General features: G+C 37.3%; 1 pseudogene; it reads left to right on the top strand.

Annotated features, from left to right (window-relative positions):
- The first annotated feature begins 24,046 nt into the window (after nucleotides 1-24,046).
- LOC148791674 (serine/threonine-protein phosphatase PP1 pseudogene) lies at nucleotides 24,047-48,800 on the top strand (annotated as a pseudogene).
- The last annotated feature ends 23,289 nt before the right edge of the window (nucleotides 48,801-72,089 follow it).

The following is a 72,089-nucleotide window of genomic DNA, read 5'->3' on the forward strand; positions in this document are numbered from 1 at the left end:
TTGCGGCTCCCACTGACTTTCATAAAATCATATTTAAATGGGCCCTAAATGGACTAGGGTTCTCCTGGGGTTCCACTTTGGAGGGGAAACAAGAAATAGGTCCATTAGAAAGGAGATCATGAAATGATCCATGGGCATCATGGAAGTCAATTTATGGGCCAAACACTTATGGCCCATGCACGAATCACATTCACATAGCACATTATATACAAAATTGATCCAAATAAATATAAAACTTGTAAAACCCAGATCAATTAACACATGATCAACCCGTTAGTCAATCCAATTATCTAATAATACTTATCTTGGTATATGAGCCCAACTGCAAAAGGCAATTCAGCCCATATAGTTGTTCATGCTGAAATGGGTTGTTCTTGTTTCAATCAAACTCAAATCTGGTTTTACAAGTATAGGCTGAATTGGTCCATGTAATAGACCATCAAACCCTGGGTCAAGATCCAATCTTGATCACTTAATCAATGATCCAAGGGGCTTTATCAGTCCTCATCAAACCATAGGTTCGGCCCATGTGAGTTGGACGAAAACTAGGTTAAATGGCCCTAGGGTTTGGTGTCCAAAGCATACATCAATTCATAAAGATTATGATCTAAAAATTCCCAGTTATGATTCGCAATCATATCAACAAATAAACACCCTAATTTCTAATTCTTACATCAAAAAAATCATAATACATTCTTTCTAGAAAAGAAAAAGAATTAATTATAGACCAAATAATCAAATAAACAAACGGTGTGCATGATAGCCACTATAAAAAATTTCAATCTTCATCACACTTTTAACCCAAGAATTCAAGAATTCAAAATAGAACAATTATATAATATATCAGAAAACATAAAGATTGATTTTCATATCATTGGCCCTCATACTGAGAACCAATTTCTTAGTTTTTTACTATTGACTAAGTCAAATCAGCTAGACTAGCTCTTGCTGATTTAATCTCGTTCAAATCTGATTCAATTCAGTTCAAGAACTGAACCTTTAGCTCTGATACCACTATTGAAAGGGTAAATAATCCATCATATGGATCTTTGAACCATGCTAGATGATTGGGGGAAATTTTAGAAATTTTTCTAACCCTTTCGGGAACCGATTTCCTAGTAAATTGAAAACTAAATTTTCAGAGTCGATCTTGCACTAAACCGGACCATATTTAAAACCAAATTGAAAGGACATCATACCTAATACAAAGACCAAAAATCACAACTCCCAATATGGAAGTTCATGCCCAATATCAATCCTAAAATCATCCTCCAACTGAAGAAGGTGCAGTGTATAGGAGAAACTGATTCAAAAACTTTGATTTCATCAATTCTGCTATCCAACTGGCTTGGTTCTTGTGGGGTGAATGAGCCTGATATTCTTCAACATGACAACTTTGACCCAAATCACATGACAACTTTGTCATGTGATAGCTTAACTAATCATATTAGTAATTGGCCTTAAGCCCATTTTCCATAAAGGCTCACATCCCTAAGTGTTGTATGGCCACTTTGGGCCTGGTATTGTATGGTGCGAGACCCCATAAAGGTCTCACACAAGTCCATGAGGGTTTGGCCCCACCTCTAAAAGAAGTTAGGTCGAATTCACTGCTCAGGGTAGTGAACCCCTGAGCCAATTAGCATGGGCTCACTCTGAACCCAACATTTACACCTAAATGATTATTGGATTCAACCATCCTATGAAAACCCAAGGATAATGGACTTATGTGAAATAAAGCCCATCACTTAATCAGCTCTGTAATGGTCTCTTACACTTAACCTCCCAACCCATAATGATCACAACTCTGCCCGACAAGGAAGAACCTCTCCCCTAGCTGCAAGGTGCAGTATCACATTCTCTACTCAGATGGATCCTGTGATTAAAACATTTTTCATAAAATAGTAGCATATAAAATGTATAAATACATTTTGCAAAACCATATTTCAAATATAGTTAAAATCCACTACCGGTAGTTTAGGTTTCCATCAAAGAGAATGTAAACCCTAATATTCACTTTGTCTAACAAAGGGGCTGATCTTATCTCTATGATCACCCACTTAGGTGATTTCCCAAACTACCCCAACATGCCTAGGTATTTGACCCTTGATGGATCTCACTAATTGGCACATCAAAGACAACCCAGTCTAACACCTAGTGTAGTACCATAATCAAGTCTAGGGTTATGTGTAACTTTCTAGTTTTGCACATCTATCTCCAAGGTCTAAGGCATAATTGGAAATCGGTCCAAGTTCAATGTTTCTTTCAAACACACACTACATGTGCTTGGGATATAATCCTACCATATAAGACAAGCTGCTCCAACTATTTGGCAACACACCAGTGTCAGTCTTGTCAGGATAAATTCCCTAAGCCTATCCAATGACCAAGAACATTCTAAACTAACATGAGTCTCATAAGTATCTAGTTTAAGGGATAATACACAGAAAACATACCAATATCAATAGGAAATAATAATGTACTTTCTTCACTTACAAATAAATGTTTATGTACATCAATCTAAATGGAGAGAAGGACATTGTCTAACAAGAACAACCAGAGGGATTTGTCCTTCTTAGAAATGAAAATAAAATCTATAAACTAGTTAAATCACTATATGGTTTAAAACAAGCATCCAAACAATGGCATGAGAAATTTGACTCCTACATTTTATCTTTTGAATTTAAGCACATAGATGCATTTACATAAAGCTGACTAAAAATAATGGTATGATTGTATATCTTTATGTTGATGACATGCTTATTGTGGGTACTAATATGGTTGGCGTAAGTGAAACTAAAAACTACTTATCCTTTGTCTTCAAGATGAAAGATTTAGGAGAAGTAGATATTGTGTTAGGAATAAAAGTTAAAAATCATAGTAGGGGTTATGCATTAATCAAATCACATTATATTGAGAGAATACTTGAGAAATTTAAGCATTTAGGATTTAAAGAATATAGCACATCATATGACTCTAGTATAAAGTTAATAGAAAATTTCGGTAGAGCAATTGCACAACTTGAGTATGCTAGTGCAGAAGGAAGTCTGATGTATGTTATGCTTTGTACTATACATGATATTGCATATGCAATAAATAAATTTAATTAGTTTACAAGTAATTCTAGTGCAGAGCACTGGAAGGCAATTGAGAGAGTTCATGGTTACCTCAAAAGAGCCTTGTTACTTGGCTTATTCTATTGCGATTATCTAGTTGTAATAGAAGGGTACACTGATGTGAATTAGATTACCGGTAATGGAGATAACAAGTCCACCTCTAGATGGATTATCATCCTTCGTGGGGGTGCAATCTCTTAGGCATCCCAAAGATAAATTTATATATCTCAGTCTACCATGAAATCTAAGTTTATGAATTTATTATTAGATATAAAACTATGGCCTAGTCCTATGCCTCCAATTTCCATCTACTGTGATAGTGAAGCAACTCTATCGAGAGCCTACAATAGTACTTACATATGTGAAGTCAAGTAAAACCTTGATTAATCCTCTTATCAAGGGTCTACCTAGAGAATTGATAAGAATAACAACTAGAGATATGGGATTAAAACCCTTTGCCTAGTCACCAACAATGGTAACCCAACCTGAGTTGAAAATATCAAGTATTGGGTTTAATAGGTAAAAACAAGTTACTACAATGTGACTATTAGCAGTAACATTGAGAGATTTCCCATCACAGTATATTACAATTTGAATAATGTTGCATGTTACGACTAAAGGTTAAGTTAACTCTTAATGAAGTTATGAAATGTGTCAAGTAATGGAACATATAGTGGAACTTCACCTATGTGAACATAGAAGTAGTATCGCTTCTCATGAGAGTTTAGGTTTTGCTTTCAGGATCATTCATGAAACTAGGAAAGTAATACATGGCCATAAAAGTACTAAGAAAATTTGAAACTCTTGTAGAGATGGGAAATTTTTATGCATATGAATATTTCTGGTATGTCTTGAAAAGTAATTTGGTTTAAGGTTTTACCACCAATAACTTTGGTAAGATTTTGGCATATCTATACTAATTGAAGGTTTAAGTAGTTTGGATCGAGAGAGACCTATGTAATTGATCAATCAAAGTAGGGGACTGTTGAATTTTAATCTAATTAGAGATTAAACCCAATTAGGTTTGAATGATTAATTACATGAAAATACACCTGTACATATATCTTGAAAATAGTTTTTAAATCTTACACTAAAACCAACTTTCGACTTGTTTCTCTTCTTTAAAGCCTTGTCCTACATTAGAAAAGTATTAAATTTGTTTTGAGTTTAAAGTAAGAGCTTGTTTACACTCATTAGAATTATAAGAGGAGAGTATGGGCGCTTGCTACCGCGCAACACATGTGCGTGTGCACGGTGCAATGAAGCACTTTAAAGGCACACTTTCCTCGCATGAGGCAACATTGATTTTTTTAGCAAGGGTTAAACTACACCAAAGGGTACAATTGAGGATGAATCATGATTGTTGGCATTTTAAGAAAATCCAACAGTCATGATTTGATCGGGTGTGGTCAAGAGTCAGTATTCAAATGTTAACAGTCATTAACTATTAACTAACTTTGAACAGCCACAAAGTTTGAAATTGTAACTGTATAAAGAGCCTCTTTGAACCAGCACCTTCCCCTTCGAGATGACTCTCCAAAAATTATATAAGGAGTGTTAATCAAGCAAATGAACACATAAGCTTTTGAAAAAATAAATCGCGCTTGTCTCTCTTAGTTTGATATGTTATTGTCTCACATAAGGTTTCTTCGGAGATTCTTCATCTTTGTTGGTTGTAGATTCTTACTCTCTATTATATCTTGGGAATGAATTTGCCTGTAACCCAATAACAAACTCAGTAAAATTGAGTGGAGGAAAATAATGTTCTAAAGATAGTATCTTTAGACAGGCCTCAGAGCTTTTCCTCCAAATTTTTGTGACCCAATTCCTAACAGAGTATTCAAGGTGGGAGATCTAGTTTATTTGTAGATACAACTTTATCAACAGATCTCTATTGCCCCATCAATCATAGAAGCTGGCAGCAAGGTATTTTGGACCCTTCAAGATAACTGAAAAGATTAGACAGGTTGTTCATTGACTAGAGATGTTGGAAGAATGTCATCTAGATCCTGTCTTCCACATCTCGTGGCTTAAGGCCAAGATTATAGCCACGTTACAGCCAAGCCCACCTTGCCACCACTAATAGCCGAAGGCAACCTCCATCTACCCACGATAACCATTCTTAATTAAAGAATGACCAGATGAGGTAATTAGGTAATCACTAAGGTCTAGATCCAATGATACAGAATGGGGAAACATGAAGGAATGTGGGAAGGCTGGTAAGATCTTTGTCGTCAATTTCCATTATCTTGCTTTGAGGACAAGGCACAAAACAAGTAGGAAGGAATGATACAACATGTTGATGTCAACACTTACGTGGCATGACTCACTATTAGAGGGCAGGTCATGAGGCGGGGTGACATGGAAGGTGTTCGGATCTCCTACCCACAAGTAGGGGTGGCCACGAGCCAAGCTTCTCATGAGCTATTCTAGCTCGGCTTGGTTCAGTTTAAACCAAGCTTCGAGCCAAGCTCAAGCCTGATATATAGGCTCATTTGCTAATCGAGCCAAGCTCGAGCATAATGAATCTTGCCTTGTGAGGCTTGCGAGCCTAGTATAATAAATAAATAGATTTTTATTACATACATACATACATACATACATATACATATACATATACATATACATATACATATACATATACATATACATATACATATATAAATATATATAATAAATAATTTTTATTATATATAATATTTTTATTTTTTTATGTATAATGGTAAATAATTTTTATAATTGTTATTTTTTGTATGTAAAATAAAAACATTATTTATATGTATATTTTTTATTTTTTATATGTATAATAATAAATTATTTTTATAATTCTTAATTTTTTGTATCTAAACTAAAAAATATATTTTTATATGTATAGTTTTAATTTTTAAGAAAAAAGATTGGCTTGTGAGCTCGAGCTGAGCCAAGCTTGAACTTGTGATCTTTGAACCAAGCTGAGCTCGAACTCAAATCTCTATCTCGAATCGACCTTGAGCCTAACACAATTTCAGCAAGCTGAGCTCGAATAGCCAAGTATTCGGCTCGGCTCAGCTCGAATCCACCCCTACCCACAAGACACTATATCTGCACATTGAGAACATCTTCCATATTTACATGCTATCATTCATAGGAATTTGTTCCCTATGTACAACTGTAGTATCTTGTGTGTAGGAGATCTGGATTGATATAAAGGGAGGACATTTTTGTTTTTTAGTTTATGTAAGATATGTCTTATTTTATATTTAATCTATATTTTTTTATTCAATTATTAATTTTTTGTGTAAAAAATATTAAAGTTTTAGATCTAAGGCCAAAAAAGGGGTTTTTTGGCAAAAATACCGGGGAAGGGGGGATGCATAGATATTGAAAAGTTACTCAAAATAAAATAAAAAATAAAAAATAGTGCAAATTTATATCCTCCCAAAGTTTGCATGCACATTTAGTGTACAACCCAAGACCTCTTTCTAGGTTTTACTAAAACCGGACCTGAAATCTTGACCCAGTGATAATTCGAACATTTCAACTGGTTGGGTCAATGATGGGTTGAAAACACTGCAGAAACGAAAAGAGCTCAATACCAGGCTTCACGACTTTTATCCAAGCTCTCTATCTATGAGTTATTTACCAAACTAGAATTAAATGCCAGTTGGTTTTATGGTGGCCTCCAAATCTCTAGTCCATAGTACTGCGAAGGTGAATGTGAATAGTGCAAGAAGAGGGAATACAGGCCCCAAGTCCATGTTGTGGCATTTTAAGGGGAGATAATGGTGATTTTCTTTTTGCCTTCGCTAATATGGGTATAGAACTAATATTGTCAAGGAGACTAAGTGATTCTCCAAACTCTTGGTTTTGCAAAGCCAATGGGTTTTAACAAAATAATCATAGAAAGTGACCCTATACGAGCTGAAATGGCAGATCTTGATATGCAGGTTGTTCACATTCTGGTAAGGGAACAGTAATTGACTTTTTTGGGGAAATTCACATGCAACATTACCTGGGATCCTGTTCCAATTCCAAGGTGGAACTGCCTATCCGTTCAAAACTTTGCCTATTGGAGGATTCTCCTTTTAGACTTCATTGATTTTTTCTCAGTTTCTTCAAATGATTCTTATGATCTTTAAGATCTGATATACAACTTTTTAGAGGGGTAAGACTTTTCTCTTCCTCTCATGGGTTTTGATTTATTTTAATAAAATTTACAAATTTTGGGGACATAAAAAAAAGGATTAAAACCAACCCCAATATAACACCTATAATCTTTTTTTTTATCAATAACACTTTCATTAATTCATCGGTAGAAAATTTACAAGTGGAAGACAAACACACTTATCTTCCAAGAGTCTTCAAGAAAGGAAAAAAGAAAAAGACAAAGACACTAACGTTACAACTTATCCCAAAACAATGAATCCCTTTCTGCCCCTTGTTTAGCTAAACTGTCAGCTAGGGAATTAGACGATCTTTTAATCCAACATGTCTTAACTTCCATATCTCGCACCAGCCACTTGAATTTCCTCCTCTCATTATTGTACTTCCATAAATCATTTTGATCTTTAGTCAGCCACCCTATCACCACCTCTGAATCTCCTTCAATTATGAGTTTCTTGATGTTCAATTCCTTAGCTTTCCGGACTCCTTCCATAACTGCAAAGATCTCAGCTCTAAGGGAGTCACCCACTCCAATTGGGCCTGAGAACATAGCAGAGATGACCCCATTTTCATCCCTAAAAACACCCCCGATCCCCGATTGTCCCGGGTTTCCCCTACTACACCCATTAAAGTTTAATTTCAAGAACCCACTAGGTGGGGGGGGGGTCCAAGCCACACTCATTACTGACTTAGTCTGCGTGCAATTTGTAATTTCACCCCACTTCCTCAATATGTCATCCATAGTGTAATCTGTGAATAGTTCTAAAGATTTCAGCCACTGTACCGCCCTAATATGTATGATAGCCCTCGGATCTGCTGCTCCTCTCTGAGTTTTTGAGAATATCCTGGAGTTTCTTTCTTCCCACAGTGTCCAACATACTGCAGCCCTTAGTCCTCTCCACATTGACCATCCCCTTTTTAACCGCCACTTGAAAAAGGAAGGGGAGAAAAGGCCCTGCATGTCTGATGGGGGATTCCAGCTGCATCCAAATAAGGAGAAAGCCCAATCCCAAATTGACCTCGCGAAGTGGCAAGACACCAGTAGGTGAAAACCAGTCTCCCCATCTGCTTTACACAGAACACACCACTGAGGTGACAAGCAAGTATTGGGTCTCTTCTTTTGGAGTAGATCACCAGTGTTGATTCTTTCCAGATAGGCTTCCCAACAAAAACTACCAACCCTAGGGGGTATAGCTCTGCACCAAACCTCACCAACAGGAAAAGGGGAAAGGGTAGGACTGGTGGACTGACTTAAGACTTTGAAGAACGAAGCACAAGAGAAAATTCCATTGGGGGTGGGTGTCCAAATTCTAGAATCCGCCCTAGTGGAGTCTAAGATGACATTATCAAGAAGTGCAATAAGGCTCGAAATACTGTCGAAGTCTGAGTCCCTCAAATCTCTTCTTAGACCCAAGTTCCACCCAATCCTAGAAGTGGAAGAGGACGGGGAGGTGAAAGACGAGATCAGCTCATTTTTCAAATCAGAAAGAGCATACAAAGACAGAAACTGATCCTTTAGAGGAGCGCTCCCCACCCAGGTTTGTTCCCAAAATTTTATGAAGTTACCAGAATTCAAGTCATACCTGATATTAGGGAAGAAAACTGGTAGCAGGTCATGAATGGCTTTCCAAGGAGAATTGCTTGTGGTCCTAGCTCTGATTCCAGCGTCCCATCCATTGTGCTCCAGCCCATGTATACTTGCCACTATTCTAGCCCATAGCTTCTCCTTCTCCATAGGAAACCTCTGCAACCACTTCCCCAACAGAGTCATATTCCTTCTCCTAATACTCCCAAGCCCCAAACCACCACATGACTTACTCCTGCACACTATTTCCTAGCTAACTCTATGATCCCTCTTCTCCTCTCCCGGCTCCCACAGGAAATCTCTCATTAGCTTCTCTAATCTGTTAGCAATCTTCACTAGGATTTTAAAAACCGACATGAAAAAGATGGGTAAGTTAGCAAGCATGGCTTTAATTAGTGTAATTCTCCCACCAAGAGAGAGGGAGTTCTTTTTCCAGGATACCAGTCTTTTTTCAAATCTTTCCATCACCGAGTTCCAAAAACTCTCTCTCTTGGGATTATCACCTAATGGTAACCCTAAGTAGTTCAAAAGCCACCCCGAAACTTCACACCCCAGCACTTCAGCACTCTCCCTGATCTCTCCCTCCTCCAAATTCACCCCCACTACACAACTTTTCCCAAGGTTAACCTTCAAATTGGACATTTGCTCAAACAATTGTATCACCGACTTTAAGTTCCTAATAAACCTCATTACCGCCTTTACAAAACAGAATCGTGTCATCAGCAAACTGTAAGTAAGTGAGGGGGGTTTCCACCCTCCCAACTCTCCAGCCTCTAATGATCCCCCTAGAATCTGCTTTGTGAATCAGTTTCCCCAAAACCTCCCGCAATTAGAATGAACAAGAAAGGAGAAAGGGGATCTCCTTCTCTTATACCCCTACTGGCTATAAAGTAGGAAATCAAGTCCACTCCTCTAGAAAATATAACTAGACCTAGCCGTAGGAAAAAAAACAAATAAACATTGATCAATCCAAACAGTCCCGTCTAAACAATCTAAAACAAAACAAAGAAGAAACTTGACTTAATCAATTTATCCCACAAGAATAGAGCCTATTACAACTCTAATCACACTATTCTTAATTAAACAAACACGCTATAATTTATACCACAGAACGGATAATCTCCCAATTCTAAGTTAAACAAAACAAACATATTTAGAGAAACTGGGAAATCAACTCAACTCCATGAAAAAGTGGAACCTTTCCTAGTCAAATCAAAATAAAACAAATAAACAACGACCAATCCAAACAAACCCATTTAAACAACGTAGAAAATCATAGAGACCAAACTGGACATAAATCACATCACCCCCCTAAAATTTCCATTTACATTTAGACGAACCACTTAAATCTCTCAAAATATGCTAAATCCACTCACTCAGACTTATAAGTGTCAAACAGAGCCAATCGGAACCGATTCAAGCTAATTCACTCTGGCGATGCAAACGTGCATGTGCCAAACCAACTAACCTAAAAATTTAAGGATCAAAAAACATGTTTTTGTATTTCATAGAGATATATTTCAAAACACTAACAATTTAATAACCAGAAAAATCTTCAAAATCCCAAACGAATAACACGTTAAGCTATTATTGCCAAACTACAAACAACAACCACTCCCAGCATATTTAAACAATCCACCCAATATATTCTGTTAGAACAGAGCACTAAAAAAATCCAACATGACCATCCCAAATTGGAACCAACACAACAATTTCATGTCGGCCAAAACTATCATTCCGCAACCGATAAAACAGAAGCATAGGAAGGAATAATTCACTTTATTTAAAAAGTCCAACCAAAGCTAATCGATAGATTCCCAGAATGAAGCCATCAAAGAAAACCGTAGCTGAAATCAATCCAAACAATCCAAGACTATCAAAACCGTCCTAAACTATCAATTGAGAAACTAAACTAGAGTCAACCCACACGAAACAAGATGCAGACAATTTTGGATTATTCCCTTACTAACCAACCAACCCTGATGCAAATGAATCAAACTCAACATAGAGAAAACCATCTGGTAGATATCAAATACAGTTAAACTTAATCAAACCCATTCTTCCTAATCCTGGACCAAACCTAGGTAGGAGCAAATACAGATTTTCCAATACTAAACAAGCCGTGGAAAACCATTCAAACATCAATCAAATCAATACCCACTAACAAAGCATATTAGCAAAACAAAATCCCCTTACTAACAGAAAAGAACCGGACATACCTAAATAAAGTAGGGAATCAGGTCAACTCCTCAACAAAATAAATAGACCAACTCGTAGGAAAGTAAAACAAATAAACGTTCATCGATCCAAACCGTCCCGTCAACACAATCTAAAATAAACAAAAGAAGAAACTTGACTTAATCAATTTAACCCACAAATATAGAGCTTATTAAAATTCTAATCACATCATTGTTAATGAAATAAACCCACTATAACTTATACCACGGGCTGGATATTCTCCCAAATCTAAGTTAAACAAAACCAACATATTTAGGGAATTTGGGAAATCAACTCAACTCCATCAAAAAGTGAAACCTTTCTTACTCAAATCAAAACAAAGCAAATAAAAAACGACCAATCCAAACAATCCCATTTTGAGATTATTCCTTTCTTAACCAACCAACCCCGATGCAAATGAATCAAACTCAACATAGAGAAAACCATCTGGTAGATATCAAATATAGTTAAACTTAATCAAACCCATTCTTCCTAATCCTGGACCAAACCTAGGTAGGAGCAAATACAGATTTTCCAATACTAAACAAGCCGTGGAAAACCATTCAAACATCAATCAAATCAATACCCACTAACAAAGCATATTAGCAAAACAAAATCCCCTTACTAACAGAAAAGAACCGGACATACCTAAATAAAGTAGGGAATCAGGTCAACTCCTCAACAAAATAAATAGACCAACTCGTAGGAAAGTAAAACAAATAAACGTTCATCGATCCAAACCGTCCCGTCAACACAATCTAAAATAAACAAAAGAAGAAACTTGACTTAATCAATTTAACCCACAAATATAGAGCTTATTAAAATTCTAATCACATCATTGTTAATGAAATAAACCCACTATAACTTATACCACGGGCTGGATATTCTCCCAAATCTAAGTTAAACAAAACCAACATATTTAGGGAATTTGGGAAATCAACTCAACTCCATCAAAAAGTGAAACCTTTCTTACTCAAATCAAAACAAAGCAAATAAAAAACGACCAATCCAAACAATCCCATTTTGAGATTATTCCCTTTTTAACCAACCAACCCCGATGCAAATGAATCAAACTCAACATAGAGAAAACCATCGGGTAGATATCAAATATAGTTACTTAATCAAACCCATTCTTGCTAATGCTGGGCCAAACCTAGGTAGGAGCAAATACAGACTTTTCAAAACTGACCAAGCCGTGGCAAACCATTCGAACATCAAACAAATTAATACCCACTAACAAATCATGTTAACTAAACAAAATCCCTTACTAACAGAAAAGAACTTGGCATACCTAAATAAAGTAGAAATCATGTCAACTTCTCAACAAAATAAAATAGACCAACTCGTAGGAAAATAAAACAAATAAACGCTCATCGATCCAAACCGTCCCATCAACACAATCTAAAATAAACAAAAGAAGAAACTTGACTTAATCAATTTAACCCACAAGAATAGAGCTTATTAAAATTCTAATCACATTATTGTTAATTAAACAAACCCACTATAACTTATACCACAGGCCGGTTATTCTCCCAAATCGAAGTTAAACAAAACCAACATATTTAGAGAATTTGGGAAATCAACTCAACTCCATCAAAAGTGAAACGTTCCCTACTCAAATCAAAACAAAGCAAATAAAAAATGACCAATCCAAACAATCCCATTTAAATAACATACAGAATAATTGAGACATAACTTGATATAAATCACACCAACCAACAAATACCGAGCATAATACCCCACTAAAATCACCACTTTCACTTAGACGAACCTTTTAAATCTTTCTAAATAAGCTAAATCCACTCACTCAGACTTGTAAGTGCCAAACAAAACCTATAGGAACCGATTCCAACTAATCCATTTCCGGCTATGTAAACGTGCATGTGCCAAACCAACTAACCTCAACTTTTAATGATCAAAAAAGAAGTTTTCGTATTTCATATCGAAATATTTCAAAGCACTACCAATTTCATAATGAGAAAAAGTCATCAAAAATCCTAACGAAAAACACATTAAACTATTAGCGCCAAATTACAAACAGCGATCACTCTCAGCATCTTAAAACAATCCATCCAATATAGTCTGTTACAACAGAGCACTAACAAAAGCCAACATGGCCAACCCAAATTGGAATCAACACAACCATTTCATGTCGGCCCAAACCATCGTTCCGTAACCGATAAAACAGAAGCATAGGAAGAAATTATCCAATTTATTTAAAAAATCCAACCAGAGCTATAGATTAGCTTCCTATAACGATGCCATCAAAGAAGACCGTAGCTGAAATAAATCCAAACAGTCCAAAACTATCCAAACCGTCCTAATCTATCAATTCAAAAACTAAACAAGAGTCAATTCACACGAAACAAGATGAGGACAATTTGAGATTATTTCCTTTCTAACCAACCAACCCCGATGCAAATGAATCAAACTCAACATAGAGAAAATCATCTGGTAGAAATCGAATATAGCTGTGATTAATCAAACCAATTAATAATTTATTTAACTATTTAGTTATTTGAACCTCTCTCCCTAAGCCTAATATTTAGGGCAATTAGTAGGTTAGGTCAGCTTGGATTAAAATTATTAACGGGATCAATAGAACATATTTATGGGCAAGTTTGAGTCCAGGTTGAACTTCGGGCCTACATCTTGAGCATGAGCCTGAAGTTCATATAGAGACCTAATCATGGTGAGGAAATTCTTTGTTTCTCTCATTTTCTCACCTAATTACTTATATAGTTATGCTTTTAAGTTAAAAAATATTTACTGAACTTAATAAGTTATTTTAGTTTATAAACAAATTATTTCTCTCTCTCTCTCTCCCTCTTGAGTTACATATGATTGCAGAATATGTTCTCTCTCCAAACCTAAAGATCTTGCAGAATATCATATGATTGAGTTAAAATATTGGCAGGTTACCAAACAAATTAAATATTATTTAACTGATCACAAGAGTTTTAATCTTTGAAAGCAACCACAATTGTCATAAAAAAAGTCTTTGATAGCAACCAAATGCAAAATCAAAATGGTAGATGGATTCACTAGCGTAAATTCAATTGGAGAAAATGAAGAAGCAAATAATGGAGTTATTCAATGATAGATAAATAATTTATCAGCAAAGGTAAGTTATTAAGCATTATATGAAACTTGAGCTTACAATTTTGTGGGTTAATTTACCCACACCCATAGGTGTAAACAAATACATCTAAAGCTTCAATCGCCAAAAACCAGCCTTACAATTTAGCCCAAAATATTCCAATAAATCAAAACATCAATAACAAAGATTCCAATTTCTCATTAATGAGTCCAATGATATATAATTGTCCTGCTTTTTTGTCTTGAAAGGCACCTCAACAACTAACATCATGGTTCTCTTCTTCAGAATAATTAAATTTAGACATCAAAAAGGACACAAGCGTTAGTCTTGCCCAAATGAGGGAAAAACTTCACTGGATAGCAAACAAGAGTGGTACCAAGTAAAAATATTAGACATCTTAAATAGTCCTCATCTATTGAAACATTACATTATCCATTTCATGCTTTTAAAGGCATAGCGCAAAGGAAATGCATGAATTTTTCTTTTTGATAAACTTATACAACTATGACATGCTAAGTTATTTCTTTTTCATTCGAACTTTCCTAACAAATACCCTTGAATGAGAAATGGATTATAAGCAAGATCAGGTTCATGGAATCTTGAATAAAACAAAACCTTTTAATAGATTCTACCAAACAAAGAACCTGTTAATAGAAGACAAAGAGAATCATACTAACCCCAACCCGCATTTGGTTGAGTCCACCATTGGTATGAATAAGCAGGTAACCATGCTACTCTGCAAGAGTTGATAAAAATATGCATTTAATAAGAGAAATATGTGTTTAAAAATTGCACGTTATAAAAGCAACCCAAAATATATCTACCTAATTGCCTCACATGAATATGATGGACTAGGCTCAATACAAGGCACAAAGTAGCAAGAGCAAGGAGGCTTTCACAACTTGTTGAAATCCAAAATCTCCCTTGCACCATTCAACTGTCAAGTCTAAGGGAGTGAAAACATGAAAGATGCATGACTACTCTGTATTAACAAAAATATTCTAAATAAAAGGTACTTGGTACATAGGATACGGGATGGGACTAACTACTGTCACAATCAATGTGGGTTAAAAAAATTACCAAACTAAAAAAACGGCATGTCAGAGGAGGAGAAACCCTATGCCGAACTAAAAACAACCACCGACACACACAAAAAGAGATAGAGAGAGATCACCAAGTACCAATGCGTGAATAGCGTTACATGCCCTCTGAGATCGAGAGAGACTCCAAAGAATGCAAGAGGGAGATTTGCATAGAGAGCATATTTTTTGGTACAGAACAAAAATCAAATGGTGAGATTGACTGAATAGAGAGAGAGATTTACCTATGGCCGGATGCCATTTGGTGGTGTTGAGCCCGACCGAGGAGACAACAAAAATCTGAGTCAGGCCAAACCTAGGAGAACCAATAAAGCATTATCGAAAATTAACCAAGCCCTCGCCAACCATCCAATCATCAACCAAATTTATACCGACTGACAGTACTTAGTAGAACACTGAACTCCCTTTACTAACTTAACCAAATCGAACATACCTAGGTAAATTAGGAAAACAGTTCAACTCATTTAGAAAGGAAACCCACACCTACCTACTCAAACAAACCAATATACATGGATCAATCCAAACAATACCTTCTAAACGGTCTATAAGAATTCAAAAGAAAAGCATGACAGAATCAATTTAACCAATAGGATCCAGGCTTATCACAACTCTAATCATGATATTCTAAATTAAACAAACCCATCATATATAAAGAAAATGGGAAATCAAATAAACTCCTTTAGAAAATGAAATCGGTCCTACTCAAATCAAACGAAAGTGAAAGAAAAAAGGATCAATACAAAAATTCCAATAGTTTAAAAAAAACTAAACAACTAAAAGCAGGAATCTAACAAATTCAACTCAACCGATAAGAATCAAGCGTATTACAACTCTAAAGTCAATATTCTAACTTAGACGAACCCATCATTTGTAGATAAGATAAATCCACTTACTCAGACTTATAATAGAAGCCTAGTAAGAAGTTATCCACATTATTTAACAAATCCCGCCAAACATCTCAAGACATTAACTAAAGAAGACCATCTATGCAAAATGTAGCTGAAATCAACTAAAAACAACCCATGATTTTCAAAACAATCGTAACCTACCAAGACAAATCCAAATTAAAAAAAGACAACAAAAGCTGAATTTAGATGCATACAAATTTTGAGGACTCAGTTTCAAACTAACCGATCCCGATACAAATGAAACCGACTCAACATAGATAAACTCATCTTGCAAGCACCGATTATTGCTAATGTTAGTCAAACCATTCAATGAAATCCCAAAAATCTGAGTCAGGCCAAACCTAGTAGAACCAATAAAACATTATCGAAAACTAACCAAGCCCTCGCAAACCAACCAACCATCAACCATATCTATGCCCACTAACAATCCTTATAAAGAACACTAAACTCCCTTTACTAACTTAACCGAATCCAACATACCTTGATAAAGTAGGTAAACAACACAACTCATTTAAAAAGGAAACCCAGACCTAATTAAACAAACCAATAAACCTGGATCAATCCAAACATTACTTTCTAAATGGTCTATAAGAATTCAAAGGAAAAGCTTGACAGAATCAATTTGACCTAAAGAACCGGGCTTATCACAACTTTAATCACTATTTTCTAAATTAAACAAACACATCATATTTTGAGAAAATAGGAAATGAAACCAACTCCTTTAGAAAATGAAACCAGTCCTACTCAAAACAAACGAAAGCCAAAAAACAAGGACCAATCCAAACAATCCCACCGTTTAAACAAATTAAACAACTCAAAGCAAAAACCTGACATAGTCAACTCAACCGATATGAATCAAGCGTATTACAACTCTAAAGTAAATATTCAAATTTAGACGATGAACCCATCATATCTACATAAGATAAATCCACTTACTCGGACTTATAACTGAGGCCTAATAAGATGTTATCTACATTATTTAACAAATCCAGCCAAACCTATCGAGACATTAACTAAATAAGGCCATCTATCCAAAACGTACCTGAAATCAAATTAAACCAGCCCAAGATTTTCCAAACAAACATAACCTATTAAGACAAAGCCAAATTAAAGACCACAAAGTTGAAATTAGATGAATACAATTTTTGATGACTCACTTTCAAACTAACCGATCCAGATACTAAAGAAACCAACTCAACATTCTTAAACCCATCTGGTAAACATCGATTATTGCTGAGGTTAATCAAACCATTCAATGAAATTCCACATAACTAACTATCCTATTAGAACCAATTAAACATTATCGAAAGCAAACCAAGCCCTCGCCAACCAACCAATCGTCAACCAGATCTATACCGACTGACAATACTAGTAGAACACAAACTCCCTTTATTAACTTAACCGAATCCAACATACCAAGATAAAGTAGGAAAACAACTCAACTCATTTAAAAAGGAAACCCACACCTACTCAAACAAACCAATAAACCTGGATCAATCCAAATAATACCTTCTAAGCAGTCTATAAGAATTCAAAGGAAAAGCATGACAGAATCAATTTAACCACTAGGAAATGGGCTTATCACAACTCTAATCACGATATTCTAAATTAAACAAACCCATCATAATTAGAGAAAATGGGAAATCAAATCAACTCCTGTAGAAAAGGAAACCGGTCCTTTTCAAATCAAACATTCCCACAGTTTAAAAAAACTAAACAACTCAAAACAGAAATCTAACAAATTCAACTCAACCGATAATAATCAAGCGTATTACAATTCTAAAGTTAGTATTCTACCTCAGGCGAACCCAACATATCTAGATAAGATAAAACCACTTACACAGATTTATAACGGAAGCCTAATAAGAAGTTATACACATAATTTAACAAATCCCGCCAAGCATCTCGAGACATTAACTAAAAAAGATCATCTATGCAAAACGTAGCTGAAATCAAATAAAAATAACCCATGATTTTCAAAACAAACGTAACCTATCAAGACAAAGCCAAATTAAAAAGACAACAAAGCTGAATTTAGATGCAAACAATTTTTGAAGACTCACTTTCAAACTAACCGATCCTGATACAAATGAAACCCACTCAACATAGATAAAGCCATCTGGCAAGCACTGATTATTGATAATGTTAGTCAAACCATTCAATGAAATCCCAAAAATCTAATTCCGGCCAAAACTAGTAAACCAATAAAACATTATCGAAAACTAACCAAGCCCTTGCCAGCCAACCAATCATCAACCAAATCTATACCGACTGACAATACTTAGTAGAACACTGAACTCCCTCTACTAACTTAACCGAGCACTAACAAAAGCCAATATATTTTTAAACAATCCACCCAATATATTTTGTTAGAACAGAGCACTAACAAAAAGCCAACATGGCCATCCCAAATAGGAACCAACTCAACCATTTCATGTCGGACGAAACTATCATTCCGAAACCGATAAAACAAAAGCATAGGAAGGAATAATTCATTTTATTTAAAAAGTCCAACCAAAGTTAAACGATAGATTCCCAGAATGATGCCATCAAAGAAAACCGTAGGTGAAATCAATCCAAACAATCCAAGACTATCCAAACCGTCCTAATCTATCAATTGAAAAACTAAACTAGAGTCAACCCACACGAAACAAGATGCGGACAATTTTAGATTATTCCCTTACTAACCAACAAATCCTGATGCAAATGAATCAAACTCAACATAGAGAAAACCATCTGGTAGATATCGAATATAGCTAAACATAATCAAACTCATTCTCCCAAACCCTGGGCCAAACCTAGGTGGAGCAAATATAGATTTTCCCAAACTAACCAAACTGTGGCAAACCATTCAAACTTCAATCAAATCAATACCCACTAACAAAGCATATTAGCAAAACAAAATCACCTTACTAACAAAAAAAACCCGGCATACCTAAATAAAGTAGGAAATCATATCAACTCAACAAAAAAAATAGACCAACTCATAGGAAAATAAAACATATAAACGTTCATCGATCCAAACCATCCCGTCAACACAATCTAAAATAAACAAAAGAAGAAAGTTGACTTAATCAATTTAACCCACAAGAATAGAGCTTATTAAAATTCTAATCACACTATTGTTAATTAAACAAACCCACTATAACTTATACCACGGGCCGGATATTCTCCCAAATCTAAGTTTAACAAAACCAACATATTTAGAGAATTTGGGAAATCAACTCAACTCTATCAAAAAGTGAAAACTTTCCTACTCAAATCAAAACAAAGAAAATAAAAAATGACCAATCCAAACAATCCCATTTAAACAATATACAGAATAATTGAGACATGACTTGATATAAATCATATCAACCAACAAATACCGAGTATATTACCCCACTAAAATCACCACTTTCACTTAGACGAACCTTTTAAATCTCTCTAAATAAGATAAATCCACTCACTCAGACTTGTAAGTGCCAAACAAAACCTATAGGAACCGATTCCAACTAATCCATTTCTGGCGATGTAAACATGCATGTGCCAAACCAACTAACCTAAACTTTTAATGATGAAAAAAGAAGTTTTCGTATTTCTTATCAAAATATTTCAAAGCACTGGCAATTTCATAGTGAGAAAAGTCATCAAAAATCCTAACGAAAAACACATTAAACTATTAGTGCCAAACTACAAACAGCGATCACTCTCAGCATCTTACAACAATCCACCCAATAGTTTGTTACAACAGAGCACTAACAAAAGCCAACATGGCCAACCCAAATTGGAATCAACACAACCATTTCATGTCGGCCCAAACCATCATTCCATAACCGATAAAACAGAAGCATAGGAAGAAATTATCCACTTTATTTAAAAAATCCAACCAGAGCTACAGATTAGCTTCCCAAAATGATGCCATCAAAAAAGACCATAGCTGAAATCAATCCAAACAATCCAAAACTATCCAAACCGTCCTAATCTATCAATTCAAAAACTAAACAAGAGTCGATCCACACGAAACAAGATGAGGACAATTTGAGATTATTCCCTTTCTAACCAACCAACCCCGATGCAAATGAATCAAACTCAACATAGGGAAAATCATCTGGTAGAGATCGAATATAGCTGAGATTAATCAAACCCATTCTTCCAAATCCTGAGAAACTGAGTCTAACCAAACCTAGGTATAAGCAACAATAGATTATCCATAACTAACCAAGTTGTGGCAAACCAGTCAAACATCAATCAAATCAATACCCACTAACAAAGCATATTAGCGAAACAAACTACCCTCACTAACAGAAACGAACCCGGCATACGTAAATAAAGTAGAAAATCAAGTCAACTCCTCTATAAAATATAACTAGACCCACTCATAGGAAAATAAAACAAATAAACATTGATCAATCCAAACAGTCCCGTCTAAACAATCTATAACAAAACAAAGAAGAAACTTGACTTAATCAATTTATCCCACAAGAATAGAGCCTATTACAACTCTACTCACACTATTCGTAATAAAATAAACCCACTATAACTTATACCATAGGACGGATAATCTCCCAATTCTAAGTTAAACAAAACAAACATATTTAGAGAAGTTCAAAAATCAACTCAACTCCATGAAAAAGTGAAACATTTCCTGCTCAAATCAAAACAAAGCAAATAAACGACTAATCCAAACAAACCTATTTAAACAACATAAAAAATCATAGAGACCAAACTGGACATAAATCACATCACCCCCCTAAAGTCCCCATTTACATTTAGACGAACCATTTAAATCTCTCAAAATATGCTAAATCCACTCACTCAGACTTATAGGTGCCAAACAGAACCAATAAGAACCGATTCAAGCAAATCCACTCTGGCGATGCAGACGTGCATGTGCCAAACCAACTAACCTAAAACTTTAAGGATCAAAAAAGATGTTTTTGTATTTCATAGAGAAATATTTCAAAGCACTAACAATTTGATAATTGATGTGGCGCGATCCGGGCACTCCTAGCTGGCGACTGACTGGCTCCTCGCTGGCAACGACCGGCACCTGAGAAGATGAAAGGAAGGATTCCCGGGGACTAGCCCAATGGGAATACTCCGATGCTTAAGTTAGTACTGTGTATGGGGAGTAAAGAGAGAAACGAAAGCTAAGAGTGGAGGTCGCAGTTTATCACTATATTCCCTAGGTTAGAGGTCTTAAGAGAGTCCTTCTCTTCTGCCCTAGGGGGCTCTTATAGGAGTGCTCTTTCTAGATCGGGCATAACCGCCACTGGGTCCCTGCCACACCCGTTACTTGCCAGGGCTATGTAGGTGGCCGTTGGGACGTACTCCTTACTCGAGAGAGTGACACATCCCCAAAGTGACAGGCACGCCTCCGCCTACTTAGAGACGTGGGCGCAGATTGTCGAAAGGACAGGGACTACGCCATCAGTTAGGGACGTGGCCCAGTCTGACAGGTACGGCTTATTCACTAGAAGCTTCCTGAGGGAAGCTTGTGCGGCCCGTTCGCGAGCTGCTCTATAACGAACATTGAATACTTCAGAAGTACCCTTAGTAGAATTGGTCCTCGGATGATTTGCCTTGTTCGGGAGCTTGGGCGAGCTGGCTTTCTTAGATTGTAAGTTAAAGTTTGTCTCAGAATATCCCTTGAGGTAGCTCGGGGAACTCGGAGCTCGCATTGTGGCGAGCCCCTCCTTTACCTCGCTACCACGTAGCGGGCTGCTTTATGGGCCTATCACTTAACCGTATCGGAACATGATGCTGAGCTGTTGCTTACGCTGAGTCGGCGTCCACGTGTCGCCATTTCATAGGTCGGGTCAAATCATCCTTCATCAATTGCCCCCCACTCCTTGGGCTAAGAGTGCCACCTTAGCGCGGGGAGCTTACGAAGCACGATGGACTGATTTGACCGAAATTCAAAACTTGATTGACTGTCTTCAATAAATGTATTTGTGGGAATCAAGAGATCTTCTGACTTCTCTGACTTTTCGGGTTCCGTAAACGTGCTGAGGTGGCCTTTAATTCTGAATGTTGTGCTGCTGCTACTACCTTAATCGCGGAAGACGTGCCCAATCGCCTTTGGTTTTTAGAAGGCGTGCGGTCAGGGCACCCGCGGACCGTTGGATCTGCTTTGATCTGGGCCATCAGTTTGAGAGGGCGAGGGCTATAAATGGGGAGCCCCCCCCCCCTTCGGCCCTACCTTCATCCACGCTATCTTGCTTTGGATTCTGAGGTCGCGTACTTCGCTTAGTCTACTCAAGTTTGTCAATCCGCTTTGTTCCGTCTACTCTGGTGTGTCCCAATCGCCGTCAGCCATGTCTGGGTACCCACGCCATACCTACCACAGGGACGATAGCCAAGATGGTGATGCTCCCTCGAGCTCGGGGGGAGCCTGGGAGCATATCCCAGAGGCTCGGGAGGCCTCTGGCGACATGGCGTTCACTTCTAGAGGGAGGGAGCCCGATACCTTTGGCCCTTCTTTAATGATAGCGGAGAGACTCAGGTCTCTAATCCGCTACTTTCGCCTTCCCGGGGACCTGGTTTACAGCCTCCCTACTGGCAACTTTCCTTGGGAGCATGGTCCCAATGACATAGTGATTTTCCAGGAACAGCTCGAGGCTGGCCTGCGTCTTCCCCTGCACCCCTTGATAGTGGAGGTGCTGAACCACTTCAACGTCACCATTGACCAGCTTCACCCTAACGCTGTTCGAAACATGGTTGGGACTATATCCCTATGTCACGAGTATTGCCTCCCCTTGGACCTTGATGTTTTCGCCTCTATCCTTTGTATAAAGAATGCTGCTCCCGGGGTTCCTCCGGAGAGGCGCTTTTATTACCTCTCTCCCTGTCGTGGCTACAAGCTCTTATACGAGCTGCCGAATAAGATTCTTGCCTGGAAGCGGGACTACTTTGTGGTCTGTAACCCCGAGGGGTGGCCCTTTCCCACCTCTTGGAGGTGTGCTATCCAGGACCCGGGGGCCAAGCTGAACCCTGAGATTCGGAAAACGATGTTGTCCTGGGCATCGGTAGGCTTCCTCTGCTCAGTCTACTTGGCTGAGGAGAAGCTCGTGCAGGCAGGCTTGAGCCCGGGTAGGTCGGTCTTTTAGGTCACGTAGTGTCTTGTGACTTGTGTACACATGCATTTTTCTTCCTGTTGGACTAATATTTTGTGGTCTTTTGGCAGCCATCATGTCTAGTGCCGATTCGCGCCGCTTACTCTCGGGCAGCCAGAGACGCCAGGTGAAGAGGACGTGCCCCGACCGGACTCCTCCTTCGGGAAGCACTGAGTTCGGGTCTGCCGAGCCGGTCCTGCCTTCTCCACCCGAGGTCCCGACGCCCCCTCCTGAGGGGACTAGTGGGATCAACCCTGGGGGAAGCGAGCTCCCTCAGCTGGGGGAGGTGCCCTTTAACCCCCTTCTGCCCCGACCTTACCCTCGATTCCCAGTGGGGAGCTGGGAGGGGGTAAATGATTATCTGGTAGCTCATTGGAGGAGTCAGAAGGTAATCACCAACGATGAAATTGCTTAGAGGGGAAATATGGAGCCCGGGGATCTCTCCGCGTTCGCCTCTGCTCACTGCATGGTGGTAAGTGGCCTTTTTTCCCCTTTTTTCTCTCTTGTTCTGCCCTTTTCCGCGGTCTTCTGATCTTTCGTTTTCGCTGATAGGTAAACTCTGCCATCCATGCCATGGCTCTCCAGACGCGCATCCATTGCGTCGATGCCCTCGACCAGCGTGCAGCCAACCAGAAGCTCCAGGTCGAGCTCGACAGGATCTGGGGCGAGCTCCATCACACCCGCAAGGGGAGCGAGTCTCAAGAGCTGCTCGTTCATGACCAGGAGGCTCAAATCGCTCGGCTTACTGAAGAGAGCGCACGCTACAGGGAGGAATCGTCGAGGATGGCGGGAGAGAGGGAGCTCCTCAAGCAACAGGTGCGGGAACTGGAGTCTACTCTTCTGAATCAGACCCGAAACTTTGACCAGATGGTGAAGGCTGAGCGAGAGAAAGCAGTCTGGGATTTTAAAGACTCCCAGAGTTCCATGACCTCTAGGCGGAGTATGGCTCGGGTTCGTACCGCTCAGGGTTCAAGCTTTGCCGGTGGCTGGTTTGGAAGAAGTTCTCCAGACTTAACCTCGACGGCATTACCATGAAGGGTCTATCCCCTGAGATAGCGGACGAAGAGGAGCCTAACTCTCCGGAGGATGAGGAGGCGGATCCTTGAGGTGGCGTTTCTAAGAATGAAAATTTTCTCCTTTCTTCTAGGTATGATGAACTCTTTTTATTTTTGCTAAAATGATCTCATCATTTGGGGTTTTTCTGAAATTACCTACCCAAAGTAGGGCTCTTCGGTAGGCGTTCTCCCCATCTGTCTCGTTTAGGGTTTCCGCGGCATACCGCGAAGTGATTACTACGTACATCCGAACTAAGCACTGATTGGTTATTCCTTAGCTCGACCGACGTATCGAAACGAGCTATGCTTCGTATGGTTTAAACCCGAGCTGCTTACGCCTTTGATTTTTTGAACTTTGCCTTCGCCATTGAGGCAACTTTCTTCACGCCGAGGTCTTTTTTAGCTCGGTGTTTTGGCCCTTGGGCTTAGGGAGGGACCCGTAGTCCGCTCTTGGATTCTCCCACACCGAAGTGGCGATTGGGGTTTTCTTGTACCGAGGTCATGTTAGCTCGGTGTTTTGGCCCTTAGGCTTAGGGAGGGACCCGTAGTCCTCTCTTGCTTCTTACAGATAATATTGCCTCAGATTGACGATATTCCATGCTCGAGGTACTTTTTTCCCTTCGAGGGTCTCGAGCTCATATGTTCCTTCCCCGAGCACTCGTTTCACTCGGTAAGGGCCTTCCCAGTTGGACCCGAGTTTGCTAGTGTCGGGTTCAGGTACCATAACTTTACGAAGGCCTAGGTCGCCAACGCGGAGGTTCCGCTTCTTGACCCTGGCATTGTAGTACCGAGCTACTCTCTGCTGGTAGGTTGCGGTCCTAATGTACGCGAGGTCCCTCACTTCGTCGAGTTGGTCGAGGTTGGTGCGTAGCTCATCTTCGTTTGTTTGGTCGCTGTATGCTTCCAGGCACAACATAGGTACTTTGATCTCTACGGAGATCACTGCTTCGGTGCCGTAGGTGAGATTGAAAGGTGTTTCTCCCATGGTGATTTTCTCCGTGGTCCGGTAGGCCCATAGAACATTGGGTAGTTCATCTGCCCACAATCCTTAAGCTTGATCCAGCCGTGCCTTTAGTCCGCGGAGGATGGCTCTGTTCGTGACTTCTGTCTGACCATTTGCCTGAGGGTGCACGATTGAAGTAAAGTTTTGTTGAATCCCCATGTCTCGGCAGCAGTCTTGAAATTTCATATCCTCGAACTGTTTGCCATTGCCGGAGATCAATACCCGAGGTAATCCGAAGTGGCATATGATGGTCTTCCAAAAGAAGTTTTGGACGTTTCGGGCTGTTATTGCTACGAGGGGTTCGGCTTCTACCCATTTAGTAAAATAGTCCACTGCTACCACTAAGAACTTTCTTCCACCCGTTGCTGGCGGGAATGGCCCGAGTAGATCAATGCCCCACTGTGCAAAAGGCCACGGACTGGTGAGGTATTTGAGGTTGGCAGCGGGTTGGTGGTGAACATTGGCATGTCTCTGGCATTTATCACATTTTCTAACAAGTTCAATGGCATCTGCCTTCATCGTTGGCCAGTAATACCCATGTCGAAGCGCTTTCTGGGCGAGGGCCCTGCCCCCCAAGTGTCCACCGCACAGACCTTCATGAATGTCACGGAGTACGAGTTCAGCTTCGGTAAGTCGCAAGCAACGCAGGTAGGGGAGCGTGTAGGATCTCCTGTATAGCCGCTCATCTATTATGACATATTTGGCTGCTTGACGTTGCACCCTTCTGGCTGCATTGTGCTTTGCAGGGAAGGTCCCGTGCAACAGTTCATTAGTGGGTCAATCCAGCTCGGCTCTGCTTCAATGATGGGAGCGACCTCCTCTGCCCCCCCGAGAATGCTAGGCCGAGACAGGTCCTCTATGTATACAGTTCTCGTGGTGATGTCGCTAGTGCTGGCTAACTTGGACAGGGCATCGGCCTCAGCTTTCTCTGACCTAGGGATCTGTCTGATAAAGTGTGACTGGAAGTTGAGCAGGGCCTCTCTGACTTTGTCTAAGTAGGCGACCATGGTCGGCTCGCGAGCTTCATACTCGCTCGTGACCCGGTTGACCACGAGTTGTGAGTCACTGCAGATAACGATGTGCTTGGCTTTTACTTCTCTGGCTAAGGCTAGTCCGGCTATCAACGCCTTGTACTCTGCTTCATTGTTAGATGCCTCGAACTCGAAGCGTAGCACGTACTCCAATTTCATGCCGCTTGGGCCGTGCAGAACTATTCCGGCACCGCTGCCCTGTTGGTTCGAGAAGCCATCTACGTGAAGGATCCAGGGCTCTTCATCCCAGCTCGCGGTTGGCCGAGCTAGGAGAGGTGCCACACTGGCTACTACTTCGCGGGGTTCGGACTTGACCGACCCGGGAGCTTCGAGCTCACCCGAGGTGGGAGCCTCGCGCTCAACTGGCCTGGGAACCTCGGAGCTGAATGTGCACTCGGCTATGAAATCTGCTAAGGCTTGGGCCTTAATGGTAGTTCGCGGCTTGTACTAGATGTCGTACTCGCTGAGCTCAATGGCCCACTTCGTCAACCGACCGGAGACCTCGGGCTAAAGCAATATTTGCCTCAGAGGTTTGTCGGTAAGGACGATAACAGTATGAGCTTAGAAGTACGGGCGGAGCTTCCGAGCTACAATTATCAATGCGTATGCTAGATTTTCCATCTCTGGGTATCTTGTTTCTGCTCCCTGTAATACTTTACTAACATAATAGATGGGTCATTGGACCCGATCTACTTCCTTTATTAGTACCGAACTGACCACCCCGTCGCCTGCCGAGAGGTAGAGTTCTAAAACATCACCCTCGTCGGGTCGGGTTAGGGTCGGCACGCTAGTAAGGTATTCCTTGAGCTCGTTGAACACGAGTTGGCAATCTTGGGTCCACTCAAACCCTTTTCCCTTTATTGCCTTGAAGAACGGCAGGCAGCGGCCCGCCGACTTAGACATGAAACGGCTTAGGGTGGCTATGCGGCCGTTCAACCTCTGAACCTCCTTCGGTTTCCAGGGTGGTTTCATGTCCAAGATGGCTTTAACCTTATCCGGGTTGGCTTCAATGCCGCGCCGGTTAACAATGTATCCTAGGAACTTACCCGAGGTTACACCAAACACACACTTGTTCGGATTCAATCTCATATTAAACTGACGCAAAACTTAAAAAACAGAATGCAAGTCTTATATTAGTTCATGTGAGAATTGAGTTTTGACAACCATGTTGTCCACATAGCATTCTACTTTTCTGCCGATTAACGGCGCAAACAATTTATTTACAAGCCTCTGAAAGGTTGCCCCTGCGTTTTTCAACCCAAAGGGCATAACCTTGTAGCAGTATAGGCTGAACTCCATGATGAAGGCAGTCTTTTCTTCGTTTGCCGGGTCCATCTTGATCTGGTTATAGCCCGAATAGGCGTCCAAGAAACTTAGCAACTCATGCCCTGAGGTCGCGTCCACCAAACGGTCAATTCGGGGGAGTGGGAAGCAGTCTTTCGGGCAAGCCCCGTTCAGGTTGGTGTAGTCGACGCACATGCGCCACTTGCCGCTGGCCTTCTTTACCAGGACGGGGTTGGCTACCCAGCTCGGGTATTGGACTTCTCTTATGAAGTCCGCTGCGAGGAGCTTCTTGACTTCCTCGTCGACCGCTTTCCATCGTTCCAGGGCTAGGTTGTGTTTCTTCTGTCTAATGAGCCTAACTACAGGATCAGTGTTCAACTTGTGAGTTATGAGTTCGGGGTCCATGCTAGGCATTTCTGCTGCGGACCATGCAAAAATATCTAAGTATTGAAATAAAAATCTTATCAGTTTGGATCGTAGGGGCTCCTGGACGGAAGCGCCGATCTGGAGCGTCCGAGCTGGGTCTACTGTTGAGGTCGGGATCGCGACTGTTTCTTCCGTGGGCGCAGCTCGTTCTTCGCCTTGCTCCGTGGGTCGCTCTAGTTCAAGATTATCGGCCACCTTGGTCTTCCCCTTTAGGGCGGCAACGTAGCACTTGCGGGACTCGAGCTGGTCGCCCCGCACTACCCCCACACCGAAGTCTGTTGGGAACTTCATAGCCAAGTGGTAGGTGGAGACCACCACCCGTAGAACGTGGGTGATGGGTCGACCTACTATGGCATTGTAGGGAGAGGGGGTCGCTACCACTAGGAAGTTGTGTTCGAACCTGACCACGCAAGGCCAAGTGCCGATCTCTACAGGTACTGTTATTTTCCCAAGGGGTCGGACTTCTTCTCCGTTGAAGCCTACAAAAGGAGTGTCTGCGGGCTTCAGGTCACTTCTCTGCAGCTGGAGCTGGTCAAACGCAGCTTTGAAGAGCATGTCGGCTGAGCTGCCCGAGTCGACGAGTATACGCCTAACCTCAAAGTCGTTGATTCTCAGCTTTATTACGAGTGCATCGTCGTGGGGGTAATGGACTCCTCGCGCATCGTCCTCTGTGAAGAAAATTGGCTCTTCCGTTCTCGGCCGCTTCGGAGGGTTCTGCTCCTCCTGGGTGACCTTACGAATCGAATCTGAGCTGCCGCCGAAGTACAACCTACGACGTTTGAGCCTCCCACTATCATGTGAATGGTCCCCCGAACTGGCCTCTCCTCTGGAGGCTGCCTCTACGGTTGTTCGGCCGGCCTGCTACTGGACTCGGGGGCGTCTTTACCGTGCTCCCCTTGCCGACCTGTTCTATTACTGTTATTATTCTTATTATTATTTTGTACAAAGTTTCTCAAATATCCGCGACGGATGAGCTCCTCTATCTCGTCGCGGAGGTTTTTACAACTCTCGGTACTGTGACCGTGGTCCTTGTGAAAACTGCAATACAAACTCTTATTTCTTTCATTGGAATTCCCCCTCAGACGGGGCAGCCACTTCATGTACGGGGCGTCCTTGATTGCCATCAGAATTTTGGCCCGCTTCGCATTTAGTGGAGTGTAGTCTGCTCGGTCTGGTGTAGGAGCCCGGAACAACTGACCCGACTTTGCACCCCAGACTATTTCCTTTTCTCTTCGGGTGTCCTCTTGACTGGGAGGTTCCCCTTCTCTCTTTCTTTTTTTGGGTGCGCCCTCGCCCTTCTGGTTGATCTCCTCTTCAGTGGCTATGAACTTATCTGCAAGCTTTAGGAACTCAGTTATGGTCGCGGGTTGGTTGACGACCATGTGCCACTTGAACTCCTTGTGCTTCACGCCTTTCTTGGCCGCTGCTAGGCGTACGGCAGGGTCCAGGTGCGGTATCTGCATACAAGCGTCGTTGAACCGCTTGATATAACTTCGGATGGACTCTCCTTCTCTTTGGGCTACGTTGAAGATGCTTTCTTCAGTCCGCGAGCACTGCTTGCTGGTGACAAAGTGGGACGTGAAGGCTTGTGCGAACTACGCCCAGCTTCTTATCGATCCAGGCACCAAGTTCCGATACCACGTGCGTGCCGCTCCCCTGAAGGTAGTGGAGAAGGCCACGCACATGCATGACTCACTGGCTCACGTCAGGTGCATCTGTGACTGAAAGGCGTCTACATGATCATTCGGGTCAAACGACCCGTCATACTTGTCAAGACGCGGAAGCTTGAAATCCTTGGCCATTGGAACTGCCAAGAGTTCGGAGGACAGGGGGGACGGAACCGAGAGGAGGGGAGCCTTGGCTTCGGCCAAGCCTACCTCTTCTTTGCCCATGAGCTCGGGCAAATCGTGGGTGACAGATCGGCGAGCTCGGCGCCGGCATCTCTGCTTCTTGGTGGGCTCGGCGTTAGTGCTGCTCACCTCCGCGCTGTCCAGAATGGTTTGCGCTGGGAGCATCCCGGTCTACTGGTGATGGCTGTGGACAGAAGGGGCCTGCTTAGAGTCTGCTACCAGGATCTTGAACTGATTTTCGAGGATTGGGGTTCTGAACTTCAACTGTTGAGGCGATGTTGACCTGCCTAGACGGGGTCCCCCTGACCTATCCACCCGCGACGAGATCGGGGTAGCCGGTCTGGTTTTTTGGGGGATTTTGGGGGACTTCTCCTCAGTCGGAGTGCTCGCTCTGGCGGCGAGATCTGGCTTGCTGCAGGGCCAGGTGCTAAGGCTGGAGTTGAGGCTGTTGAAGCTGAGGTTGGGGCAGCTGGGGGAACTGCTGCTGGTACTGTTACTGGGAGACCTGGTGCAGCACGTGCTGCATGCACTGCATCAGGTCCTCCAGCTGGTTCGGGCTGGCCGCTGGGGGCACAACCAAGGGTTCAGTGAACGTTGTTCCGACTGTAGCGGGGAGTGGGGCGATGACAGGTGCCATTGTGAGAGGCACGTTCAATCTGGGAATTCCGTCCGGTGAGAGGGGGACGGTGAATTGCCCGATACAGACAGTAGGAGACTGGGGTTGCTCCCTGGAGTTACCCATTTCTATGCTTTGTACGATGTTGCTAGGGGAAGCCATAAGCGCTGAGTTGTGTTTAAGGAAGAAGAAGTAACTGAGAATTTAAAGGGGAAGGCCTTTTGAAGCGTTTCCCACAGACGGCGCCAAATGATGTGGCGCGATCCGGGCACTCCTAGCTGGCGACTGACTGGCTCCTCGCTAGCAGCGACCGGCACCTGAGAAGATGAAAGGAAGGATTCTCGGGGATTAGCCCGATGGGAATACTCCGATGCTTAAGTTAGTACTGTGTATGGGGAGTAAAGAGAGAAACGAAAGCTAAGAGTGGAGGTCGCGCTTTATCACTATATTCCCGAGGTTAGAGGTCTCAAGAGAGTCCTTCTCTTCTGCCCTAGGGGGCTCTTATAGGTGGCCGTTGGGACGTACTCCTTACTTGGGTGAGTGACACATCCCCAAAGTGACAGGCACGCCTCCGCCTATTGAGAGACGTGGGCGCAGACTGTCGAAAGGACAGGGACTGCGCCGTCAGTTAGGGACGTGGCCCAGTCTAATAGGTACGGCTTATTCACAAGAAGCTTCCTGAGTGAAGCTTGTGCCGTCAGTTAGGGACGTGGCCCAGTCTAATAGGTTCGCGAGCTGCTCTGTAATGAACTTTGAATACTTCAGAAGTACCCTTAGTAGAATTGGTCCTCGGATGATTTGCCATGCTCGGGAGCTCGGACGAGCTGGCTTTCTTAGATTGTAAGTTAAAGTGTACCTCGGAATATCCCTTGAGGTAGCTCGGGGAACTCGGAGATCGCATTGTGGCAAGCCCCTCCTTTACCACGCTACCACGTAGCGGGCTGCTTTAAGGGCCTACCACTTAACCGTATCGGAACACGATGTTGAGCTGTCGCTTACGCTGAGTTGGCATCCACGTGTCGCCATTTCATAGGTTGGGTCAAATCATCCTTCATCAATAATAAAAAAAAGTCTTCAAAAACCCAAACGAATAACACGTTAAGCTATTAGTGCCAAACTACAAACAACGATCACTCCCAGCATCTTTAAACAATCCACCCAATATATTCTGTTAGAACAGAGCAATAACAAAAGCCAACATGGCCATCCAAAATTGGAACCAACACAACCATTTCATGTCGGCCGAAACCATCATTCCGTAACCGATAAAATAGAAGCATAGGAAGGAATAATTCACTTTATTTAAAAAGTCGAACCAAAGGTAATTGATAGATTCCCAGAATGATGCCATTAAAGAAAACAGCAGCTGAAATCAATCCAAACAATCCAAGACTATCCAAACCGTCATAATCTATCAATTGAAAAACTAAACTAGAGTCAACCCATACGTAACAAGATGCGGACAATTTTAGATTATTCCCTTACTAACCAACCAACCCTTATGCAAATGATTCAAACTCAGCATAGATAAAATAATCCGGTAGATATCGAATATAGCAAAACTTAATCAAACCCATTCCTCCTAATCCTAGGCCAAACCTAGGTAGGAGCAAATACAGATTTTTCAAAACTAACCAAGCCGTGGCAAACCATTCAAACATCAATCAAATGAATAACCACTAAAAAAGCATATTAGCTAAACAAAATCCCCTTACTAACAAAAAAGAACCTGACATACCTAAATAAAATAGGAAATCAAGCCAACTCCTCAACAAAAAAAAAAAATAGACCAACTCGTAGGAAAATAAAACAAATAAACGTTCATCGATCCAAACCGTCCCGTCCACACAATCTAAAATAAACAAAAGAATAAACTTGACTTAATCAATTTAACCCACAAGAATAGAGCTTATTAAAATTCTAATCACACTATTGTTAAATAAACAAACCCACTATAACTTATACCACGGGCAGGATATTCTCCCAAATCTAAGTTTAACAAAACCAACATATTTAGAGAATTTAGGAAATCAACTCAACTCCATAAAAAAGAGAAATCTTTCCTACTCAAATCAAAACAAAGCAAATAAAAAACGACCAATCCAAACAATCCCATTTAAACAACATACAGAATAATTGAGACATGACTTAATATAAATCACATCAACCAACAAATACTGAGCATATTACCCCTTAAAATCACAACTTTCACTTAGACGAACATTTTAAATCACTCTAAATAAGCTAAATGCACTCACTCAGACTTGTAAGTGCCAAATAGAACCTATAGGAACCGATTCCAACTAATCCATTTCTGGCGATGTAAACGTACATGTGCCAAACCAACTAACCTAAACTTTTAATGATCAAAAAAGAAGTTTTCGTATTTCATATCGAAATATTTCAAAGCACTGGCAAATTCATAATGAGAAAAGTCATCAAAAATCCTAATGAAAAACACATTAAACTATTAGTGCCAAACTACAAACAGCGATCACTCTCACCATTTTAAAACCATCAATCCAATATAGTCAGTGACAACAGAGCACTAACAAAAGCCAACATGGCCAACCCAAATTGGAATCAACATAACCATTTCATGTCGGCCCAAACCATCATTCCCTAACCGATAAAACAGAAGCATAGGAAGAAATTATCCACTTTATTTAAAAATCCAACCAGAACTACAGACTAGCTTCCCATAACGATGCCACCAAAGAAGACCTTAGCTGAAATCAATCCAAACAACCCAAAACTATCCAAATCGTCCTAATCTATCAATTCAAAAACTAAACAAGAGTCAATCCACAAAAAACAAGATGAGGACAATTTGAGATTATTCCATTTCTAACCAACCAACCCTGATGCAAATGAATTAAACTCAACATAGAGAAAATGATCTGGTAGAGATTGAATATAGCTGAGATTAATCAAACCCATTCTTCCAAATCCTGAGAAACTGAGTCTAACAAAACCTAGGTAGAATCAACAACCGATTCAAGCTAATACACTCTGGCGATGCAAACGTGCATGTGCCAAACCAACTAACCTAAACTTTTAAGGATCAACAAAGATGTTTTGGTACTTCATAGAGAAATATTTCAAAGCACTAACAATTTGATAATCCGAAAACTCTTCAAAAACCCAAACGAATAACATGTTAAGCTATTATTAGTGCCAAACTACAAACAACGATCACTCCCAGCATCTTTAAACAATCCACCCAATATATTCTGTTAGAACAGAGCAGTAACAAAAGCCAACATGGCCATCCAAAATTGGAACAAAAACAACCTTTTCATGTCGGCCGAAACTTTCATTCCGTAACCGATAAAACAGAAGCATAGGAAGGAATAATTCACTTTATTTAAAAAGTCCAACCAAATCTAATCGATAGATTCCCAAAATGATGCTATTAAAAAAAACCATAGCTGAAATCAATCCAAGACTATCAAACCGTCCTAACTATCAATTGAAAAACTAAACTAGAGTCAACCCACACGTAACACGATGCGGACAATTTTAGATTATTCCCTTACTAACCAACAAACCCTGAAGCAAATGAATCAAACTCAACATAGAGAAAATCATCTGGTAGATATCGAATCTAGCTAAACATAATCAAACCCATTCTTCCTAATCCTGGGCCAAACCTAGGTAGGAGCAAATACAGATTTTCCAAAACTAACCAAGCTGTGGCAAACCATTCAAACATCAATCAAATCAATACCCATTAACAAAGCATATTAGCAAAACAAAATCCCCTCACTAAGAGAAACGAACCCGACATACGTAAATAAAATAGAAAATCAAGTCAACTCCTTTAGAAAATATAACTAGACCCACTCGTAGGAAAATAAAACAAATAAACATTGATCAATCCCAACAGTCCCGTCTAAACAATGTAAAACAAAATAAAGAAGAAACATGACTTAATCAATTTATCCCACAAGAATAGAGCCTATTACAACTCTAATCACACTATTCTTAGTTAAACAAACCCACTATAACTTATACCACAAGACGAATAATCTCCCAATTCTAACTTAAACAAAACAAACATATTTAGAGAAGTTGGGAAATCAACTCAACTCCAGGAAAAAGTGAAACATTTCCTACTAAAATCCAAACATTGCAAATAAACAACGACCAATCCAAACAAACCCATTTAAACAATGTAGAAAATCATAAAGACCAAACTGGACATAAATCACATCACCCCCCTAAAGTCTCCATTTACATTAAGACGAACCATTTAAATCTCTCAAAATATGCTAAATCCACTCACTCAGACTTATAGGTGCCAAACAGAACCAACAGGAACCGATTCAAGCTAATCCACTCTGGCGATGCAAACGTGCATGTGCCAAACTAACTAACCTAAAATTTTAAGGATCAAAAAAGATGTTATTGTATTTCCTAGAGAAATATTTCAAAGCACTAACAATTTGATAATCAGAAAAGTCTTCAAACACCCAAATGAATAACACGTTAAGCAATTAGTGTCAAACTAAAAACAACGATCACTCCCAGCATCTTTAAATAATCCACCCAATATATTCTGTTACAACAGAGCACTAACAAAAGCCAACATGGCCATCCCAAATTGGAACAAAAACAACCATTACATGTTGGCCGAAACTATCATTCCTGAACCGATAAAACAAAAGCATAGGAAGGAATAATGCACTTTATTTAAAAAGTCGAACCAAAGCTAATCGATAGATTCCCATAATGATGTCATCAAAGAAAACCGTAGCTGAAATCAATCCAAACAATCCAAGACTATCCAAACCGTCCTAATCTATCAATTGAAATACTAAACTAGAGTCAACCCACACAAAACAAGATGCGGACAATTTTAGATTATTCCCTTACTAACCAACCAACCCTGATTCAAATGAATCAAACTCAACATAAAGAAAACCATCTGGTAGATATCGAATATAGTTAAACTTAATCAAACCCATTTTTCCTAATCCTGGGCCAAACCTAGGTAGGAGCAAATACAGATATTCCAAAACTAACCAAGTCGTGGCGAACCGTTCAAACATCAATCAAATCAATACCCAATAACAAAGCATATTAGCAAAACAAAATCCCCTTACTAACAGAAAAGAACCCGGCATACCTAAATAAAGTAGGAAATCAAATCAACTCCTCAACAAAAAAAAAAGACCAACTCATAGGAAAATAAAACAAATAAACGTTCATCGATCCAAACTGTCCCGTCAACACAATTTAAAATAAACAAAAGAATAAACTTGACTTAATCAATTTAACCCACAAGAATAGAGCTTATTAAAATTCTAATCACACTATTGTTAATTAAACAAACCCACTATTACTTATACCACAGGCCGGATATTCTCCCAAATCTAAGTTTAACAAAACCAACATATTTAGAGAATTTAGGAAATCAACTCAACTCCATAAAAAAGAGAAATCTTTCCTACTCAAATCAAAACAAAGCAAATAAAAAATGACCAATCCAAACAATCCCATTTAAACAACATACAGAATAATTGAGATATGACTTGATATAAATCACATCAACCAACAAATACTGAGCATATTACCCCTTAAAATCACAACTTTCACTTAGACGAACCTTTTAAATCACTCTAAATAAGCTAAATGCACTCACTCAGACTTGTAAGTGCCAAATAGAACCTATAGGAACTTATTCCAACTAATCCATTTCTAGCGATGTAAACGTACATGTGCCAAACCAACTAACCTAAACTTTTAATGATCAAAAAAGAAGTTTTCGTATTTCATATCGAAATATTTCAAAGCACTGGCAAATTCATAATGAGAAAAGTCATCAAAAATCCTAACAAAAAACACATTAAACTATTAGTGCCAAACTACAAACAGCGATCACTCTCAACATTTTAAAACAATCCATCCAATATAGTCAGTGACAACAGGGCACTAACAAAAGCCAACATGGCCAAACCAAATTGGAATCAACACAACCATTTCATGTCGGCCCAAACCATCATTCCCTAACCGATAAAACAGAAGCATAGGAAGAAATTATCCACTTTATTTAAAAATCCAACCAGAACTACAGACTAGCTTCCCATAACGATGCCACCAAAGAAGACCTTAGCTGAAATCAATCCAAACAATCCAAAACTATCCAAACCGTCCTAATCTATCTATTCAAAAACTAAACAAGAGTCAATCCACACAAAACAAGATGAGTAAAATTTGAGATTATTCCATTTCTAACCAACCAACCCTGATGCAAATGAATTAAACTCAACATAGAGAAAATGATCTGGTAGAGATTGAATATAGCTGAGATTAATCAAACCCATTCTTCCAAATCCTGAGAAACTGAGTCTAACAAAACCTAGGTAGAATCAACAACCGATTCAAGATAATACACTCTGGCGATGCAAACGTGCATGTGCCAAACCAACTAACCTAAACTTTTAAGGATCAACAAAGATGTTTTGGTACTTCATAGAGAAATATTTCAAAGCACTAACAATTTGATAATCCGAAAACTCTTCAAAAACCCAAACGAATAACATGTTAAGCTATTATTAGTGCCAAACTACAAACAACGATCACTCCCAGCATCTTTAAACAATCCACCCAATATATTCTGTTAGAACAAAGCAGTAACAAAAGCCAACATGGCCATCCAAAATTGGAACAAAAGCAACATTTTCATGTCGGCCAAAACTATCATTCCGTAACCGATAAAACAGAAGCATAGGAAGGAATAATTCACTTTATTTAAAAAGTCCAACCAAATCTAATCGATAGATTCCCAAAATGATGCTATTAAAAAAAACCATAGCTGAAATCAATCCAAGACTATCAAACCGTCCTAACTATCAATTGAAAAACTAAACTAGAGTCAACCCACACATAACAAGATGCGGGCAATTTTAGATTATTCCCTTACTAACCAACAAACCCTGATGCAAATGAATCAAACTCAACATAGAGAAAATCATCTAGTAGATATCGAATCTAGCCAAACATAATCAAACCCATTCTTCCTAATCCTGGGCCAAACCTAGGTAGGAGCAAATACAGATTTTCCAAAACTAACCAAGCTATGGCAAACCATTCAAACATCAATCAAATCAATACCCATTAACAATGCATATTAGCAAAACAAACTCCCCTCACTAAGAGAAACGAACCCGGCATACGTAAATAAAATAGAAAATCAAGTCAACTCCTTTAGAAAATATAACTAGACCCACTCGTAGGAAAATAAAACAAATAAACATTGATCAATCCCAACAGTCCCGTCTAAACAATGTAAAACAAAATAAAGAAGAAACATGACTTAATCAATTTATCCCACAAGAATAGAGCCTATTACAACTCTAATCACACTATTCTTAGTTAAACAAACCCACTATAACTTATACCACAGGACGAATAATCTCCCAATTCTAACTTAAACAAAACAAACATATTTAGAGAAGTTGGGAAATCAACTCAACTCCATGAAAAAGTGAAACATTTCCTACTAAAATCCAAACATTGCAAATAAACAACGACCAATCCAAACAAACCCATTTAAACAATGTAGAAAATCATAGAGACCAAACTGGACATAAATCACATCACCCCCCTAAAGTCTCCATTTACATTTAGACGAACCATTTAAATCTCTCAAAATATGCTAAATCCACTCACTCAGACTTATAGGTGCCAAACAGAACCAACAGGAACCGATTCAAGCTAATCCACTCTGGCGATGCAAACGTGCATGTGCCAAACTAACTAACCTAAAATTTTAAGGATCAAAAAAGATGTTATTGTATTTCCTAGAGAAATATTTCAAAGCACTAACAATTTGATAATCAGAAAAGTCTTCAAACACCCAAATGAATAACACGTTAAGCAATTAGTGTCAAACTAAAAACAACGATCACTCCCAGCATCTTTAAATAATCCACCCAATATATTCTGTTACAACAGAGCACTAACAAAAGCCAACATGGCCATCCCAAATTGGAACAAAAACAACCATTACATGTTGGCCGAAACTATCATTCCTGAACCGATAAAACAAAAGCATAGGAAGGAATAATGCACTTTATTTAAAAAGTCGAACCAAAGCTAATCGATAGATTCCCATAATGATGTCATCAAAGAAAACCGTAGCTGAAATCAATCCAAACAATCCAAGACTATCCAAACCGTCCTAATCTATCAATTGAAATACTAAACTAGAGTCAACCCACACAAAACAAGATGCGGACAATTTTAGATTATTCCCTTACTAACCAACCAACCCTAATGCAAATGAATCAAACTCAACATAGAGAAAACCATCTGGTAGATATCGAATATAGTTAAACTTAATCAAACCCATTTTTCCTAATCCTGGGCCAAACCTAGGTAGGAGCAAATACAGATATTCCAAAACTAACCAAGCCGTGGCGAACCGTTCAAACATCAATCAAATCAATACCCAATAACAAAGCATATTAGCAAAACAAAATCCCCTTACTAACAGAAAAGAACCCGGCATACCTAAATAAAGTAGGAAATCAAATCAACTCCTCAACAAAAAAAAAGACCAACTCATAGGAAAATAAAACAAATAAACGTTCATCGATCCAAACCGTCCCGTCAACACAATTTAAAATAAACAAAAGAATAAACTTGACTTAATCAATTTAACCCACAAGAATAGAGCTTATTAAAATTCTAATCACACTATTGTTAATTAAACAAACTCACTATAACTTATACCACGGGCCGGATATTCTCCCAAATCTAAGTTTAACAAAACCAACATATTTAGAGAATTTAGGAAATCAACACAACTCCATAAAAAAGAGAAATCTTTCCTACTCAAATCAAAACAAAGCAAATAAAAAACGACCAATCCAAACAATCCCATTTAAACAACATACAGAATAATTGAGATATGACTTGATATAAATCACATCAACCAACAAATACTGAGCATATTACCCCACTAAAATCACCACTTTCACTTAGACGAACCTTTTAAATCTCTCAAAATAAGATAAATCCACTCACTCAGACTTTTAAGTGCCAAACAGAACCTATAGGAACCGATTCCAACTAATCCATTTCCGGCGATGTAAACGTGTATGTGCCAAACCAACTAACCTAAACTTTTAATGATGAAAAAAGAAGTTTCCATATTTCTTATCAAAATATTTTAAAGCACTGGCAATTTTATATTGAGAAAAGTCATCAAAACTCCTAAGGAAAAACACATTAAACTATTAGTGCCAAACTAGAAACAGCGATCACTCTCAGCATCTTACAACAATCCACCCAATATAATCTGTTACAACAGAGCAATAACGAAAGCCAACATGGCCAACCCAAATTGGAATCAACACAACCATTTCATGTAAACCATCATTCCATAATCAATAAAACAGAAGCATAGGAAGAAATTATCCACTTTATTTAAAAAATCCAACCAGAACTACAGATTAGCTTCCCAAAACAATGCCATCAAAAAAGACCGTCGCTAAAATCAATCCAAACCATCCAAAACTATCAAAACTGTCCTAATCTATCAATTCAAAAACTAAACAAGAGTTAATCCACACTAAACAAAATGAGTACAATTTGAGATTATTCCCTTTCTAACCAACCAACCCCGATGCAAATGAATCAAACTCAACATAGGGAAAATCATCTGGTAGAGATTGAATATAGCTGAGATTAATCAAACCCATTCTTCCAAATCCTGAGAAACTGAGTCTAACCAAACCTAGGCAGAAACAACAATAGATTATCCATAACTAACCAAGCTGTGGCAAACCAATCAAACATCAATCAAATCAATACCCCCTAACAAAGCATATTAGTGAAACAAACTCCCCTCACTAATAGAAACGAACCCGGCATACATAAATAAAGTGGAAAATCAAGTCAACTCCTCTAAAAAATATAACTAGACCCACTCGTAGGAAAATAAAACAAATAAACATTGATCAATCCAAACAGTCCCGTCTAAACAATCTAAAACAAAACAAAGAAGAAACTTGACTTAATCAATTTATCCCACAAGAATAGAGCCTATTACAACTCTAATCACACTATTCTTAATTAAGCAAATCCACTATAACTTATACCACAGGACGGATAATCTCCCAATTCTAAATGAAACAAAACAAACATATTTAGAGAAGTTCGGAAATCAACTCAACTCCATGAAAAAGAGAAACCTTTCCTGCTCAAATCAAAACAAAGCAAATAAACAACGACCAATCCAAACAAACCTATTTAAACAACGTAAAAAATCATAGAGACCAAACTGGACATAAATCACATCACCCCCCTAAAGTCTCCATTTACATATAGACGAACCATTTAAATTGCTCAAAATATGTTAAATCCACTCACTCAGACTTATAGGTGCCAAACAGAACCAATAGGAACCGATTCAAGCTAATACAATCTGGCGATGCAAACGTGCATGTGCCAAACCAACTAACCTAAAATTTTAAGGATAAAAATAGATGTTTTTGTATTTCATAGAGAAATATTTCAAAGCACTAACAATTTGATAATCAAAAAAGTCATCAAAAACCCAAACGAATAACACGTTAAGCTATTAGTGCCAAACTACAAACAACGATCACTCCGAACATCTTTAAACAATACACCCAATATATTCTATTAGAACAGAGCACTAACAAAAGCCAACATGGCCAACCAAAATTGGAACCAACACAACCATTTCATGTAGGCTGAAACTATCATTCCGTAACCGATAAAACAGAAGGATAGGAAGGAATAATTCACTTTATTTAAAAAGTCAAACCAAAGATAATCGATAGATTCCCAGAATGATGCCATCAAAAGAAAACAGTAGCTGAAATCAATCCAATCAATCCAAGACTATCCAAACCGTAACAAGATGCAGACTATTTTAGATTATTCCCTTACGAACCAACCAACCCTTATGCAAATGAATCAAACTCAACATAGAGAAAATCATCTGGTAGATATCGAATATAGCTAAACTTAATCAAACCCATTCTTCCTAATCCTAGGCCAATCCTAGGTAGGAGAAAATACAGATTTTCCAAAACTAACCAAGCCGTGGCAAACCATTCAAACATCAATCAACTGAATACCCACTAACAAAGCATATTAGCTAAACAAAATCCCCTTACTAATAGAAAATAACCCGGCATACCTAAATAAAATAGGAAATCAGGTCAACTCCTCAACTAAAAAAAATAGACCAACTTGTAGGAAAATAAAACATATAAACGTTCATTGATCCAAACCGTCCCATCAACACAATCTAAAATAAGCAAAAGAAGAAACATGACTTAATCAATTTAACCCACAAGAATAGAGCTTATTAAAATTCTAATCACACTATTGTTAACTAAACGAACAAACTATAACTTATACCATGGGCTGGATATTCTCCCAAATCTAAGTTAAACAAAACCAACATATTTAGAGAATTTGGGAAATCAACTCAACTCCTTCAAAACGTGAAATCGTTCCTACTCAAATCAAAACAAAGCAAATAAAAAATGACCAATCCAAACAATCCCATTTAAACAACATACAGAATAATTGAGACATGACTTGATATAAATCACATCAACAAACAAATACTGAGCATATTACCCCTTAAAATCACCACTTTCACTTAGACGAACCTTTTAAATCACTCTAAATAAGCTAATCCACTCACTCAGACTTGTAAGTGCCAAATAGAACCTATAGGAACCGATTTCAAGTAATCCATTTCTGGTGATGTAAACGTACATGTGCCAAACCAACTAACCTAAAGTTTTAATGATCAAAAAAGAAGTTTCCGTATTTCATATCGAAATATTTCAAAGCACTGGCAAATTCATAATGAGAAAAGTCATCAAATATCCTAACAAAAAACACATTAAACTATTAGTGCCAAACTACAAACAGCGATCACTCAAGCTGTGGAAAAACTAATCAAACATCAATCAAATCAATACCCACTAACAAAGCATATTAGCGAAACAAACTCCCCTCACTAATAGAAACGAACCCGGCATACGTAAATAAAGTAGAAAATCAATTCAACTCCTCTAGAAAATATAACTAGACCCACTCGTAGGAAAATAAAACAAATAAACATTGATCAATCCAAACAGTCCCATCTAAACAATCTAAAACAAAACAAAGAAGAAACTTGACTTAATCAATTTATCCCACAAGAATAGAGCCTATTACAACTCTAATCACACTATTCTTAATTAAAAAAACCCACTATAACGTATACCATAGGACGAATAATATCCCAATTCTTAGTTAAACAAAACAAACATATTTAGTGAAGTTGGGAAATCAGCTCAACTCCATGAAAAAGTGAAACATTTTCTACTCAAATCAAAACAAAGCAAATAAACAACGACCAATCCAAACAAACCCATTTAAACAACGTAGAAAATCATAGAGACCAAACTAGACATAAATCACATCACCCCCCTAAAGTCTCCATTTACATTTAGACGAACCACTTAAATCTCTCAAAATATGCTAAATCCACTCACTCAGACTTATAAGTGCCAAACAGAACCAAAAGGAATTGATTCAAGCTAATCCACTTTGGCGATGCAAAGTGCATGTGCCAAACCAACTAACCTAAAATTTTAAGGATCAAAAAAGATGTTTTTGTATTTCATAGAAAAATATTTCAAAGCAGTTACAAATTGATAATCAGAAAAGTCTTCAAAAACCCAAACGAATAACACGTTAAGCTATTAGTGCCAAACTACAAACAACGATCACTCCCAGCATCTTTAAACAATCCATCCAATATATTCTGTTAGAACAGAGCACTAACAAAAGCAAACATGGCCATCCAAAATTGGAACCAACACAACCATTTCATGTCGACTGAAATTATCATTCCGTAACCGATAACACAGAAGCAAAGGAAGGAATAATTCACTATATTTAAAAAGTCCAACCAAAGCTAATTGATAAATTCCCAAAATGATGCCATCAAAGAAAACCGTAGCTGAAATCAATCCAAACAATCCAAGACTATCCAAACCGTCTTAATCTATCAATTGAATAACTAAACTAGAGTCAGCCCACACATAACAAAATGCGGACAATTTTAGATTATTCCCTTACTAACCAACAAACCCTGATGCAAATGAATCAAACTCAACATAGAGAAAATCATCTGGTAGATATCGAATATAGCTAAGTTTAATCAAACCCATTCTTCCTAATCCTAGGCCAAACCTAGGTAGGAGCAAATACAGATTTTCCAAAACTAACCAAGCCGTGGCAAACCATTCAAACATCAATCAAATCAATACCCACCAATAAAACATATTGGCAAAACAAAATCCCCTTACTAACAGAAAAGAACTCGGAATACCTAAATAAAGTAGAAAATAGACCAACTCGTAGGAAAATAAAACAAATAAACGTTCATCGATCCAAACCATCCTGTCAACACAATCTAAAATAAACAAAAGAAGAAACTTGAGATAATCAATTTAACCCACAAGAATAGACCTTATTAAAATTCAAATCACACTATTGTTAATTAAACAAACCCACTATGACTTATACCACAGACCGGATATTCTCCCAAATCTAAATTAAACAAAACCAACATATTTAGAGAATTTGGGAAATCAACTCAACTCCATCAAAAAGTGAAATCTGTCCTAGTCAAATCAAATCAAAACAAAGCAAATAAAAAACAATCAATCCAAACAATCCCATTTAAACAACATACAGAATAATTGAGACATGATTTGATATAAATCACATCAACCAACAAATACCGAGCATATTACCCCACTAAAATCACCACTTTCACTTAGACGAACCATTTAAATCTCTCTAAATAAGCTAAATCCACTCACTCAGACTTGTAAGTGCCTAACAGAACCTATAGGAACCGATTCCAACTAATCCATTTCCGGTGATGTAAACGTGCATGTGCCAAACCAACTAACCTAAAGTTTTAATGATCAAAAAAGAAGTTTTTGTATTTCATATCGAAATCTTATTGGCAATTTCATAATGAGAAAAATCATCAAAAATCCTAACGAAAAACACATTAAACTATTAGTGCCAAACTACAAACAGCGATCATTCTCAGCATTTTAAAACAATCCACCCAATATAGTCTGTTACAACAGAGCACTAACAAAAGCCAACATGGTCAACCCAAATTGGAATCAACACAACCATTTCATGTCGGCCCAAACCATCATTCCGTAACCGAAAAAACATAAGCATAGGAAGAAATTATCCACTTTATTTAAAAATCCAACCAGAGCTACAGATTAGCTTCCCATAACGATGCCACCAAAGAAGACCTTAGCTGAAATCAATCCAAACAATCCAAAACTATCCAAATCGTCCTAATCTATCAATTCAAAAACTAAACAAGAGTCAATCCCCACGAAACAAGATGAGGACAATTTGAGATTATTCCCTTTCTAACCAACCAACCCCTTTGCAAATGAATCAAACTCAACATAGAGAAAATCATCTAGTAGAGATCGAATATAGCCGAGATTAATCAAACCCATTCTTCGAAATCCTGAGAAACCGAATCTAACAAAACCTAGGTAGAAGCAACAACAGATTATCCAAAACTAACCAAGCTGTGGCAAACCAATCAAACATCAATCAATTCAATACCCACTAACAAAGAATATTAGCGAAACAAACTCCCCTTACTAATAGAAACGAACCCGGCATATGTAAATAAAGTAGGAAATCAAGTCAACTCCTCTAGAAAATATAACTAGACCCACTCATAAGAAAAAAAAACAAATAAACATTGATCAATCCAAACAGTCCCGTCTAAACAATCTAAAACAAAACAAAGAAAAACTTGACTTAATCAATTTATCCCACAAGAATAGTGCCGATTACAACTCTAATCACACTATTCTTAATTAAAGAAACCCACTATAACTTATATACCACAGGACGCATAATCTCCCAATTATAAGTTAAACAAAACAAACATATTTAGTGAAGTTGGGAAATCAACTCAACTCCCTGAAAAAGTCAAACATTTTCTACACAAACCAAAACAAAGCAAATAAACAATGACCAACCCAAACAAATCCATTTAAACAACATAGAAAATCATAGAGACCAAACAGGACATAAATCACATCACCCCTCTAAAGTCTCCATTTACATTTAGACGAACCACTTAAATCTCTCAAAATATGCTAAATCCACTCACTCAGGCTTATAAGTGCCAAACAGAACCAGTAAAACCGATTCAAACTAATCCACTCTGGGGAGTTTAGGATGCTTGTTGGTTATCTTGTCCTTTGTGGGTAATTCCTTACAACCTATTTTTGTGTCTTCATTTTGTTTTAATGAATTTTTCTTTACCATAAAAAATGCTTATTCTGTCCAAGATTCCAAGGAACTTATCCCATAGTTTTGGATATGTATTAGATCAGATGCCTGTGAGCAGAAAATCTGAATGTCATGTAATTACGTCTCTTTCACACTTTTCTCTACTACTCTCCCTCATTGAAAGATTGAGTCACTAGGGTCAGAGATATGATGGAGGGAAAGGTTTTAGCTTCAATTGAAATGAGATTTTCTCCATTTTGTAGCATGGAAAGATCCATGATGAACTTTAGAAGAAAGTAAAGGAGAATAAAGGGAGATGGAAGGGCAAAAGAGAGAAGAAAAGATTGGGAGTAAAGGGCCAAGGGAAAGAACAACAAGATTGGTGATGGTCGTTCAAATGGCCTGGGAGAGCAGGGAACATAGAGCCAAGAAGACTAACTGGATGTGAATTCACGCTCGCATCCAACTTTCTTTCCCTGATGTTGTTTGCCTTAGCCAAACTATGTGGTGAACATGTTTAGAACAATCAAGTGTTGAACAAGTCGAGATCAATGAAACATAGGGAACCCTCATGGACCAACTCCTGTAATGTTCAGGATCAGTGTCTCATCCACAGACTCCACCAGGTTGGTTTTTACCCAATAGAGAACTAATAGAGGACAAATATTCATATCTAAGCATTTATCTTTTTTGTTGACTTCATCCTATGAGTCACATCATAGGTGTTAAGATTAATCAGATTTTATAACAGACATTGTCTAACACATGGTAACAGCATATGTTTGCCTTTCCAAAGCCTGTTATCTTAGATACAAAAATGACAACTCCCATTATCTACATGCTTTTATGATTGTTTTGATTGATATTTGAGAAAAATGATTGTGGATTTCGATTGAGTAATGAGTATCTCAGAGCAAAGGCAGCCATATTTTGAATTTTATTAAGTACCGGAAGGAGCAAGTTGTTTGTTTTGTTGGGCATCTACCCATGTGTCTACATAGCTAATGCAAATGCATAAAGATAATTATCATATTTACCAAGTTCTCTAATTCAAATACCACATTTTCTGTTAAACTGCAAATATCGTGTGTGGAGTAAAAGTGTAGCTCCATTCATTTGCTTTAATAATGAAATCTCCATTGCTGAACTACTTGACTCTTTGGCAGGAGATATCCATGGTCAGTATTCTGATCTTCTTCGGCTTTTTGAATATGGTGGACTCCCACCTGCAGCAAATTATCTCTTCCTTGGGGATTATGTGGACCGTGGTAAGCAGAGCATAGAGACCATTTGCCTTCTCCTTGCATACAAAATTAAATACCCAGAGAACTTTTTCCTTCTTCGGGGCAACCATGAGTGTGCTTCCATCAACCGAATATATGGGTTTTATGACGAGTGCAAGAGAAGGTTTAATGTCCGCCTTTGGAAGACATTTAAAGATTGCTTCAGCTGCCTGCCAGTGGCTGCTCTTATTGATGACAAGATCCTTTGCATGCATGGAGGATTGTCCCCTGACTTGAAGAACTTGGATCAGATACGGAATATTGCTCACCCTATTGATGTGCCCGATCAGGGACTTCTCTATGATTTGCTATGGGCTGATCCTGATAAAGATATACAAGGATGGGGAGAAAATGACAAAGGTGTATCTTATACATTTGGAGCTGACAAGGTCACTGAATTCCTTCAAAAACATGATCTAGATCTCATTTACCGTGCTCATCAGGTAGATGCGATTCAAATGCCATAGCCTGGCTCTTTTGGCTTGCTTAATCAAATTTTGTTACTTCATTAACATATGCATCTATCGGCTTATGTCTAGGCCTATAGATTTCAGTTATGCATCTAACATCAAATCATGGTCTAGATTAGTGCATGTTTCATGAAATCATAGGGTCCCATCAGAATGGCATAATTCATAATCCTCACTAAAAGTTATGGCAGACAAGTAGGGGTGCTACAACTTCCATATCTAGTAGTGGACTTTCCAGTGTGACAGAAGGTAATTTGGGTGACTAATGATGAAAAATAGATATGAATAAACAAAGATACAGCTTGCTGTCCACCAAAGTTTGAGTAGGAACTAGATTTCATCATGGAAGCACTTACAAAAGTAAAGAAAAAGAACTGTAGCTCATAGTTTCCAAGGTGCCAAGGCAAGGCTAGGTGACCAAGGCGGGGGCGCCCGGGCACCTAGGCACCTAGCCCTCACCTAGGCGATGGAATTTAAAAATAATAAGTTGATGGATTTCTACCCATTCTGAACTAGTTTCTTTGGATTTATGTATTATGCACTTTTGTGCTTGTGTTTCTTGCAGTGTTGCTTCAAGTAGGCAAAACAATTTATTAGAATTACAACTTATAACTTAGGAGTTGGAACTTAAAAGAACTGAAGGTGGTGGAGCCCCTATTTGAGATCAACAAAACATAGGGAACAAATACTAAAATAAAAGAAAATGAATGTGAAAAGTAGGTGGCAGAGCCCCTGCTCTAGACTTAGAAAAACTGGTGAAAAAATATTAAAATAATAGAAGAAATATGAAGAAGAAAAGAAGGGGTGAAGCCCTGTTCTAGACCCAGAAAAGCTGGTGAAAAAATACTAATATAAAAGAAGAGTATGAAGAAGAAAAGAAGAGGTGGAGTCAAGGAAGTTATTGTTCTGACTTTCAATCCGCCAACATAGTATCCATATTCTCAATCAGCCGATTCCAATGAGTGAGAGAAGAGAGATGGAGAACAGGTTTGTAGAAGTTGCAAAATGGAGGAAAGAGATAAAGAGTGAAGCAAAATTTTTCATTCTTGAAGAGGTAAGGATCAGAGGCCAGCAGAGCTTGAAGATTAAGGAGGCAGAGAGAACTACATTCAAGAGGAAGGTGGACAGGCATGGGATGAGGGAGAGGGTTAGGATTTCAGACGTGGAGGACTAAGTGCGATTGATGGGAGGAGTTGTGGAAGTTTGATCTGCTGGTTTTTACAGGAGGCAGATGCTGTTGTTTGAAGTGTTCAAGAGGGTTGGTTGGAGATTTTCTCATCTTGATCAGGGCTAGTGTTGCTTTGTTTAGTTCTTGGAATATGGTTTTAGTTTGGTTTTGTGTGTTGATCCTGGATTTGTGCTGTAATTTTTTTTTTTATCTTTTGCTATTTGCTGTTGTGGGAGTATTGTTTTTGCTTTCGGATGATGTTTTATCACTTTTAATTGTAATCCCTTGTTTTCTATTTTAATGAAATTTACTCTTGAAAAAAAAATCTTTTATTCTCTAAGCTCCTCATATGGTGTTAAATGAGTTCAAAGACTATTGTTTCAAAGTGTTCTTTCTGTATATAATCTGTGGGGGTAGTTTTGTAGTGCCCTTGTCCACCTTACTTATGTTTCTTCCATTTTTTTGAAATACTTTCTCTTTTGTTTTTTTTTTTTTGTACAGTTAATGTATAGGAGTTCCTGGTATTTGGAGTTTTTAATAGCTATTGCCCACCTCATCCCATTCTTCTGTTCCTTCTCCTCCTAATTGTGTTTGCTCTTTCGACCCAAGTCCACACTCAACCTCCACCTTTACTTCCTCAAAATGCAAACCATCTTCAAAACAACCTTTATCCTGACACATATATACATGCATTGATAGGCTGAATAAACTGAAAATCCCCTCCAATTTATTGCTGTTTATTAGGTAAATTCCAAGAGGGAATACAAAGAGTGAGGGAAATCTTTGTAAGTGTGAGACTTTATTCTTGTGAATTATCCAAACTTATCACAATTCATGAGGTTAAGGAAGCTGAATATGACATTCACCATGACTAGCCCTAACTACCTTCACATGTACAATGCACTTGATTGAATAATTGATAATCATTTGAGCTAGTTCACATCTGAACTGCTAATGCAAGAGGTTCAACAATTGAAAAAGAGAAAAAGAAAGGGACAAAGTCCAAATGACTCTGCTGGCATGAAAAAACTAGCGATTTATGACATGAGTCAGTCCTAACTCCGCTATTCCGAGCTGAATAGTAAAACTAGCAACTTGGAATATGAGTATTGTTATTTGCCTCAAGCCTGTGACTAGTGTGAGATGGAGCATAAAATGCACTCACACCAAAAAAAAAAATAAGAAAAGAAAAAGAAGAAAGAAGCAAATACCCCATGTGAGATGGAGCATAAAATGCACTCACACCAAAAAAAAAAAAAAGAAAAAGAAGAAAGAAGCAAATACCCCGTGTGAGATGGAGCATAAAATGCACTCACACCAAAAGAAAAAGGGGAAAGAAAAAAAAATTGGTGATGACTGAGGTTCAAAGGGACAAAATGTGGTTGAACACTCAATGAGGTGCAGTGACAGATTTGAGACCAAGCTCAAAGTAAGGGTTAAATTTGGTGGTCAAGGCGCTGATTTACATATTGAATGAAAGTGAATGTTGGGGCATGAGAATTTCATATTCTCCCTTTCCTTGACTCTTATGTATGTGATAAGAATGACAATTCCGAGGAATGAATCAGAATACCTACACAGGTTTCCCAACCACTCAATGTATTCTCATCCTAGAATTCATCTGGTAAATGGTAATAATAAGAGGGGATGATCAGTTTATGGCTGAGGTCTTTGATTGAGGACAAGCAAAAGCTTAACCCACTTGTGAAGGGGTACCTTTCCCCTATGCCCAGTCCTTGCCAATGTTTCCCTGAAGGGTGCAATGCCTACCTTCATCTCATCATACAAAGGCATTATCACTCTATGGAAACTCTACATTGGCTAACTATTCTTGGGTGATGGTGCCCCTCATGTGCATTGAAAACAGAGAGGACACATCCTCTGCTGATATCCAAAACTCCCCAAAAGGCCCAAAAAATGTGTATAACAGCAATGACCCAATAATGGGTCCATACCTTTTTGATGATTATGTGCACCTTTAATCTTATAATGCTTGGCTTTCTGTCAGAATGGCAACCTATATTGTTGGTGATGATGGAATCAGGTAACCAGTTAACGATTTTGGTTTCAATTTTATTTTGATAGGCAAGTACTCTCTTTCTCTGTTTTTCGGTTGTTCTAGAGATCAGTGATTTTAGTCTGAGTTGGTTCAAAATGATGTGCTTTGCCTAAGTTTTCTAACTTAATTATAATACAATTTTTAGTCTTTTTTCCTAGTTACACTAAGAACAATTGTTTGTGGATAGTTTGCAATAAATTATAGAGGTTTAAGATAGTTTTAGGGACTTGTTAAATGCTTGGATTTTGTGGTTTTTATTCTATTTTCCTTTAGAGTTGTGGTTCAATCGTGCAATCTCTCTCCTCTCTCTCCCCGGGTGAAGTGCTTGTTATTTTTCCTTTTTGAGTACCAGAACTTAATCCACTTGTGAAGGGGTACCTTTCCCCTATGCCCAGTCCCTGCCAATGTTTCACTGAAGGTTGCAATGCCTACCTTCATCTATACAAGGGCACCATCGCTTTATGGAAGACACTCTGCATTGGCTAATGGTGCCCCACATCCTCTGCTGATACCCCAAACTCCCCAAAATACCCCAAATGTGTATATAACAACAGTGAGCCAGTATTGGGTCCATACCTTTTTGATGATTATGTACAGCTTTAATCTTACAATGCTGGGCTTTCTGCAGGAATGGCAACCTATATTGTTGGTGATGATGGAATCAGGTAACCAGGTAATGCTTCAAGTGTTTTAGAGATTAGTGATTTTAGTCTGTGTTGGTTCACATTGATGTGCTTTTCCCAAGTCTTTTTTTTTTCTAGTTAGACAAAGAAAAGTTGTTGCTTGTATTTTGCAATAATTAATAGAGTTTGAGATAGTTTAAGGACTTGTTAGATGCTTGGATTTTTGTCTCATCGGTACTTATTTTCATTGTTCATTTAAATGTTTAGAAGGAAAAGGTTTGCCAATAGTCGTGAATTTTTAGCTATAAAGACACTTTTCTATTGAATTTTTGGATGAGGTTGAATGCAATTACTTATTAATTGGAGATATGCTCAGCTTGGTTGTTAGCCTGTAAAGACCAAGAAAATGCAATCCGTCATGAATTTGTGCCCACATGTTGGTATTGTCGAAGTACTAGAATTTTAATCCATACTAACACTAGCAAAGAGTTACTTAAAATTTGAAAGTAAACCAAATGCTTTTACTTATTTGCATCTTAAGAAATTTATTTTACTAAATTAAATGATTCATTTATTTATTTTAATAAGTTAAATAGGACAAGTAGGTCTTGTGTTGTGTGATAGCTTGTCACATAATTAATAGAGGTTTGAGATTTGTTAGATGCTTGGATTTAATCTTGGATTTCTCTCTCTCTCTCTCTCTCTCTGGGCATCTTTTTAGCATTCTAGCTCCCTTTTGAGTTCAAATCAGTATGTTGAATTTTCTCACCGGTGCTTCTTGATGTTGATTGGTGGTAACCAAACATTTAATTGTTTAGAAGGAAAAGGTTTGTGGCGACTTGATCGAATTGGGGGAAGCTGTAGGTATTATTGCAGGTCAATCTATTGGAGAACCAGAGACTCAACTAACATTAAGAACTTTTCATATCGGTGTAGTATTCACATGAGGTACTACAGAACAGGTACGAGCCCCTTCTAATGGAAAAATAAAATTCAATGAGGATTTGGTTCATCCCACACATACACGTCATGGACATCCTACTTTTCTATGTTATATAGACCTGTATATCCCTTAAAAAAGAAAAATATCTGCAACTACTTCCAGTGACAATTGTTCGGTCGATCTGATGGATACAGAAAGCTCATATTCTTCCGGTTCTGATTTTCTCAATCAGATGAAAGAATAACGACCTAAATCCTAACTTTTTCTCTTACATGAGCCTTCTCAATTTCAATTTCATTTCTATTCACCCCACGAAAAAAAAAAGAAAATGCAATTACTTATTAATTGGAGATTTTTCCGGAGCCTAAGTTTTAGGGCTATGAACGGGTTAGGTCAGGTGAGGGATACCCACAAGATTAGAGCTTATAAAAATTCTAATCACACTTTTGTTAATTAAACAAACCCACTATAACATATACCACGGGCCGGATATTCTCCCAAATCTAAGTTAAACAAAACCAACATATTTAGAAAATTTGGAAAATCAATTCAATTCCATCCAAAAGTGAAACCTTTCCTACTCAAATCAAAACAAAGCAAATAAAAAATGACCAATCCAGACAATTCCATTTAAACAACCTACAGAATAATTGAGACATAACTTGATATAAATCACATCAACCAACAAATACTGAGCATATTACCCCACTAAAATCACCACTTTCACTTAGACGAACCTTTTAAATCTCCCTAAATAAGCAAAATCCACTCACTCAGACTAGTAAGTGCCAAACTGAACCTATAGGAATCGATTCCAACTAATAAATTTCCGGCGATGTAAACGTGCATGTGCCAAACCAACTAACCTAAACATTTAATGATAAAAAAAAAGTTTTCGTATTTTATATCGAAATATTTCAAAGCACTGGCAATTTCATAATGAGAAAAGTCATCAAAATCCTAACGAAAAACACATTAAACTATTAGTGCCAAACTACAAATAGCGATCACTCTCAGCATCTTAAAACAATCCACCCAATATAGTCTGTTACAACAGAGCACTAACAAAAGCGACCATGGCAACCCAAATTGGAATCAACAAAACCATTTCATGCCGGCCCAAACCATCATTCCGTAACCGAAAAAACAGAAGCATAGGAAAAAATTATCCACTTTATTTAAAAAATCCAAACAGGGCTATAGATTAGTTTCCCATAACAATGCCATCAAAGAAGACCGTAGCTAAAATCAATCCAAACAATCCAAAACTATCCAAACCGTCCTAATCTATCAATTCAAAAACTAAACAAAAGTCAATCCACACGAAACAAGATGAGGACAATTTGAGATTATTCCGTTTCTAACCTACCAATCCTGATGCAAATGAATCAAACTCAACATAGAGAAAACCATCTGGTAGATATCGAATATAGCTAAACTTAATCAAACCCACTCTTCCTAATCCTTGGCCAAACCTATGTACGAGGAAATACAGATTTTCCAAAATTATCCAAGCCATGGCAAACCATTCAAACAACAATCAAATCAATACCCACTAACAAAGCATATTAGCAAAACAAAATCCCCTTACTAACAGAAAAGAACCCGGCATACCAAAATAAAGTAGTAATCAGGTCAACTCCTCAACAAAATAAAATAGACCAATAAGAAGGAAAATAAAACAAATAAACGTTCATCAATCCAAACCGTCCCGTCAACACAATCTAAAATAAACAAAAGAAGAAATTTTACTTAATCAATTTAACCCACAAGAATAGAGCTTATTAAAATTCTAATCACACTTTTGTTAATTAAACAAACCCCCTATAAATTATACCACGGGAGGGATATTCTCCCAATTCTAAGTTAAACAAAACCAACATATTTATAGAATTTGGGAAATCAATTCGACTCCATCTAAAAGTAAAACCTTTCCTACTCAAATCAAAACAAAGCAAATAAAAAACGACCAATCCAGACAATCCCATTTAAACAACCTACAGAATAATTGAGACATAACTTGATATAAATCACATCAACCAACAAATACTGAGCATATTACCCCACAAAAATCACCACTTTCGCTTAGACGAACTAAGTGATCACTCTCAGCATTTTAAAACAATCCACCCATAATAGTATGTTACAAACAGCGATCACTCTCAGCATTTTAAAACAATCCACCCAATATAGTCTATTACAACAGAGCACTAACAAAAGCCAACATGGCCAACCAAAAATTGGAATCAAGTCACTTTATTTAAAAAATCCACCAGAGCTATAGATTAGCTTCCCAGAAGGATGCCATCAAAGAAGGCCATCGGTGAAAACAATCCAAACAATCCAAAACTATCCAAACCATCCTAATCTATCAATTCAAAAACTAAACAAGAGTCAATCCACACGAAACAAGATGAGGACAATTTGAGATTATTCCGTTTCTAACCTACCAATCCCGATGCAAATGAATCAAACACAACATAGAGAAAACCACCTATTAGATATCGAATATAGATAATCAAGCCCATTCTTCCTAATCCTGGGTCAAACCTATGTAGGAGGAAATACAGATTTTCCAAAACTAACCAAGCCGTGGCAAACAATTCAAACATCAATCAAATCAATACCCATTAACAAAGCATATTAGCAAAACAAAATCCGCTTACTAATAGAAAATAGGAAATAAGGTCAACTCCTCAACAAAATAAAATAGACCAACATCAAGGAAAATAAAACAAATAAATGTTCATCGATCCAAACCGGCCCGTCAACACAATCTAAAATAAACAAAAGAGGAATATTTTACTTAATCAATTTAACCCACAAGAATAGAGATTATTAAAATTCTAATCACACTTTTGTAAATTAAACAAACCCACTATAACTTATACCACGGGCTGGATATTCTCCCAAATCTAAGTTAAACAAAACCAACATATTTAGAGAATATAGGAAATCAATTCAACTCAATCAAAAAGTGAAACCTTTCCTACTCAAATCAAAACAAAGCAAATAAAAAACGACCATTCCAGACAATCCCATTTAAACAACCAACAGAATAATTACGACATAACTTGATATAAATCACATCAACCAACAAATACTGAGCATATTACCCCACTAAAATCACCACTTTCACTTAGAGAACCTTTTAAATCTCCCTAAATAAACTAAATCCACTCACTCAGACTTGTATGTGCCAAACAGAACTTATAGGAACCGATTCCAACTAATCCATTTCCGGCGATGTAAACGTGCATGTGCCAAACCAACTAACCTAAACTTTTAATGATCAAAAAAGAAATTTCCGTATTTCATATCGAAATATTTCAAAGCATTGGCAATTTCATAATGAGAAAAATCATCAAAAATCCTAACGAAAAACACATTAAACTATTAGTTCCAAACTACAAACAGCGATCACTCTCAGCACCATAAAATAATCAACCCAATATATTCTGTTACAACAGAGCACTAACAAAAGCGAACATGGCCAACCCAAATTGGAATCAACACAAGCATTTCATGCCGGCCCAAACCATCATTCCGTAATCGATAAAACAGAAGCATAGGAAAAAATTATCCACTTTATTTAAAAAATCCAACCCGGGCTATATATTAGCTTCCCATAACGATGCCATCAAAGAAGACCGTAGCTGAAATCAATCCAAACAATCCAAAACTATCCAAACCGTCCTAATTTATTAATACAAAAACTAAACAAGAGTCAATCCACACGAAACAAGATGAGGACAATTTGAGATTATTGCCTTTCTAACCAACCAACCCTGATGCGAATGAATCAAACTCAACATAGAGAAAACCATCTGGTAGATATCGAATATAGCTAAACTTAATCAAACCCATTTTTCCTAATCTTGGGCCAAACTTATGTACGAGGAAATACAGATTTTCCAAAACTAACCAAGCCGTGGAAAACCATTCAAACATCAATCATGGCCAACCCAAATTGGAATCAACACAACCATTTCATGCCGGCCCAAGCCATCATTCCGTAACCGATAAAACAAAAGCATAGGAAAAAATTATCCACTTTATTTAAAAAATCCAACCAGGGCTATAGATTACTTTCCCATAACGATGCCATCAGAGAAGACTGTAGCTGAAATCAATCCAAACAATCCAAAACTATCCAAACCGTCCTAATATATCAACTCAAAAACTAAACAAGAGTAAATCCACACGTAACAAGATGAGGACAATTTGAGATTATTCCGTTTCTAACCAACCAACCCTGATGCGAATGAATCAAACTCAAAATAGAGAAAACCATCCGGTAGATATCAAATATAACTAAACTTAATCAAACCCTTTCTTCCTAATCCTGGGCCAAACCTAGATTTGAGAAAATACGGATATTCCAAAAATAACCAAGCCGTGGCAAACCATTCAAACATCAATCAAATCAATACCCACTAACAAAGCATATTAGAAAAACAAAATCCCTTTACTAACAGAAAAGAACCCGGGATACCTAAATAAAATAGGAAATCAGGCCAACTCCTCAACAAAATAAAATAGACCAATTCGAAGGAAAATAAAACAAATAAACGTTCATCGATCCAAACCGTCCCGTCAACACAATCTAAAATAAACAAAAGAAGAAATTTTACTTAATCAATTTAACCCACAAGAATAGAGCTTATTAAATTTCTAATCACACTATTGCTAATTAAACAAACCCACTATAACTTGTACCACGAGCCGGATATTCTCCCAAATCTAAGTTAAACAAAACCAACATATTTAGAGAATTTGGGAAATCAATACAACTCCATCAAAAAGTGAAACATTTCCTACTCAAATCAAAACAAAGCAAATAAAAAATGACCAATCCAAACAATCCCATTTAAACAACATACAAACTAATTGAGACATGACTTGATATAAATCGCATCAACCAACAAATACCAAGCATATTACCCCATTAAAATCACCACTTTCACTTAGACGAAACTTTTAAATCTCCCTAAATAAACTAAATCCACTCACTCAGACTTATAAGTGCCAAACAGAACTTATAGGAACCGATTCCAACTAATCCATTTCCGGCGATGTAAACGTGCATGTGCCAAACCGACTAACCTAAACTTTTAATGATCAAAAAAAAATTTCCATATTTCATATCGAAATTTTTCAAAGCACTGGCAATTTCATAATAGAAAAATCATCAAAAATCCTAACAAAAAACACATTAAACTATTAGTGCCAAACTACAAACTGCAATCACTCTTAGCATTTTAAAACAATCCACCCAATATAGTTTGTTACAACAGAGCACAAACAAAAGCCAACATGGCCAACCCAAAATTGGAATCAAGAGAACCATTTCGTGGCGGCCCCAACCAACATTGCGTAACCGATAATACAGAAGCATAGCAAGAAATTATCCAGTTTATTTAAAAAAATCAAACCACAGCTATAGATTAGCTTCCCATAACGATGCCATCAAAGAAAACCGTAGCTGAAATAAATCCAAACAGTCCAAAACTATCCAAACCGTCCTAATCTATCAATTCAAAAATCCTAACAAAAAACACATTAAACTATTAGTGCCAAACTACAAACTGCGATCACTCTCAGCATCTTAAAACAATCCACCCAATATAGTCTGTTACAACAGAACACAAACAAAAGCCAACATGGCCTACCCAAAATTGGAATCAAGACAACCATTTCATGGCGGCCCAAACCATCATTGCGTAACCGATAATACAGAAGCATAGGAAGAAATTATCCAGTTTATTTAAAAAAATCCAACCAGAGCTATAGATTATCTTCCCATAACGATGCCATCAAAGAAAACCGTAGCTGAAATCAATCCAAACAGTCCAAAACTATCCAAACCGTCCTAATCTATCAATTCAAAAACTAAACAAGAGTCAATCCACACGAAACAAGATGAGGACAATTTGAGATTATTGCCTTTCTAACCAACCAACCCTGATGCGAATGAATCAAACTCAACATAGAGAAAACCATCTGGTAGATATCGAATATAGCTAAACTTAATCAAACCCATTTTTCCTAATCTTGGGCCAAACTTATGTACGAGGAAATACAGATTTTCAAAAACTAACCAAGCCGTGGAAAACCATTCAAACATCAATCATGGCCAACCCAAATTGGAATCAACACAACCATTTCATGCCGGCCCAAGCCATCATTCTGTAACCGATAAAACAAAAGCATAGGAAAAACTTATCCACTTTATTTAAAAAATCCAACCAGGGCTATAGATTACTTTCCCATAACGATGCCATCAGAGAAGACTGTAGCTGAAATCAATCCAAACAGTCCAAAACTATCCAAACCGTCCTAATCTATCAATTCAAAAACTAAACAAGAGTCAATCCACACGAAACAAGATGAGGGCAATTTGAGATTATTGCCTTTCTAACCAACCAACCCTGATGCGAATGAATCAAACTCAACATAGAGAAAACCATCTGGTAGATATCGAATATAGCTAAACTTAATCAAACCCATTTTTCCTAATCCTGGTCCAAACCTAGATAGAAAAAAATACAGATTTTCTAAAACTAACCAAGCCATGGCAAACCATTCAAACATCAATCAAATCAATACCCACAAACAAAGAAGTTTCCGTATTTCATATCGAAATATTTCAAAGCACTGGCAATTTCATAATGAGAAAAATCATCAAAAATCCTATCAAAAAACACATTAAATATTAGTGCCAAACTACAAACTGCGATCACTCTCAACATCTTAAAACAATCCACCCAATATAGTCTGTTACAACAGAACACAAACAAAAGCCAACATGGCCTACCCAAAATTGGAATCAAGACAACCATTTCATGGCGGCCCAAACCATCATTGCGTAACTGATAATACAGAAGCATAGGAAGAAATTATCCAGTTTATTTAAAAAAATCCAACCAGAGCTATAGATTAGCTTCCCATAACGATGCCATCAAAGAAAACCGTAGCTGAAATCAATCCAAACAGTCCAAAACTATCCAAACCGTCCTAATCTATCAATTCAAAAGCTAAACAAAGGTCAATCCAAACGAATCAAGATGGGGACAATTTGAGATTATTCCCTTTCTAACCAACCAACCCTGAGGCAAATGAATTAAACTCAACATAGAGAAAAAACCATCTGGAAAGTATCGAATATAGTTAAACTTAATCAAACCCATTTTTCCTTATCCTGGGCCAAACCTAGGTAGGAGAAAATACAGATTTTCCAAAACTAACCAAGACGAGGCAAACCATGCAAACATCAATCAAATCAACACCCACTGCATATTAGCAAAACAAAATCCCCTTACTAAGAAGAAAAAAACACAACAAACCTAAATAAAATAGGAAATAAGGTCAACTCCTCAACAAAATAAAATAGACCAACTCGTAGGAAAATAAAACAAAAAAAGGTTCATCGATCCAAACCGTCCCGTCAACACAATCTAAAATAATCAAAAGAATAAATTTTACTTAATCAAATTAACCCACAAGAATAGAGCTTATTAAAATTCTAATCACACTTTTGTTAACTAAACAAGCCCACTATAACTAATACCACGGGCCAGATATTCTCTCAAATCTAAGTTAAACAAAACCAACATATTTAGAGAATTTGGGAAATCAATTCAACTCCATCAAAAAGTGAAACCTTTCCTACTCAAATCAAAACAAAGCAAATAAAAAACGACCAATCCAAACAATCCCATTTAAACAACATACAAAATAATTGACACATGACTTGATATCAATCACATCAACCAACAAATACCAAGCATATTACCCCATTAAAATCACCAATTTCACTTAGACGAACCTTTTAAATCTCCCTAAATAAACTAAATCCACTCACTCAGACTTGTGAGTGCCAAACAGAACTTATAAGAACCAATTCCAACTATCCATTTCCGGAGATGTAAACGTGCATGTGCCAAACCAACTAACCTAAACTTTAAATGATCAAAAAAGAAATTTTGGTATTTCATATCGAAATTTTTCAAAACATTGGCAATTTCATAAGAGAATAATCATCAAAAATCCTAACGAAAAACACATTAAACTATTAGTGCCAAACTACAAACTCCGATCACTCTCAGCATCTTAAAACAATCCACCCAAAATAGTCTGTTACAACAGAACAAAAACAAAAGCCAACATGGCCAACCCAAATTTGGAATCAAGACAACCATTTCATAGCGGCCCAAACCATCATTGCGTAACCGAGAATACAGAAGCATAGGAAGAAATTATCCAGTTTATTTAAAAAAATCCAACCAGAGCTATAGATTAGCTTCCCATAACGATGCCATCAAAGAAAACCGTAGCTGAAATCAATCCAAAGAGTCCAAAACATTCCAAACCGTCCTAATCTATCAATTCAAAAACTAAACAACAGTCAATCCACACGAAACAAGATGGGGACAATTTTAGATTATTCCCTTTCTAACCAACCAACCCTGATGCAAATGAATCAAACTCAACATAGAGAAAAAACCATCAGGAAGATATCGAATATAGTTAAACTTAATCAAACCCATTTTTCCTTATCCTGGGCCAAACCTAGGTAGGAGAAAATACAGATTTTCCAAAACTAACCAAGCCGAGGCAAACCATTCAAACATCAATCAAATCAACAACCACTGCATATTAGCAAAACAAAATCCCCTTACTAACAGAAAAAAAAACCCAACAAACCTAAATAAAATAGGAAATAAGGTCAACTCCTCAACAAAATAAAATAGACCAACTCCTAGGAAAATAAAACAAAAAAAGGTTCATCGATCCAAACCGTCCTTTCAACACAATCTAAAATAATCAAAAGAATAAACTTTACTTAATCAAATTAACCCACAAGAATAGAGCTTATTAAAATTCTAATCACACTTTTGTTAATTAATCAAACCCACTATAACTTTTACCACGGGCCGGATATTCTCTCAAATCTAAGTTAAACAAAACCAACATATTTTGAGAATTTGGAAAATCAATTCAACTCTATCAAAAAGTAAAACCTTTCCTACTCAAATCAAAACAAAGCAAATAAAAAACGACCAATCCAGACAATCCCATTTAAACAACCAATAGAATAATTGAGACATAACTTGATATAAATCACATCAACCAACAAATACTGAGCATATTACCCCACTAAAATCACCACTTTCACTTAGACGAACCTTTTAAATCTCCCTAAATAAACTAAATCTACTCACTCAGACTTGTAAGTGCCAAACAGAACTTATAGGAACTGATTCCAACTAATTCATTTCTGGTGATGTAAACGTGCATGTGCCAAACCAACTAACCTAAACTTTTAATGATCAAAAAAGAAATTTCCGTATTTCATATCGAAATTTTTCAAAGCATTAGCAATTTCATAAGAGAAAAATCATCAAAAATCCTAACAAAAAACACATTAAACTATTAGTGCCAAACTACAAACTGCGTTCACTCTCAGCATCTTAAAACAATCCACCCAATATAGTCTGTACAACAGAGCACAAACAAAAGCGAACATGGCCAATCCAAATTGGAATCAACACAACCATTTCATGCCGGCCCAAACCATCATTCCGTAACCGATAAAACAAAAGCATAGGAAAAATTTATCCACTTTATTTAAAAAATCCAACCAGGGCTATAGATTAGCTTCCCATAACAATGCCATCAAAAAAGACTGTAGCTGAAATCAATCCAAAACTATCCAAACCGTCCTAATCTATCAATTCAAAAACTAAACAAGAGTCAATCCACATGAAACAAGATGAGGACAATTTGAGATTATTCCATTTCTAACCAACCAACCCTGATGCGAATAAATCAAACTCTACATAGAGAAAATCATCTGGTAGATATCGAATATAACCAAAATTAATCAAACCCTTTCTTCCTAATCCTGGGCCAAACCTAGATAGGAGAAAATACAGATTTTCCAAAAATAACCAAGCCGTGGCAAACCATTCAAACATCAATCAAATCAATACCCACTAACAAAGCATATTAGCAAAACAAAATTCCCTTATTAACAGAAAAAAACCCGACATACCTAAATAAAATAGGAAATAAGGTCAACTCCTCAACAAAATAAAATAGACCAACTCGTAGGAAATAAAACAAATAAACGTTCATCGATCCAAACCGTCCCCGTCAACACAATCTAAAATAAACAAAAGAAGAAATTTTACTTAATCAAATTAACCCACAAGAATAGATTTTATTAAAATTCTAATCACACTTTGGTTAATTAAACAAACCCCCTATAACTTATACCACGGACCGGATATTCTCCCAAAACTAAGTTAAACAAAACCAACATATTTAGAGAATTTAGGAAATCAATACAACTCCATCAAAAAGTGAAACATTTCCTACTCAAATCAAAACAAAGCAAATAAAAAACGACCAATCCAAACAATCCCATTTAAACAACATACAAAATAATTGACACATAACTTGATATAAATCACATCAACCAACAAATACCAAGCATATTACCCCATTAAAATCACCACTTTCACTTAGACGAACCTTTTAAATATCCCTAAATAAACTAAATCCACTCACTCAGACTTGTAAATGCCAAACAGAACTTATTGGAACCGATTCCAATTAATCCATTTCTGGCGATGTAAACGTGCATGTGCCAAACCAACTAACCTAAACTTTTAATGATCAAAACAGAAATTTCCATATTTTATATCGAAATATTTCAAAGCACTGGCAATTTCATAATGAGAAAAATCATCAAAAATCCTAACAAAAACACATTAAACGATTAGTGCCAAACTAAAAACAGCGATCACTCTCAGCATCTTAAAACAATCAACCCAAAATAGTCTGTTACAACAGAGCATTAACAAAAGTGAACATGGCCAACCCAAATAGGAATCAACACAACCATTTCATGCCGGCCCAAACCATCATTCCGTAACCGATAAAACAAAAGCATAGGAAAAACTTATCCACTTTATTTAAAAAATCCAACCAGGGCTATGGATTAGCTTCCCATAATGATGCCATCAAAGAAGACCGTAGCTGAAATCAATCCAAACAATCCAAATCTATCCAAACCGTCCTAATCTATCAATTCAAAAACTAAACAAGAGTCAATCCACACGAAACAAGATGAGGACAATTTGAGATTATTCCGTTTCTAACCAACCAACCCTGACGCAAATGAATCAAATTCAACATAGAGAAAAAACCCATTCTTCCTAATCCTGGGGAAACCTATGTAGGAGCAAATAAAGAATTTCCAAAACTAACCTAGCCGAGTCTAACCATTGAAACATCAATCAAATCAACACACACTAACAAAGCATATTAGCAAAACAAAATCACCTTACTAACAGAAAATAAACAGTCATACCTAAGTAAAGTAGTAAATCAGGTCAACTCCACAACAAAATAAAATAGACCAACTCGTAGGAAAATAAAACAAATAAACGTTCATCGGTCCAATCCGTCCCGTCAACACAATCTAAAATAAACAAAAGAAGAAATTTTACTTAATCAAGTTACCCCACAAGAATAGAGCTTATAAAAATTCTAATCACACTTGTTAATTAAACAAATCCACTGTAACATGTACCACGGGCCGGATATTCCCCCAAATCTAAGTTAAAGAAAACCAACATATTTAAAGAATTTGAGAAATCAATTCAACTCCATCAAGAAGTGAAACATTTCCTACTCAAATCAAAACAAAGCATATAAAAAACGACCATTTCAGACAATCCCATTTAAACAACTTACAGAATAATTGAGACATAACTTGATATAAATCACATCAACCAACAACTACTGAGCATATTAGCCCACTAAAATCACCACTTTCACTTAGACGAACCTTTTAAATCTCCCTAAATAAACTAAATCCACTCACTCGGACTTGTAAGTGCCAAACAGAACTTATAGGAACCGATTCCAACTAATCCATTTCTGGCGATGAAAACGTGCATGTGCCAAACCAACTAACCTAAACTTTTAATGATCAAAAAAGAAATTTCCGTATTTCATATCGAAATATTTCAAAGCACTGGCAATTTCAGAATGAGAAAAATCATCAAAAATCCTCACAAAAAACACATTAAACTATTAGTGCCAAAGTACAAACATCAATCACTCCCAGCATCTTAAAACAATCCACCCAATATAGTCTGTACAACAGAGCACAAACAAAAGCGAACATGGCCAATACAAATTGGAATCAACACAACCATTTCATGCCGGCCCAAACCATCATTCCGTAACCGATAAAACAAAAGCATAGGAAAAATTTATCCACTTTATTTAAAAAATCCAACCAGGGCTATAGATTAGTTTCCCATAACGATGCCATCAAAAAAGACCATAGCTGAAATCAATCCAAACAATCGAAAACTATCCAAACCGTCCTAATCTATCAATTCAAAAACTAAACAAGAGTCAATCCACACGAAACAAGATGAGGACAATTTGAGATTATTCCCTTTCTAACCAACCAACCCTGATGCAAATGAATCAAACTCAACATAGAGAAAACCATCTGGTAGATATCGAATATAGATAAACTTAATCAAACCCATTATTCCGAATCTTGGGCCAAACCTAGGTAGGAGCAAATTAAGAATTTCCAAAACTAACCAAGCCGTGGCAAACCATTCAAACATCAATCAAATCAATACCGACTAGGAAAGCATATTAGCAAAACAAAATCCCCTTACTAACAGAAAAGAACCTGGCATACCTAAATAAAGTAGTAATCAGGTCAACTTGTCAACAAAATAAAATAGACCAACTCGATGGAAAATAAAACAAATAAGCATTCATCGATCCAAACAATCCCGACAACACAATCTAAAATAAACAAAAGAAAAATTTTACTTAACCAATTTAACCCACAAGAATAGAGCTTAGTAAAAGTCTATTTACACTTTTGTTAATTAAACAAACCCACTATAACTTATACCATGGGCCAGATATTCTCCCAAATCTAAGTTAAACAAAACCAACATATTTGGAGAATTTGGAAATCAACTCAACTCCATAAAAAAGTTAAACCTTACCTACTCAAATCAAAACAGAGCAAATAAAAAACGACCTATCCAAACAATCCCATTTAAACAACATACAAAATAATTGAGATATGAGTTCATATATATCAAATCAACCAACAAATAGCAAGCATATTACCTCACTAAAATCACCATTTTCACTTAGATGAACCTTTTAAATCTCTCTAAATAAGCTTAATCCACTCACTTAGACTTGTAAGTGCCAAAGAGAACCTATAGGAACTGAATCCAACTAATCTATTTCCGGCAATGTAAACGTGCATGTGCCAAACCAACTAACCTAAACTTATAATGATCAAAAAAGAAGTTTCCATATTTCATATCGCAATATTTCAAAGCACTGGCAATTTCATAATCAGAAAAATCATCAAAAATCCTAACAAAAAACACATTAAACTATTAGTGCCAAACTACAAATAGTGATCACTCTCAGCATCTTAAAACAATCCACCCAATATAGTCTGTTACAATATAGCACTAACAAAATCCAACATGGCCAACCCAAATTGGAATCAATACTACCATTTCATGTCTGCCCAAACCATCATTCTGTTACCGATAAAATAGAAGCATAGGAAGAAATTATCCACTTTATTTGAAAAATCCAACTAGAGTTATAGATTACCTTCCCTTAAGGATGCCATCAAAGAAAACCATCGCTGAAAACAATCAAAACAATCCAAAACCATCCAAACCATCGAATATAGATAAACTTAATCAAACCCATTTTTCCTAATCTTGGGCAAAACCTAGGTAGGAGCAAATAGAGAATTTCCAAAACTAACCAAGCCGTGGCAAACCATTCAAACATCAATCAAATCAGCACCCACTAACAAAGCATATTAGCAAAACAAAATCCCCTTACAAACAGAAAAAAAAAAACCCGTCATACCTAAATAAAATAGGAAATAAGGTCAACTTCTCAACAAAATAAAATAGACCAACTCGTAGGAAAATAAAACAAATAAACGTTCGTCGATCCAAACCGTCCCGTCAACACAATCTAAAATAAACAAAAGAAGAAATTTTACTTAATCAATTTAGTCCACAAGAATAGAGCTTATCAAAATTCTAATCACACTATTGTTAATTAAACAAACCCACTATAACTTGTACCACGGGTCGGATATTCTCCCAAATCTAAGTTAAACAAAACCAACATATTTAGAGAATTTGGGAAAATCAATACGACCAATCCAGACAATCCCATTTAAACAACCAACAGAATAATTGAGACTAACTTGATATATATCACATCAACCAACAAATACTGAGCGTATTACCCCACTAAAATCACCACTTTCACTTAGAGAACCTTTTAAATCTCCCTAAATAAACTAAATCCACTCACTCAGACTTGTAAGTGCCAAACAGAACTTATAGGAACTGATTCCAACTAATCCATTTCCGGCGATTTAAACGTGCATGTGCCAAACCAACTAACCTAAACTTTTAATGATCAAAAAAGAAATTTCCGTATTTCATATCGAAATATTTCAAAGCACTGGCAATTTCATAATGAGAAAAATCATCATAAATCCTAACGAAAAACACATTAAAATATTTGTTCCAAACTACAAACAGCGATCACTCTCAGCATCTTAAAACAATCCACCAAATATAGTCTATTACAACAGAGCACTAACAAAAGCCAACATGGCCAACCCAAAATTGGAATCAAGACAACCATTTCATGGCGGCCCAAACCATCATTGCGTAAGCGAAAATACAGAAGCATAGGAAAAAATTATCCTCTTTATTTAAAAAATCCAACCAGAGTTATAGATTAGCTTCCCATAATAATGCCATCAAAAAAGACCGTAGCTGAAATCAATCCAAACAGTCCAAATCTATCAATTCAAAAAATAAACAAGACTCAATCCACACGAAACAAGATGTGGACAATTTGAGATTATTCCTTCTAACCAACCAACCCTGATGCAAATGAATCAAACTCAACATAGAAAAAACCATCTGGTAGATATCGAATATAGATAAACTTAATCAAACCCATTTTTCCTAATCCTGGGCCAAACCTAGGTAGGAGCAAATAAAAAATTTCCAAAATTAACCAAGCCGTAGCAAACCATTCAAACATCAATCAAATCAACACCCACTAGCAAAGCATATTAGCCAAACAAAATCCCCTTACTAACAGAAAAAAAAAAAAAAAAAAAACCCGTCATACCTAAATAAAGTAGTAAATCTGGTCAACTCCTCAACAAAATAAAATAGACCAGCTCGTAGGAAAATAAAACAAATAAACGTTCATCGATCCAAATCGTCCCATCAACACAATCTAAAATAAACAAAAGAAGAAATTTTATTAATTAATTCAACCCACAAGAATAGAGCTTATTAAAATTCTTATCACACTATTGTTAATTAAACAAACCCACTATAACTTGTACCACGGGCCGGATATTCTCCCAAATCTAAGTTAAACAAAACCAACATATTTAGAGAATTTGGGAAATCCTGGGTCAAACCTATGTAGGAGGAAATACAGATTTTCCAAAACTAACCAAGCCGTGGCAAACCATTCAAACATCAATCAAATCAATACCCACTAACAAACCATATTAGCAAAACAAAATCCCCTTACTAACAGATAAGAACCCGGCATACTAAATAAAGTAGTAATCAGGTCAACTCCTCAACAAAATAAAATAGACCAACTCGAAGGAAAATAAAACAAATAAATGTTCATCGATCGAAACCGTCCCGTCAACACAATCTAAAATAAACAAAAGAAGAAATTTTACTTAATCAATTTAACCCACAAGAATAGAGCTTATCAAAACTCTAATCACACTTTTGTTAATTAAACAAACCCACTATAACTTATACCACGGGCCGGATATTCTCCCAAATCTAAGTTAAACAATACCAACATATTTAGAGAATTTGAGAAATCAACTCAACTGCATCAAAAAGTGAAACTTTTCCAACTCAAATCAAAACAAAGCAAATAAAAAACGACCAATCCAAACAATCCCATTTAAACAACATACAAAATAATTGAGACATAACTTGATATAAATCACATCAACCAACAAATACCGAGCATATTACCCCACTAAAATCACCACTTTCACTAGAAGAACCTTTTAAATCTCTCTAAATAAACTAAATCCACTCATTCAGACTTGTAAGTGCCAAACAGAACCTTTTGGAACCAATTCCAACTAATCCATTTCCGGCGAAGTAAACGTGCATGTGCCAAACCAACTAACCTAAACTTTTAATGATCAAAAAAAAATTTCCGTATTTCATATTGAAATATTTCAAAGCACTGGCAATTTCATAATGAGTAAAATCATCAAAAATCCTCACAAAAATCATATTAAACTATTAGTGCAAAAGTACAAACATCGATCACTCTCAGCATCTTAAAACAATCCACCCAAAATAGACTGTTACAATAGAGCACTAACAAAAGCAAACATGGCCAACCCAAAATTGGAATCAATAAAACCATTTCATGTTTGCCCAAACCATCATTCTGTTACCGATAAAATAGAAGCATAGGAAGAAATTATCCACTTTATTTAAAAAATTCAACCAGAGCTATAGATTAGCTAACCCTAAGGATGCCATCAAAGAAGACCATAGTTGAAAACAATCCAAACAATCAAAAACTATCCAAACCATCCTAATCTATCAATTCTAAAACTAAACAAGAGTCAATCCACACGAAACAAGATGAGGACAATTTGAAATTATTCCCTTTCTAACCAACCAACCCTGATGCAAATGAATCAAACTCAACATAGAAAAAACCATCTAGTAGATATCGAATATAGTTAAACTTAATCAAACCCATTTTTCCTAATCCTAGGCCAAACCTAGGTAGGAGCAATTAAAAAATTTCCAAAACTTACCAAGCCGTGGCAAACCATTCAAACATCAATCAAATCAACACCCACTAACAAAGCATATTAGCAAAACAAAATCCCCTTAATAACAGAAAAAAACCCGTCATACCTAAATAAAGTAGCAAATCAGCTCAACTCCTCAACAAAATAAAATAGACTAACTCGTAAGAAAATAAAACAAATAAACGTTCATCGATAGAAACCGTCCCATCAACACAATCAAAGATAAATAAAAAAAGAAACTTGACTTAATCAATTTAACGCACAAGAATAGAAGTTATTAAAATTCTAATGACACTATTGTTAATTTAACAAACCCACTATAATTTATACCACGGGTCGGATATTCTCCCAAATCTAAGTTAAACAAAACCAACATATTTAGAGAATTTGAGAAATCAACTCAACTCCATCAAAAAGTGAAACTTTTCCAACTCAAATCAAAACAAAGCAAATAAAAAACGACCAATCCAAACAATCCCATTTAAACAACATGCAAAAAAATTGAGACATAACTTGAGATAAATCACATCAACCAACAAATACCGAGCATATTACCCCACTAAAATCACCACTTTCACTAGACGAACCTTTTAAATCTCTCTAAATAAACTAAATCCACTCATTCAGACTTATAAGTGCCAAACAGAACCTTTAGGAACCAATTCCAACTAATCCATTTCCGGCGATGTAAACGTGCGTGTGTCAAACCAACTAACATAAGCATTTAATGATCAAAAAAGAAATTTCTGTATTTCATATCGAAATATTTCAAAGCACTAGCAATTTCATAATGAGAAAAATCATCAAAAATCCTAACGAAAAGCACATTAAACTATTATTGCCAAATTACAAACAGCGATCACTCTCAGCATCTTAAAACAATCCACCCAATATAGTCTGTTACAACAGAGCACTAACAAAAGCAAACATGGGCAACCCAAATTGGAATCAACACAACCAATGCCGGCCCAAACCATCATTCCGTAACCAATAAAACAGAAGCACAGAAAGAAATTATCCACTTTATTTAAAAAATCCAACCAGGGCTATAAATTAATTTCCCATAACGATGCCATTAAAGAAGACCGTAGATAAAATCAATCCAAACAATCCAAAACTATCAAAACCGTCCTAATCTATCAATTCAAAAACTAAACAAGAGTCAATCCACACGAAACAAGGTTAGGACAATTTGTGATTATTCCCTTTCTAACCAACCAAACCTGATGCAAATGAATCAAACCCAACATAGAAAAAACCATCTGATAGATATCGAATATAGCTAAACTTAATCAAACCCAGTCTTCCGAATCCTGGGCCAAACCTAGGTAGGAGGAAAAACAGATTTTCCAAAACTAACCAAGTCGTGGAAAACCATTCAAACATCAATCAAATCAATACCCACTAACAAAGCATATTAGCAAAACAAAATCCCCTTACTAACAGAAAAGAACCCGGCATACCTAAATAAATTAGGAAATCAGGTCAAGTCCCCAACAAAATAAAATAGACCAATTCGAAGGAAAATAAAACAAATAAACGTTCATTGATCCAAACCGTCCTGTCAACACAATCTAAAATAAATAAAAGAAGAAATTTTACTTAATCAATTTAACCCACAAGAATAGAGCTTATTAAATTTCTAATCACACTTTTGTAAATTAAACAAACCCAGTATAACTTATACCACGGGTCGGATATTCTCCCAATTCTAAGTTAAACAAAACCAACATATTTAGAGAATTTGGGAAATCAATTCAACTCCATCAAAAAGTGAAACCTTTCCTACACAATTAAAAACAAAGCAAATAAAAAACAACCAATCCAAACAATCCCATTCAAACAACTTACAGAATAATTGAGACATAACTTGATATAAATCACATCAACCTACAAATAGTGAGCATATTACCCCACTAACAAAAGCCATTAAACAAATAAAAAACAACCAATCCAAACAATCCCATTCAAACAACTTACAGAATAATTGAGACATAACTTGATATAAATCACATCAACCTACAAATAGTGAGCATATTACCCCACTAACAAAAGCCATTAAACAAAAGCCACTTTCACTTAGACGAACCTTTTAATTCTCCCTAAATAAACTAAATCCACTCACTCAGACTTGTAAGTGCCAAACAAAACTAATAGGAACCGATTCCAACTAATCCATTTCCGGCGATATAAATGTGCATGTGCCAAACCAACTAACCTAAAGTTTTAAAGATCAAAAAATAAATTTCCGTATTTCATATCAAAATATTTCAAAGCACTAGCAATTTCATAATGAGAAAAATCATCAAAAATCCTAACGAAAAACACATTAAACTATTAGTGCCAAACTACAAATAGCGATCACTCTCAGCATATTAAAACAATTCACCCAATATAGTCTGTTACAACAGAGCACTAACAAAAGCCAACATGGCCAACCCAAATTGGAATCAACACAACCATTTCATGTCTGCCCAAACCATCATTCCGTAACCGATAAAATAAAAACATAGGAAGAAATTATCCACTTTATTTAAACAATCCAACCAGAGCTATATATTAGTTTCTCATAACGATGCCATCAAAGAAGACCGTAGCTGAAAACAATCCAAACAATCCAAAACTATCCATACTGTCCTAATCTATCAATTCAAAAACTAAACAAGAGTCAATCCACACGAAACAAGATGAGGACAATTTGAGATTATTCCCTTTCTAACCA

Source organism: Nelumbo nucifera, chromosome 5 (genome assembly GCF_055504915.1).
Source record: "Nelumbo nucifera cultivar China Antique chromosome 5, China Antique-T2T, whole genome shotgun sequence".
Classification (NCBI taxonomy): Eukaryota; Viridiplantae; Streptophyta; class Magnoliopsida; order Proteales; family Nelumbonaceae; genus Nelumbo; species Nelumbo nucifera.